Source organism: Carcharhinus amblyrhynchos, unplaced genomic scaffold (genome assembly GCF_965287045.1).
Source record: "Carcharhinus amblyrhynchos unplaced genomic scaffold, sCarAmb.v2.hapA chromosome_574, whole genome shotgun sequence".
NCBI lineage: Eukaryota > Metazoa > Chordata > Chondrichthyes > Carcharhiniformes > Carcharhinidae > Carcharhinus > Carcharhinus amblyrhynchos.
In genome coordinates, this window is record NW_027650314.1 from 14,859 (window position 1) to 86,412 (window position 71,554).

The following is a 71,554-nucleotide window of genomic DNA, read 5'->3' on the forward strand; positions in this document are numbered from 1 at the left end:
GACTTCACACCAGGATTGGGGACACTTTGAATGGAGATCAAACTGGTTAATATCAAGTGGGGGAGGGTCGGTGCTGAGGGAGCGCCGCACTGTGGGAGGGTCGGTGCCGAGGGAGCGCCGCACAGTGGGGAGGGTCAGTGCCGAGGGAGTGCCGCACTGTGGGAGGGTCGGTGCTGAGGGAGTCCCGCACTGTGGGAGGGTCGGTGCTGAGGGAGCGCCGCACTGTGGGAGGGTCAGTGCTGAGGGAGTGCCGCACTGTGGGGAGGGTCGGTGCCGAGGGAGTGCCGCACTGTGGGGAGGGTCGGTGCTGAGGGAGTGCCGCACTGTGGGGAGGGTCGGTGCTGAGGGAGTCCTGCACTGTGGGAGGGTTGGTGCTGAGGGAGCGCGCACTGTGGGAGGGTCGGTGCTGAGGGAGTCCCGCACTGTGGGAGGGTCAGTGCTGAGGGAGCGCCGCACTGTGGGTCCCTGCCTGTCTCTCTCTTTCTCACTCTCTGTCTCTCTTTCTCTGTCTCACTCTCTTTCCCTCCATCTCTAAATCTATCTGTCTCTCTCTATCTGTATCTCTCTCTCTCACTCTGTCTCTGTCTGTCTCTCTCTCTCTGTCTATCTCTGTCTCTGTGTGTGTGTCTCTCTCTGTCTGTCTCTGTGTGTCTCTCTCTCTGTCTTTGTCTCTCTCTCTCTGACTTATTCTCTCTCTCTCTCTCTGCCTCTCTCTCTCTCCCCTCACAGTTGAACTTCCCCAGCCCTCTCTCCATCTGTTGCCGCAGATATCCGACTCTCACAGATGGCTAATGGAAGGTTAGAAGGGGTCCCTGGACACAGATCAGTGTCAGCGATGTAACTGGCACAGACCCCAAACCCACCCCCTCCTCCCCTCCACCACCAAAGTCCTCCCAACACACACATACACTCACCCACTCTCTCACACACACTCTCTCTCTCTCAACAGTCCTTCTCAGACACTGTTCTCACTCACACTCTTTCTCATACACTCTTTGTTACATTCTCTCTCTCACACACTCTCCCACCCACACCCACACCCACACACACACACTGTCTCACACGCAGACTCTCACACACTCTCCCAACCACACACAAATCTTTGGACACTAATGGACAATATACCATGCCGAAGGATGTGTAGGTTAGGGTGGATTGGCCATGCTAAATTGCCCCTGACTGTCCAAAGATGTGTAGGTTAGGGTGGATTGGCCGTGCTAAATTGTCCCTTAGTGTCCAAAGATGTGTAGGTTAGGGTGGATTGGCCGTGCTAAATTGCCCCTTAGTGTCCAAAGATGTGTAGGTTAGGGTGGATTGGCCGTGCTAAATTGTCCCTTAGTGTCCAAAGATGTGTAGGTTAGGGTGGATTGGCCGTGCTAAATTGTCCCTTAGTGTCCAAAGATGTGTAGGTTAGGGTGGATTGGCCGTGCTAAATTGTCCCTTAGTGTCCAAAGATGTGTAGGTTAGGGTGGATTGGCCGTGCTAAATTGTCCCTTAGTGTCCAAAGATGTGTAGGTTAGGGTGACCTTTGTCTGCAGTCTCCAGGGAGGTCGAGCACTTGAGGCGTGCACTCACTGGAGTTTCGAAGGACAGCAGGCAGTCTGATGGAAGGTTTTGAAGGGGGTGGAGAGGGGAGTCGGAGGATTCCCTGGTTGGACACTGGGAGAACGAGAGCCCTCCCTCGTGTCAGGGAGTGGAGTGGGAGTTTGGAAGTGGAATCCAGGAGGAATTAGCTCTCTCATGCATCTGTGGAACTCTGTACCCCAGATCACAGAGGACAGGGGGATGGTATACACGGGAAGGAGCATTGGGGGAGGTTCCCAGCTGTGGAACTGCAGGAGGTATGGCTGAGGGGGAAGTGGGTAAGGGTGAGCAGAATCTTTCTGGAGATGCGGAGGGAGATTCCACGCATTGTTGTCAGGGATTGAGGGACCACAGCTACAGGAAGGGAGGGAGAACAAGCAGGGTCCGGATGTGACGTTCCACAGACAGGGAGAATCAGTATACTCCCTGGAAGAGCAACGTAAATGGGGAACTTGAAAGCGCGACACTTAGGGAATCGCTGGGATACTCGGCAGAACAGAAACTCAGGAGCAAGTAGTGGTCAAGTCCCCAGGACCGGATGGAATGCATCCGAGGGTTCTGAAAGAAATGGCGGAGGTGATAGTGGACGCCTTGGTGGTTATTTTCCAAACGTCGCTGGATTCCGGGGAAGTGCCGGAAGATTGGAAAGCGGCTAATGTTACGCCGTTGTTTAAGAAGGATGCCAGGCAAAAGGCAGGGAATTATAGGCCGGTTGGTTTAACGTCTGTTGTAGGTAAAATGTTAGAATCCGTCACCAAGGAGGAAATAGCGAGGCATCTTGAGGGGAATTGCTTGATAGAGCTGACGCAGCACGGTTTTGTTAAGGGGAAGTCGTGTCTGACAAATTTATTGGAGTTCTATGAGGATGTGTCTAGGGCGGTGGATAGAGGAGAGCCGGTGGATGTGGTCTTTCTGGATTTTCAGAAGGCGTTTGACAAGGTACCTCACAAGAGGTTATTACAGAAGGTCAGGGGGCATGGAGTTGGGGGTAGGGTGTTAGCGTGGATAGAGGATTGGCTGTCTAATAGGAGGCAGAGAGTGGGGGTCAATGGGTGCTATTCGGATTGGCGGTTGGTGACTAGTGGATTGCCCCAGGGGTCGGTGCTGGGGCCTCAACTATTCATCATTTATATAGATGATCTGGAGGAGGGAACCGAGTGTATGGTGTCAAACTTCGCTGATGACACCAAGATTGGTGGAACGGCAAATTGCGCTGAGGGTGTGGAGAGTCTGCAGAAGGATCTAGATAGGCTGGGCGAATGGGCCAGGAGCTGGCAAATGGAATTTAATGTTGGCAAGTGAGAGGTGGTCCACTTTGGTAGGAATAATGGTAGGAAGGACTATTACTTACGTGGCAAAAAACTGCAGCAGGCGACGGTGCAGAGGGACCTGGGGGTCCTTGTGCATGAGTCGCAAAAACCCAGCTTGCAGGTGCAGCAGGTGGTCAGGAAGGCGAATGGGATGCTGGCCTTCATAGCGAGGGGGATTGAATATAAAAGTAGGGAGGTCTTGCTGCAGCTGTATAGGGCATTGGTGAGGCTGCAGCTGGAGTACTGTGTGCAGTTTTGGTCGCCGCACTTACGCAAGGATATTTTGGCCTTGGAGGGAGTGCAGAGGAGGTTTACTAGGCTGATGCTGGAGTTGAGGGGGTTGAGCTATGAGGAGAGGCTGAATAAATTAGGCTTGTACTCATTAGAGTTTAGAAGAATGAGGGGAGATCTCATTGAGACATATAAGATGATGAATGGGATGGATAGGATAGAGGTGGAGAGACTCTTCCCGCTCAGAAAGGATAGTAGGACTAGGGGGCACAGCCTCAAGATAAAGGGGGTGCGGTTTAGAACGGAGTTGAGGAGGAACTTCTTCACTCAAAGGGTGGTGAATCTCTGGAATTCTCTGCCCGTTGAAGTGGTGGAGGCTGCCTCGCTAAATATTTTTAAGACACGGGTTGATGGGTTTTTGATAAGCGAGGGGATTAAGCGTTATGGGGAGAGGGCGGGAATGTGGAACTGAGCCACGACAGATCAGCCATGATCTTATTGAATGGCGGGGCAGGCTCGAAGGGCTAGATGGCCTACTCCTGCTCCTATTTCTTATGTTCTTAAAGCTCCCTCTACACTGTCCCCCCATCAAACACTCACAGGACAGGTACAGCACGGGGTTAGATACAGAGTAAAGTTCCCTCTACACTGTCCCCCCATCAAACATTCCCAGAACAGGTACAGCACAGGGATAGATACAGAATAAAGCTCCCTCTACCTCTCCACATCACACACTCCCAGGACAGGGATGGGGACAGTGTAGAGGGAGCTTTACTCTGTATCTAACCCGTGCTGTACCTGTCCTGAGAGTGTTTGATGGGGTAGGAAGTCTGTCATGAAGTCCTACTATGATGGTCCGGTGGGATATGCGGAGAGATACCAGCTCCCTCTGGATGATGTCTACAGCAATGAACAGCTGTGTGGTCAGTGGAACTGTTACACATACTACTCCATTCCCTCTTTCATCCCTCACTACCTCTCCATCTCCAATCCCCCTCTCTCTCCGTCTCCGATCCCTCTCTCGTGCACACCCTCTCTCACACACACACTCTCACACATACTCACTCTCTCATGCACACACTCTCTCACACTCTATCTCACACACACATACTCTCACACTCACACACATTCTCACACACATTCTCACACACACACTCACTCTCTCACGCACTCTCTCACACACTCTCTCACACACTCTCTCACACTCTCTCACACACACTCTCTCACACACACTCTCTCACACACACTCTCTCACACACACTCTCTCACACACACTCACACACACACTCACACACACACTCTCACACACACTCACACACACACTCACACACACACACTCTCACACACACACTCTCTCACACACTCTCTCACATACTCTCTCACACACACTCTCTCACACACACTCTCTCTCTCTTTCTCACACAATGTCTCACTCACACACTGTAAGAATAATGGAAATGTTTCAGGATTACCAATTCTAGGTCCTGTTGTTATTCCCTGGGATATCATTAAACTAGAAAGAGTGCATAAAAGATTTACTAGGATGCTACCGGAACTTGATGGATTGAGTTATAAAGAGAGGCTGGATAGACTGGGACTTTCTTCTCTGGAGCGTAGAGGGGTGATCTTATAGAGGTCTATAAAATAATGTCTTTTTCCCCAGGGTGGAAGAGTCAATGTCACAGAGTGGGCACAAGTTCAAGGTGAGAGGGGGGGTAAAGTTTAAGGGGGATGTGTGGGGGATGATTTTCACACAGAGAGCGGTGGACGCCTGGAACGCAGTGCCAGGGGAGGTGGTGGAAGCAGGAACATTAGCAACATTTAAGAGCCATCTGGATGGGTACATGAATAAGGAGGGAATAGAGGGATATGGAGGGAGTAAGGACAGGAAGTTTTTTTGGAGATAGTTCGGGCATCATGACCGGCATGAGTTTGAAGGGCCAAAGGGCCTGTTCCTGTGTTGCACTCTGTTCCGGTCTCCATATCCCAGGGTTAGACCCACACTGGGAGCACTGTGCACAGTCCAGTCTCCGTATCCCTCGGTTAGACCCACACTGGGAGCACCGTGCACAGTTCCAGTCTCCTTATCCCTCGGTTAGACCCACACTGGGAGCACCGTGCACAGTTCCGGTCTCCGTATCCCTCGGTTAGACCCACACTGGGAGCACCGTGCACAGTTCCGGTCTCTGTATCCCTGGGTTACACCCACACTGGCAGCACCGTGCACAGTTCTGGTCTCCGTATCCCTCGGTTAGACCCACACTGGGAGCACCGTGCACAGTTCCAGTCTCCGTATCCCTCGGTTAGACCCACACTGGGAGCACCGTGCACAGTTCCGGTCTCCGTATCCCTGGCTTAGACCCACACTGGGAGCACCGTGCACAGTTCCAGTCTCTGTATCCCTGGGTTAGACACACACTGGCAGGACCGTGCACAGTTCCAGTCTCCATATCCCTCGGTTAGACCCACACTGGGAGCACCGTGCACAGTTCCGGTCTCTGTATCCCTGGGTTAGACCCATACTGGGAGCACCGTGCACAGTTCCGGTCTCTGTATCCCTCGGTTAGAACAACACTGGGAGCACCGTGCACAGTTCTGGTCTCCGTATCCCTTGGTTGGACCCACACTGGGAGCACCGTGCACAGTTCCGGTCTCTGTATCCCTCGGTTAGAACAACACTGGGAGCACCGTGCACAGCTCTGGTCTCCGTATCCCTCGGTTAGACCCACACTGGGAGCACCGTGCACAGTTCCGGTCTCTGTATCCCTCGGTTAGAACAACACTGGGAGCACCGTGCACAGTTCTGGTCTCCGTATGCCTTGGTTAGACCCACACTGGGAGCATCGTGCATAGTTCCAGTCTCCGTATCCCTCGGTTAGACCCACACTGGGAGCACCGTGCACAGTTCCGGTCTCCGCATCCCTCGGTTAGACCCACACTGGGTGCACCGTGCACAGTTCCGGTCTCCGTATCCCTCGGTTAGACCCACACTGGGAGCACCGTGCACAGTTCCGGTCTCCGTATCCCTCAGACCCACACTGGAAGCACCGTGCACAGTTCCAGTCTACGTATCCCTTGGTTAGACCCACACTGGAAGCACCGTGCACAGTTCCAGTCTACGTATCCCTTGGTTAGACCCACACTGGGAGCACCGTGCACAGTTCCGGTCTCCGTATCCCTCGGTTAGACCCACACTGGGAGCACCGTGCACAGTTCCGGTCTCCGTATCCCTCGGTTAGACCCACACTGGGAGCACCGTGCACAGTTCCAGTCTATGTATCCCTTGGTTAGACCCACACTGGGAGCACTGTGCACAGTTCTGATCTCCGTACCCTCAGTTAGACCCACACTGGGAGCACTGTGCACAGTTCTGATCTCCGTACCCTCGGTTAGACCCACACTGGGAGGACCATATACAGTTCCGATCTCCGTATCCTTCGGTTAGACCCACACTGGGAGCACGGTGAACAGTTGTAGTCACCATTGCAAAAGGGCATAGATACTTGTGACAAGATTGTCAGAACATTTCCAGATATGGTGACTTGTAGCTGTTTTATCGAGTGGGCCAATTGGCCAAGTCTGAAGACAAGAATGTGAAAACAGGAAGTGACGGTGTTGTAACAGCGACACCGGGGAGTACAGAGTTCAAAACGTTTCTTCAATCAAAGAATTCACAGGCTTATTAATGAAACAATGTGCCCAGTCCAACGCGCCGTAGCAGGTACTCAGATGAACTGGTTTGACAAATCCATTGGTGTTTGGTAAAGCAGAGATCATCGTTCCATTTGTGGGGATGGTGTCGTGCCCCTTTGGTGATGCACCGTTCCACGCCCTGGTTATTCGGCTCCCCCCTTGCCCAAAACCTGCCGGGAAAAAGCAACAAGTCAGCAAGTCGCTGGCGTGGGAACCGTCGAGATCCCAGCCAATCAATCCTCCTCTTCCCCCTCCCGAACTTGCTCTCTATTGCAAACTCCTCCCCAGGGCCCAGTGATCTCTCTTGGCGCTAAATAATACGGCCAGAATCCCTGGAACCCCATTACACTGGAAACTAAGGGACAATTTAGCATGGCCAATCCCCCTAACCTACACATCTTTGGACACCAAGGGGCAATTTAGCACGGCCAATCCACCCTAACCTACACATCTTTGGACACCAAGGGGCAATTTAGCATGGCCAATCCACCCTAACCTACACATCTTTGGACACTAAGGGACAATTTAGCATGGCCAATCCACCCTAACCTGCACATCTTTGGACACTAAGGGACAATTTAGCATGGCCAATTCACCCTAACCTACACATCTTTGGACACCAAGGGACAATTTAGCATGGCCAATCCACCCTAACCTACACATCTTTGGACACCAAGGGACAATTTAGCATGGCCAATTCACCCTAACCTACACATCTTTGGACACCAAGGGACAATTTAGCATGGCCAATCCACCGAACCTGCACATCTTTGGACACCAAGGGACAATTTAGCATGGCCAATCCACCCTAACCTACTTGGACACTAAGGGACAATTTAGCATGGCCAATCCACCCTAACCTACACATCTTTGGACACCAAGGGACAATTTAGCATGGCCAATCCACCCTAACCTACTTGGACACTAAGGGACAATTTAGCACGGGCAATCCACCCTAACCTGCACATCTTTGGACACCAAGGGACAATTTCGCACGGCCAATCCACCCTAACCTGCGCATCTTTGGACACCAAGGGACAATTTAGCACGGCCAATCCACCCTAACCTGCCCATCTTTGGACACCAAGGGACAATTTAGCATGGCCAATCCACCCTAACCTACACATCTTTGGACACTAAGGGACAATTTAGCACGGCCAATCCACCCTAACCTACACATCTTTGGACACTAAGGGTCAATTTAGCATGGCCAATCCACCCTAACCCACACATCTTTCGGACTGAGAGGAAACCGGATCACCCGGAGGAAACCCACGCAGACACAGTGGGAGAGAACATGCAGACTCCACACAGTGACCCGAGCCAGGAACTGAACCCAGCTCCCCCTGGTGCTGTGAGGCAGCAGTGCTAACGCTCTGTATAAACAATCTAACTGTGGCAGGACTGATTACATGGACTAGAACAGGAAACCATAAAAGATCATGGGAGCCACATGTAGAATGAGATAAGGAGAAAACTAATCATGGAGCCAGTTCAGAGGCTGGGAATCCTGCAGAGAGTAACTCACCTCCTGACTCCCCCCGGTACCTAGTTCCCCATCCCTGCCCCCCACCAACCCCAGACATAGCCTGTCCTACCATCCGCAAGGACACAGGTCAGAAGTGTGATGGGACACTCTCTACTCACCTGGATGGGTGCAGCTCGCAACAACACTCGAGAAGCTCGACACCATCCAGGACAAAGCAGCCCCTCCCCCTCCCCTCCCCCCACTTGATCGATACGCGAATCTCCGCCTTCGACATTCACTCCCTCCACCACCGACGCACAGCGGCAGCGTGCGTACCGTCTACAAGATGCCCCCGCAGCGACTCGGCCTATGCATCTAACCAGCAGATTGTGGGAGGAAACTGGAGCACCTGGAGGAAACCCACGCAGACATGGGGGGAATGTGCAAACTCCACACAGACAGTGATTCGGGGAGAAGGGGTGGGGAGCAGCAGACGCGAAGGGAACACCCACTGCCTGCAAGTTCCCCCCTCCGAGCACTCCCCAACCTGACTTAGAAATATATCGGCCTTTCCTTCACTGTGGCTGCTTTCAAAATCCTGGAGCTCCCTCCCTAACGACACAGTGGGTGTACCTGCACCACACACACACGGGGACCGCAGCAGGTTCAAAATGGCAGCCATCCCCCCCTTCTCGAGGGGGCAATTAGGGATGGGGGAATAAATGATGGGCTATTTAATGAAGCCCAAGGCAGTGACAGAATGTAGATAACATCAGGGCAGGTTTCAACACCACGGTTAAACAAAGGACCGTGTGAGTTCACAACAGCCATGGATAGCTCCGAGGTGTCTCTGAGTGGGGAGATTGTGATATATTATCCATCCTTTTGCTGCGGGGAATGGTGTCGGGGTGGATGTGGTGAGTCCTGTAGGTCGCTGATGAATCCTGGGACCTGCCCTGCCCTCGCTGTGGGCCAGAGGGTACTTACCCCGTCCCCAACGGCTCGCCATTCACCCAGATGTAGACACCAGCTTGGTCAAAGTCAGTTAACCCAATCCAGCGGGTCTCATGGTCGTGTTTCGCAATGAAGTCCTGGAAGACAAGAGAATATAAGTGTGGGGCAGTTTGAAACAGAGTGAGAACATCGGCAATGTACGCCAGCCCATCACCAGAACTCCAGGTGCCTCCTACTATCCTGAGGTAATCATCAAGGAAGTTTATCGAACCCCTGCCTCTCTCTCTCACACACATTCCTGTATCTGGGGAGGTCTCTCTAACCCTCTCTCTCTCTCTCTCTCTCACACACACTCCTGTATCTGGGGAGGTCTCTCTAACCCTCTCTCTCTCTCTCACACACACACTCCTGTATCTGGGGAGGTCTCTCGAACCCTCTCTCTCACACACACACACACTCCTGTATCTGGGGAGGTCTCTCTAACCCTCTCTCTCTCTCTCACACACACTCCTGTATCTGGGGAGGTCTCTCTAACCCTCTCTCTCTCACATACACACTCCTGTATCTGGGGAGGTCTCTCTAATCCTCTCTCTCTCACACACCTGTATCTGGGGAGGTCTCTCTAACCCTCTCTCTCTCACACACACTCCTGTATCTGCGGAGGTCTCTCTAACCCTCTCTCTCTCTCACACACACTCCTGTATCGGAGGTCTCTCTAATCCTCTCTCTCTCTCACACACACTCCTGTACCTGGGAAGGTCTCTCTAACCCTCTCTCTCTCTCACACACACACTCCTGTATCTGGGGAGGTCTCTCTAACCCTCTCTCTCTCACACACACACTCCTGTATCTGGGAAGGTCTCTCTAACCCTCTCTCTCTCTCACACACACTCCTGTATCTGGGGAGGTCTTTCTGACCGTCTCTCTCTCTCACACACACTCCTCTATCTGGGGAAGTCTAACTCTCTCTCTGTGACACAGTTTGTTATCTGGGGAGTACTGATACTTTCACAGTGCGGCACTGATCCTCCCACAGGCTGCAGTCCCTCAGCACTGACCCTCCCGCAGTGTGGCACTCCCTCAGCACCGACCCTCCCACAGTGCGGCGCTCCCTCAGCACCGACCCTCCCACAGTGCGGCACTCCCTCAGCACCGACCCTCCCGCAGTGCGGCGCTCCTTCAGCACCGACCCTCCCGCAGTGCGGCGCTCCTTCAGCACCGACCCTCCCACAGTGCGGTGCTCCCTCGGCACCGACCCTCCCACAGTGCGGTGCTCCCTCAGCACTGACCCTCCCACAGTGCGGCACTTCCTCAGCACCAACCCTCCCACAGTGCGGTGCTCCCTCAGCACCGACCCTCCCACAGTGCGGCGCTCCCTCAGCACTGACCCTCCCACAGTGCGGCGCTCCCTCAGCACCGACCCTCCCACAGTGCGGCGCTCCCTCAGCACTGACCCTCCCACAGTGCGGCGCTCCCTCAGCACTGACACTCCCGCAGTGCGGGACTCCCTCAGCACCGACCCTCCCACAGTGCGGCGCTCCCTCAGCACCGACCCTCCCCACAGTGCGGAGCTCCCTCAGCACTGACACTCCCGCAGTGCGGGACTCCCTCAGCACTGACCCTCCCACAGTGCGGTGCTCCCTCAGCACCAACCCTCCCACAGTACGGCGCTCCCTCAGCACCGACCCTCCCACAGTGCGGCACTCCCTCAGCACTGACCCTCCCACCGTGCGGCGCTCCCTCAGCACTGACCCTCCCACCGTGCGGCGCTCCCTCAGCACTGACCCTCCAACAGTGCAGTGCCCCCACTTCCCGCATCCCCTGCCCACTGACGGAGGGCAGAACTTCTGGCCGGAACCTCTGGCCAGCCTGAGACAGGCCTTATGCTGACTCCCCACACCACCCCCGAACCACCACACCCCCAACCCCGCCACCTTCATCACTCCCTACCTGCTGTCCGTGATTGGTCACTATGGCGAGAGTGCTATTACGAGCTGTGCAGGAGTTGTTGGCACTATACCAGTCGTTCGACTCCGCTGAGAAGTAGTAACAGGTCTTGCTGAATTTTACCCAGCCCTGGGGGCAAGTGCTGTTGACATCATCTGCAATCAGGGCAAACAAGATGGTTTAACATCCACTGCAACCCTGGATCCAGAAACAGCACCATCCCGTCCTCCCCAACACAACACCGTGACTGTGGTTAGCCTATGAAGGGAGACTGAATAGACTGGGTCTGTGCTCATTGGAGTTTAGAAGGCTGAGGTGGGGCGGATCTTATAGAGACGTATAAGATAATGAAGGGGATGGATAGGGTAGAGGTAGAGAGATTCTTCCCGCTTCGAAAGGATAGCAGGACTAGGGGGCACAGCCTCAAGATAAGGGGGAGGGGCAGTTTAAAACGGAGTTGAGGAGGAACTTCTTCACTCAAAGGGTGGTGAATCTCTGGAATTCTCTGCCCATTGAAGTGGTGGAGGCTGCCTCGCTGAATATATTTAAGTCACGGGTAGATAGGTTTCTGATAGACAGGGGAATTAAGGGGAGAAAGCGGGAAAGTGGAACTGATCCACTTCAGATCAGCCATGATCTTATTGAATGGCGGGGCAGGCTCAAAGGGCTAGGTGGCCTACTCCTGCTCCTATTTTTTACTTATGTGACCAACTTTTACAGATGCACCATAAAAAGCATGCTTTCTGAATGTATCACAGCTTGGTCTGGGCTCCTGCCCTGCCTGAGACGACAGGGTGGTGAATGTAGCCCAATCCATCACGCAAACCAGCCTCCCATCCATTGACTCTGTCTACACTTCCCGCTGCCTCGGGCAAAAGCAGCCGGTATAATTAAGGACCCCACGCACCCCGGACATTCTCTCTTCCACCTTCTTCCGTCGGGAAAAAGAGACAGAAGTCTGAGGTCCCGTACCGACCGACTCAAGAACAGCTTCTTCCCTGCTGCTGTCAGACTTTTGAATGGACCCACCTGATATCAAACTGATCTTTCTCTACACCCTCGCTGTGACTGTAACTGGGGAGGTGATGGCCTAGTGTTATTACTGCTAGACTATTAACTCAGCCAACGCTCTGGGGAACCCGGGTTCGAATCCCACCCACGGCAGATGGTGGAATTTGAACCTGATAACAAAAATCCAGAATTAAGAATCTACTGATGATTCCTTGTGGATTGTTGGAAAAACCCACCTGGTTCCCTTTCGGGAAGGAAATCAGGTTTCTGCTGGTCTGGGCCTACATGTGACCCATAGCGATGTGAATGACAAAAACTGCCCACCAAGGGCATCTAGGAATGGGCAATAAACGCTGTGTCCAGCCAGCGATCAGCATGTCCAACGAATAATTTTTAAAAATTACATTCTGCCTCTCTCCTTTCCTTCTCCCCTCTGTACTCTATGAACGGTATGCTTTGTCTGTGTAGCACACAAGAAACAATACTTTGCACTGTGTCCCGATACATGTGACAATAATAAATCAAATCTTTTTCCTTCTTCCCTCTGTACTCTATTAACAGTATGCTTTGTCTGTATAGTGGACAAGAAACAACACATTTCACTGTATCCCAGAACACTTGACAATAATAAATCAAATCAAGTCCACAAGGTGCGCCGCAGCGACTCACCCAGGCTCCTTCGACAGCACCTTCCAAACCCCCCACCTCTACCCACCTAGGAGGACAACGGGGGGTTTGGGTGGGCAGCAGACGCATGGGGAACACCCACCGCCTGCAAGTTCCCCCTCCGAACCTCCCAAATATCACCCTGACTTGGAAATATATCAGGCATTCCTGCACTGTGGCTGGGGTCAAAATCCTGGAACTCCCTCCCTAACAGCACTGTGGGGGTACCTACCCCAAACGGGGCTGACTGATGTCCAATAACAATCCTGGAACTCCCTCCCTAACCACGCTGTGGGTGTACCTACCCCAAACACAGGGACTGACTGATGTCCAATAACAATCCTGGAACTCCCTCCCTAACCACACTGTGGGTGTACCTACCCCACACACGGAGGACTGACTGACATCCAATAGCAACCCTGGAACTCCCTCCCTAACAGCGCCGTGGGGGTACCTACCCCACACACACAGGGACTGACTGATGTCCAATAACAATCCTGGAACTCCCTCCCTAACAGCACTGTGGGTGTACCTACCCCACACACACGGGGACTGACTGATGTCCAATAACAATCCTGGAACTCCCTCCCTAACAGCACTGTGGGTGCACGCACAGACACACACACACACGCACAGACTCACACACACACACACAGACTCATACACCGACTCTCACACACACAGACTCATACACCGACTCTCACACACACAGACACTCACACACACACAGACTCACACACACTCACACACACACACAGACACACACACACGGGGACTGCAGCAAGTTCAAGATGGTGGCTTACCCACATGGATAAGCCTTGGGTTCGGAAGATCTAAGCACCACCCAACTCTCATCTCACACTTACCATCTGCGAATCTGTTCAATAATTCACGGGTCTCGACCAACAAGTGGCCACAGCTCTTGTTTTGACGGCTGTTATCATGTTCCAGTTGCCTGTACTCTGCCTGTAGACTGCTGTACCTGTGTTCCAGGTGGCTGTAGTTGGTCTGTAGGTTGCTGCGCCCTTGTCTCCATTCGTTGTTGTCTGCCTGTAGGCTATTGTAGTTGTGCTCCAATTGGCTGTGCTTGTCCTGGAGCTGATTATAGCTCTGGTCTAGAGTTCAGAGGGTAAAGTTCAAGGTCAGTGCTGGGTTTGGTGGTGATTCTGAGTGACCCACATTACCAGTACTTGGGGGTTACAGCACGCCCTCACTCCCGGAGGAGAAAGTTGAGGGTTGGAGAATAACTGGAGGGATGCGGGGGGGTCTTCCCCGGTGACTGTCGACAACAGGGGACAATTGGATCCCCTGGAACTCTCCCAACCACTCCCTCCAAATCCCTCATTGTCTCCTCCACTCCCTCCCCTTACACCAGATTCTCTCCGTCTCTCTCCCCCCACCTTCCAGAACCCTCAATCCCTCTATCAATCACCCTCAATATCCCTCAATCCCTCCATCAATCAATCACCCTCAATATCCCTCACTCCCTCCATCAATCACCCTCAATATCCCTCACTCCCTCCATCAATCACCCTCAATCCCTCCATCAATCACCCTCAATATCCCTCACTCCCTCCATCAATCACCCTCAATATCCCTCACTCCCTCCATCAATCACCCTCAATATCCGTCACCCCTCCATCAATCACCCTCAATATCCGTCACCCCCTCCATCAATCACCCTCAATATCCCTCACTCCCTCCATCAATCACCCTCAATCCCTCCATCAATCACCCTCAATATCCCTCAATCCCTCCATCAATCACCCTCAATATCCCTCACTCCCTCCATCAATCACCCTCAATATCTCTCACTCCCTCCATCAATCACCCTCAATATCCCTCACTCCCTCCATCAATCACCCTCAGTATCCCTCACTCCCTCCATCAATCACCCTCAATCCCTCCATCAATCACCCTCAATATCCCTCACTCACTCCATCAATCACCCTCAATATCCCTCAATCCCTCCATCAATCACCCTCAATATCCCTCACTCCCTCCATCAATCACCCTCAATATCTCTCACTCCCTCCATCAATCACCCTCAATATCCCTCACTCACTCCTCCACCCACTTCCCTCATTTCCTACCACTTTCAATCTCCCCCTTCCCCTGTCTGTTGTATTAATGACTGGGGGGTGTAGGTTTAAGGTGCGAGGGGTGAGGTTGAAAGGCTACCGCATGATAGGTTTTTGCAGAAGGTTAAATCTCACAGGATCCAGAGTGCGGTATCTAAATGGAGACAAAATTGGCTTCTTGACAGAATAAGAAGTCTGACAACACCAGGTTTTAGTCCAACCGATTTATTTGATAGGAAACTCGCAAGCTTTCGGGGTTTGCCCCTTCGTCAAGTGAATGGAGAGTTCTGGCCTCAGACAGAGCATGTAACAGCACAGACAGTTTACAGATTACTGATTAGAATGGGAATCTTTACAACTAACACACGCATCTCCATCAAGGACGGTCACTTCAGCACCTCGCTGTACCGCAAGCCCACAGATAACCTCACGATGCTCCACTTCTCCAGCTTCCACCCTAAACACATTAAAGAAGCCATCCCCTACGGACAAGCTCTCCGTATACACAGGATCTGCTCAGATGAACAGAATAATGACAGACACCTCCAGACGCTGAAAGATGCCCTCATAAGAACAGGATATGGCGCTCAACTCATCGATCAACAGTTCCAATGCGCCACAGCGAAAAACCACACCGACCTCCTCAGAAGACAAACACGGGACACGGTGGAGAGTATCCTTCGTCATCCAGTACTTCCCTGGAGCGGAGAAGCTACGACATCTTCTCCGGAGTCTTCAACATGTCATCGATGAAGATGAACATCTCGCCAGGGCCATCCCCACGCCACTTCTTGCTTTCAACAATCGCACAACCTCAAACAGACCATTGCCTGCAGCAAACTACCCAGCCTTCAGGGGAACAGTGACCACAACACCACACAACCCTGCCACAGCAACCTCTGCAAGACATGCCAGATCATCGACATGGATACCATCATCTCACATGAGAATACCATCCACCAGGTACACGGTAAATACTCTTGCAACTCGGCCAACATTGTCTACCTGATACGCTGCAGGTAAGGATGTCCCGAGGCATGGTACATTGGGGAGACCATGCAGCCGCTCCGACAACGGATGAATGAACACCGCTCGACAATCACCAGGCAAGACTGTTCCCTTCCTGTTGGCGAACACTTCAGTGGTCACGGGCATTCAGCCTCTGACCTTCAGGTAAACATTCTCCAAGACGGCCTTCACGACACACGACAGTGCAGAGTCGCTGAGCAGAGACTGAGAGCCAAATTCCGCACACGTGATGACAGTCTCAACAGGGATCTTGGGTTCATGTCGCACTATCTGGAACCCCCATGACTTGCCTGGGTTTGCAAAACCTCACTTACTGTCCGAGGGTCTGGAGACAATACACATCTCTTTAACCTATGCCTAATGTTCTTTCCACTCACATTGTTGGCATCTTTAAGACTTGAATAGCAGGTTAGTTGTAAAGACTCGCATTCTAATCAGTAACCTGTAAACTGTCTGTGCTGTTATATGCTCTGTCTGAGGCCAGAACTCTCCATTCACCTGATGAAGGGAGAAACCCCGAAAGCTTGTGAGTTTACTATCAAATAAATTGGTTGGACTTTAACCTGGTGTTGTCAGACTTCTTACTGTGTTTACACCAGTCCAACGCCAGCATCTCCACTTCTTGACAGAAGCCAAAGGGTGGTTGTAGAGGGTTGTTTTTCAAACTGAAGGCCTGTGACCAGCCTCAGGGATCAGTGCTGGGCCCACTTCAATTGTCATTTATATTGATTTGGATGAGAATATAGAAGGCATGGTTAGTAAGTTTACAGATGACAACAAGATTGGTGGCACAATGGACAGTGAAGAAAGTTATCTCTAATTGCAACGGGATCTTGATCAGTTGGGTCAGTGGGCTGACGATTGGCAGATGCAGTTTAATTTAGATAAATGCGAGATGATGCATTTTGGTCGATTGAACCAGGGCAGGACTTACTCAGTTAATGGTAGGGCGTTGGGGAGACTTACAGAACAGAGATCTAGAGATTTATGTTCATAGCTCCTTGAAAGTGGAGTCACAGGTGGACAGAGTGGTGAAGAAGGCATTCGGCATGCTTGGTTTCATCAGTCAGAACATTGAATACAGGAGTTGGGATGCCTTGTTGAAGTTGTACAAGACATTGGTACGGCCACACTTGGAATACTGTGTACAGTTCTAGTCACCCTATTATAGAAAGGATATTATTAAACTAGAAAGAGCGCAGAAAAGATTTACTAGGATGCTCCCGGGACTTGATGGATTGAGTTATAAGGAGAGGCTGGATAGACTGGGACTTTTTTCTCTGGAGCGTAGAGGGGTGATCTTATAGAGGTCTATAAAATGAGGGACACAGATCAGCGAGATAGTCAATATCTTTTCCCAAAGGTAGGGGAGTCTAAGACTAGAGGGCATAGGTTAAGGTGAGAGGAGAAAGATACAGAAGAGTCCAGAGGGGCAATTTTTTCACCCAGAGGGTGGTGAGTGTCTGGAACGAGCTGCCAGAGGCAGTAGTAGAGGTGGGTACAATTTTATCTTTTAAAAAGCATTTAGACAGTTATATGGATAAGATGGGTATAGAAGGATATGGGGCAAATGCGAGCAATTGGGATTAACTTACGGATCTAAAAAAAAGGCGGCATGGACAAGTTGGGCCGAAGGGCCTGTTTCCATGCTGTAAACCTCTCGGGAAAGGAAATTATGATGCAATTAGGCAAGATTTAGGATGCATAGGATGTGGAAGGAAACTGCACGGGATGGGCATAATTGAAATGTGGAGCTTGTTCAAGGAACAGTTACTGTGTGTCCTTGATAAGTATGTACCTGTCAGGCAGGGAGGAAGTGGCTGAGCGAGGGAACGGTGGTTTACTAAAGAAGTTGAATCTCTGGTGAAGAGAAAGAAGGATACTGATGTCAAGATGAGACATGAAGGCTCAGTTAGGGTGCTTGAGAGTTACAAGTTAGCCAGGAAGGACCTAAAGAGAGAGCTAAGAAGAGCCAGGAGGGGACATGAGAAGTCTTTGGCAGGTAGGGTCAAGGAAAACCCTAAAGCTTTCTACAGGTATGTCAGGAATAAAAGAACGACTAGGGTAAGATTAGGGCCAGTCAAGGACAGCAGTGGGAAGTTGTGCGTGGAGTCCGTAGAGATTGGGGAGGCGCTAAATGAATGTTTTTCAACAGTATTCACACAGGAAGACAATGTTGTCAAGGAGAATACTGAGATACAGGCTATTAGACTGGACAGGATTGACGTTCATAAGGAGGAGGTGTTAGCAATTCTGGAAAGTATGAAAATAGATAAGTCCCCTGGGCCAGATTGGATTTATCCGAGGATTCTCTGGGAGGCTAGGGAGGAGATTGCAGAACCTTTGGCTTTGATCTTTAGGTTGTCATTGCCTACAGGAATAGTGCCAGAAGATTGGAGGATAGCAAATGTTATTCCCTTGTTCAAGAAGGAGAATAGAGACAACCCTGGTAATTATAGACCGGTGAGTCTTACTTCTGTTGCGGGCAAAGTTTTGGAAAGGATTATAAGAGATAGGATTTATAAACATCCAGAAAAGAATAATTTGATTAGGGATAGCCAAAACTGTGGGAGGGTTTTGTGAAGGGTAGGTTGAGCCTCACAAACCTTGTTGAGTTCTTTGAGAAGGTGACCAAAGAGGTGGATGAGGGTAAAGCAGTTGATGTGGTGTATATGGATTTCAGTAAAGTGTTTGTTAAGGTTCCTCATGGTAAGCTGTTGCAGAAGATACGGAGGCATGGGATTGAGGGTGATTTAGCGGTTTGGATCAGAAATTGGCTAGCTGTAAGGAGATAGAGGGTGGTGGTTGATGGGAAATGTTCATCCTGGAGTTCAGTGGTGTACCGCAAGGATCTGTTTTGGGGCCACTGCTGTTTGTCATTTTTATAAATGACCTGGATGAGGGCACAGAAGGATGGGTTAGTAAATTTACAGATGTCACTAAAGTTGGTGGTGTTGTGGACAGTGTGGAAGGATGTTGCAGGTTACAGAGAGACATAGATAAGCTGCAGAGCTGGGCTGAGAGATGGCGAATGGAGTTTAATGCACAAAAGTGTGAGATGATTCACTTTGGAAGGAGTAACAGGAATACAGAGTACCGGGCTAATGGTAAGTTACTTCGTAGTGTGGATGAGCAGAGAGATCTTGGTATCCATGTGCATAGAACCCTGAAAGTTGGCACCCAGGTCAAGAGGGTTGTTAAGAAGGTGTACGGTGTGTTAACTTTTATTGGTAGAGAGATTGAATTTTGCAGCTGTAAGGTCATGTTGCAACTGTACAAAACTCTGGTACGACCACACTTGGAGTACTGCATATAGTTCTTGTCACCACATTATAGGAAGGATGTGGAAGCATTGGAAAGGGTGCAGAGGAGGTTTACCAGGATATTGCTTTGTATGATGGGAAGGTCTTATGAGGAAAGGCTGACGGACTTGAGGTTGTTTTCGTTAGAGAGAAGAAGGTTAAGTGGTGTCTTAATAGAGGCATACAAGATGATCAGGGGATTAGATAGGGTGGACAGTGAGAGCCTTTTTCCTCAGATGGAGATGGCCAGCACGAGGGGGCATAGCTTTAAATTGAGGGGTGATAGACGTAGGACAGATGTCAGAGGTAGATTCTTTACTCAAAGAATAGTAAGGGCATAGAATGCCCTGCCTATAACTGTAGTGGACTCACCAACATTCAGAGCATTTAAATGGTCATTGGATAAATATATGGATGAGATTGGAATAGTGTAGGTTAGATGGGCTTTAGATTGGTTTCACAGGTCAGCACAACATCGAGGGTGGAAGGGCCTGTACTGTGCTGTAATGTTCTATGTACTGTGACTCTATGAGATGGGCAAAGCAAGACTTTTTTTCACACAGAGGGCGGTGGGTGTCTGCAACTTGCTGACGGGGGAGTTTTTGAAGCGGATACGATAGTGACTTTGAAGGGGGATCTGGACAAATACATGAATCGGATGAAATTGGAGGTATGGGATCCCCGGAAGGGTAAGGAGTTTTAGTCGAGGGAGGCAGCATGGATGGTGCAGGATTGGAGGCGCCGAAGGGCCTGTTCCTGTGCTGTAATTCTCTTTGTTCTTTGTCTGATTCCCTCCCTCCCTCCATCCCACCGTCACAAACCCTCCATTGTTCACTCCCGCTCCCTTCTGAACTCACCCAATTGAAGCAAAGCCAGCCAATCCTTTTCTGAACCACTCAATGGGTCAAGGGATTAAACTTGACCTCAGAAAGGCCTTGGCCGACAGGGCGAAATTCCCAACTCTGGCATTCAGAGACAGCCACACTGTGGGAGGGTCGGTGCTGAGGGAGCGTCGCACTGTGGGAGGGTCGGTGCTGAGGGAGCGCCGCACTGTGGGAGGGTCGGTGCTGAGGGAGCGCCGCACTGTGGGAGGGTCGGTGCTGAGTGAGGGCCGCACTGTGGGAGGGTCGGTGCTGAGGGAGCGCCGCACTGTGGAAGGGTCGGTGCTGAGGGAGCGCCGCACTGTGGGGAGGGTCGGTGCTGAGGGAGCGCCGCACTGTGGGGAGGGTCGGTGCTGAGGGAGCGCCGCACTGTGGGGAGGGTCGGTGCTGAGGGAGAGCCACACTGTGGGAGTGTCGGTCCTGAGGGAGCGCCGCACTGTGGGGAGGGTCGGTGCTGAGGGAGAGCCACACTGTGGGAGTGTCGGTCCTGAGGGAGCACCGCACTGTGGGAGGGTCAGTGCTGAGGGGGCGCCACACTATGGGGAGGGTCGGTGCAGAGGGAGCGCCGCACTGCGGGGAGGGTCGGTGCTGAGGGAGCACTGCACTGTGGGAGGGTCGGTGCTGAGGGAGTGCCGCATTGTGGAAGGGTCGGTGCTGAGGGAGCGCCGCACGGTGGGGAGGGTCACTGCTGAGGGAGCGCCGCACTGTGGGAGGTCCGGTGCTGAGGGAGCGCCGCACTGTGGGAGGGTCGGTGCTGAGTGAGGGCCGCACTGTGGGAGGGTCGGTGCTGAGGGAGCGCCGCACTGTGGGAGGGTCGGTGCTGAGGGAGCGCCGCACTGTGGGGAGGGTCGGTGCTGAGGGAGCGCCGCACTGTGGGGAGGGTCGGTGCTGAGGGAGCGCCGCACTGTGGGGAGGGTCGGGGCTGAGGGAGAGCCACACTGTGGGAGTGTCGGTGCTGAGGGAGCACCGCACTGTGGGAGGGTCAGTGCTGAGGGGGCGCCACACTATGGGGAGGGTCGGTGCAGAGGGAGCGCCGCACTGCGGGGAGGGTCGGTGCTGAGGGAGCACCGCACTGTGGGAGGGTCGGTGCTGAGGGAGTGCCGCATTGTGGAAGGGTCGGTGCTGAGGGAGCGCCGCACTGTGGGGAGGGTCGGTGCTGAGGGAGCGCCGCACTGCGGGAGGGTCGGTGCTGAGGGAGTGCCGCACTGAGGGAGACACACTGTAAAGGGAATGAAGATACTCACAAATCAGGGCGAGGGGAACCACTGCAATAATGAATGCAATTAAAAAAAGCGTGGCCAATATCTTGAAGAGGTTTCTGAACGATCCTCCTGGAAAAGGAGAGGAACTTCAACAAGAACCTCATCAAACAAATATGAAGAAGAAAACTCTTTCGAACCATTTACACCACTTGCTTATCTTAAGAAACTGAACTGAACCCAGCCAGATACGGGCTGCACAGTGGCACAGTGGGTTAACACTGCTGTCTCACAGGGACCCGGGTTCCATTCCCCGCAGCACAGCGGGTTAGCACTGCTGTCTCACAGGGACCCGGGTTCCATTCCCCACAGCACAGCGGGTTAGCACTGCTGTCTCACAGGGACCCGGGTTCCATTCCCCACAGCACAGCGGGTTAGCGCTGCTGTCTCACAGGGACCCGGGTTCCATTCCCCACAGCACAGCGGGTTAGCGCTGCTGTCTCACAGGGACCCGGGTTCCATTCCCCGCAGCACAGCAGGTTAGCACTGCTGTCTCACAGGGACCCGGGTTCCATTCCCCGCAGCACAGCAGGTTAGCACTGCTGTCTCACAGGGACCCGGGTTCCATTCCCCGCAGCACAGCGGGTTAGCACTGCTGTCTCACAGGGACCCGGGTTCCATTCCCCACAGCACAGCGGGTTAGCACTGCTGTCTCACAGGGACCCGGGTTCCATTCCCCACAGCACAGCAGGTTAGCACTGCTGTCTCACAGGGACCTGGGTTCCATTCCCCACAGCACAGCGGGTTAGCACTGCTGTCTCACAGGGACCCGGGTTCCATTCCCCACAGCACAGCAGGTTAGCACTGCTGTCTCACAGGGACCTGGGTTCCATTCCCCGCAGCACAGCGGGTTAGCACTGCTGTCTCACAGGGACCCGGGTTCCATTCCCCGCAGCACAGCGGGTTAGCACTGCTGTCTCACAGGGACCCGGGTTCCATTCCCCGCAGCACAGCAGGTTAGCGTTGCTGTCTCACAGGGACCCGGGTTCCATTCCCCGCAGCACAGCAGGTTAGCGTTGCTGTCTCACAGGGACCCGGGTTCCATTCCCCACAGCACAGCGGGTTAGCGCTGCTGTCTCACAGGGACCCGGGTTCCATTACCCGGCTTGGGTCACTGTCTGTGCGAAGTCTGCATGTTCTCCCCGTGTCTGCGTGAATTTCCTCCGGGTGCTCCGGTTTCCTCCCACAGACTGAAAGACGTGCTGGTGAGGATGCACTGTCCATGCTAAATTCTCCCTCAGTGTACCCAACAGGTGCTGGAGTGTGACAACTAAGGGATTTTCACAGCAGCTTCATTGCGGTGTTAATGTAACATTAACTTGTCAACTTTAATCTTTAAAACTGTGTCTCTCGCCCTGTCTCTGGATGGTTCAGTGACATGGCGGGTTAGCACTGCTGCCTCACAGCGCCAGGGACCCGGGTTTGATTCCTGGCTTGGGTCACTGTCTGTGTGGAGTCTGCACATTTCCCCCCCCGTGTCTGTGTGGGTTTCTTCTGGGTGCTCTGGTTTCCCCCCACCGTCCTAAGATGTGTAGGTTAGGTGGATTGGGCATGCTAAATTGTCCCTTAGCGTCCAAAGATGTGCAGGTTAGGGTGGATTGGTCATGCTAAATTGTCCCTTCGTGTCAGGGGGCCTAGGTAGGGAAATATATGTGGTTATGGGGATAGGGTCTGGTTGGCATTGTGATTGGTGCAGACTCAGTGGGCCGAATGGACTCGCTTTCTATAAATTGCTGAGAGGCATCAATGGGCTTGACAGTCAGAATCTTATTCCCCAGGGTTGAAATTTTGAATACTAAGGGGCACACACACTTATGGTGAGAGGGGAAAGTTCAAAGAGATGTGAGGGGTGAGTTTTTTTTTTACACGAAGAGTGGCAGGTATCTGAAACATCCCCGCTGTGAATTCTCCCCTGGCCACTTCTGGCTGAAGATTATGGGACACTTTTCCCTGGTTTCCTCAGACAATTAGACTCTGAGGTAAGGGAATGCATGGCTTAGGGATTGGTGCAAGGTAGAGGGCTTTACTTTTGTAGATCACTGGGAAGTATTTGTGCGAGAAGGGCACCTGTACAGGAGGGATGGGGAGAATTTGAATGGGAGGGAGTCAAATGTCTTAGCAGGGAGGTTAGCTGGAGTGTTTAGGCAGGGTTTAAACTAATAGGGAGGGGGGTTGGGGATGAGACTGATAGCTCATTAGACACTGGGGTCAGGAGTGAGTTGGGTGATAGGGTAGGTTTGGATGAAAGGAAAATTATCAGGGGGAAGGAGGTTCCGAGTGGGTCTGGAGGGTCGGACTGCATCTGTTTCACTGCGAGGAGTGTGACGGGTAAAACGGATGAGCTTAGGACCTTGATGTTCGTGAGGAATTTAGATGTGGTGGCAATGACGGAGACTTGGTTAAAGGAAGGGCAGGACTGGCAGCTGAATGTTCCTGGGTATAAGTGTTTTAGGTGTGACAGAGGAGGGTTGAACAGAGGTGGTGGGGTGGGATTGTTAGTAAAGGAGCACATCACAGCAGTGCAGAGGGAGGACAACATGGAGGAGTTAGGGATCGAGTCGCTGTGGGTGGAGTTGAGGAATAAAAAGGGAGAGATTACGATGCTAGGGGTATATATACTATAGGCCACCCAACAGCCCGAGGTCAGTGGAGGAAGGTATTTGCAGAGGCATTTTAGATAGGTGCAGAAAGAATAAGGTGGTTGTAGTGGGTGACTTTAATCTTCCTGGAGTGGATTGGAAGGTGCCTAGAGCTGGAGGTACGGATGGGGAGGAATTTGTAAAATGTGTGTTGGAAGGGTCCTTGGAGCAGTATGTAACTAGCCCGACTAGGGAGGGGGCTATACTGGATTTAGTGTTGGGTAATGAGCCGGGGCAGGTGGTTGAGGTTGCAGTAGGCGAACATGTGGCTAACAGTGACCACAAGTGTGTCGACTTCAGGATAAAAATGGAAAGGGATGAGTGCCGTCCGAAGGGGAGGGTGCTGAACTGGGAGAAGGCGAGCTATAGCCGGATTAGGAGGGAGCTGAAGGACACTGATTGGGAGGGGTTGTTAGCGGGCAAGTCCATGGTTGGTAAGTGGGAGGCTTTCAAGGGCAAACTGATAATGTTGCAGGAAAGGCATGTGCCGGCAAAGAGGAAGGATGGGAAAGGCAGGATTAGAGAGCCGTGGATTACAGGGGGTATCAAAGACTTGGTCAGGAAGAAGAGGGAGGCATATGTTAGGTCGAAACAACTGGGAACGGAGAGTGCGCTGGAGGAATATAGAGAGAGTAGGAGGGAGCTAAAAAGGGGAGTTAGAAGGGCAAAAAGAGGGCATGAAATGGCTTTGGCTGATAGGATTAAGGAAAATCCAAAGGCATTTTACTCTTATATTAGGAACAAGAGAGTGGTTAGAGGGAAAATTGGTCCTCTTAGGGACAAAGGAGGGGAGCTATGCATCGAGTCTGAGGGAATGGGGGAGATCCTGAATGAATACTTTGTGTCGGTATTCACGAAGGAGAGGGGTTTGGTGTTGTGTAATGTCTTGGAGGGAGCTGTAGATCATTTGAAGGAAATATCCATTACGAGGGAGGAAGTGCTAAGGTTTTTAGGTAGCATAAAAACGGATAAAGCTCCAGGGCCTGATGGTATTTATCCCAGGCTGCTTAGGGAGGTGAAAGATGAAATTGCTGGGCCTCTGACGCAAATCTTTGTCTCTTCTTTGGACACAGGTGAGGTCCCAGAAGACTGGAGGGTAGCTAATGTGGTACCGCTGTTTAAAAAAGGCAGTAGGGATAACCCTGGTAATTATAGACCAGTGAGTTTGACATTGGTGGTAGGAAAATTACTGGAAAAAATTCTTAGGGATAGGATGTATAAGCATTTGGAGCGTTGCGATCTGATTAGGGATACGCAACATGGCTTTGTTCAGGGGAGGTCTTGCCTTACGAATCTGATAGAATTTTTTGAGGAGGTGACAAAAACGGTTGACGATGGACGAGCCGTTGATGTCATCTATATGGATTTCAGCAAGGCGTTTAACAAAGTCCCTCACGGTAGGCTGGTAGAAAAAGTTAAGGCACAATGGGATACAAGTTCAGGTAGCTAGATGGACTGAAAACTGGCTAGGCAACAGGAGACAGAGAGTAGTAGTGGAAGGATCCTTTTCTGGCTGGAGGTCAGTCACCAGTGGTGTACCGCAGGGCTCAGTACTGGGATCTCTTCTCTTTGTAATATATATAAACGACTTGGAAGAGGGCGTAAGTGGTGTGATCAGCCAGTTTGCAGATGACACCAAGATGGCAGGTTTGGCGGATACTGAGGCGGATTGTCAGGTAACACAGCAAGATATAGATAGGTTGGTATACTAGGCAGATAGATGTCAGATGGAATTTAATCCTGACAAATGCGAGGTGATGCATTCTGGGATGAATAATGCAGGGAGGAGTTACATGATAAAAGGTAGACTGATTAAGAGTATAGAAATACAGAGGGACCTGGGAGTGAGGTGCACAAGTCTCTGACGGTGTCAACACAGGTGGAGAAAGTTGTGAAGAAAGCTTATGGAATGCTAGCCTTTATAGGAAGGGGCATAGAATATAAGAGCTGTCGTCTAATGCTTCAGTTGTACGGAACGTTGGTTAGACCGCATTTGGAGTACTGCGTCCAGTTCTGGTCACCTTACTACCAGAAGGACGTGGAGACCCCGGAGAGAGTGCAGAGGAGGTTTACCAGGATGCTGCCTGGTATGAAAGGACTGAGTTACGAGGAAAGATTGGAAAAACTGGGGCTCTTCTCCTTAGAAAGACGGAGATTAAGGGGGGATCTGATAGAGGTGTATAAAATAATGAAAAGAATAGATAGAGTCATAAGAACATAAGAAATAGGAGCAGGAGTAGACCATTTAGCCCTTCGAGCCTGCCCCGCCATTCAATAAGATCATGGCTGATCTGTCGTGTCTCAGTTCCACATTCCCGCCCTCTCCCCATAACCCTTAATCCCCTCGCTTATCAAAAACCCATCAACCCGCATCTTAAAAATATTTAGCGAGGCAGCCTCCACCACTTCAACGGGCAGAGAATTCCAGAGATTCACCACCCTTTGAGTGAAGAAGTTCCTCCTCAACTCCGTTCTAAACCGCCCCCCCCCTTTATCTTGAGGCTGTGCCCCCTAGTCCTACTGTCCTTTCTGAGCGGGAAGAGTCTCTCCATCTCTATCCTATCCATCCCATTCATCATCTTATATGTCTCAATGAGATCTCCCCTCATTCTTCTAAACTCTAACGAGTACAAGCCTAGTTTATTCAGCCTCTCCTCATAGCTCAACCCCCTCAACTCTGGTATCAGCCTAGTAAGCTTCCTCTGCACTCCCTCCAAGGCCAAAATATCCTTGCGTAAGTACGGCGACCAAAACTGCACACAGTACTCCAGCTGCGGCCTCACCAATGCCCTATACAGCCGCAGCAAGACCTCCCTACTTTTATATTCAATCCCCCTCGCTATGAAGGCCAGCATCCCATTCGCCTTCCTGACCACCTGCTGCACCTGCAGGCTGGGTTTTTGCGACTCATGCACAAGGGCCCTGAGGTCCCTCTGCACCATCGCCTGCTGCAGTTTTTCGTCAACAGTGGCAGGCTTTTCCCTAGATTGGGGACAACTATTACGAGAGATCACGATCTAAGGGTGAGGGGGGAGAAGTATAATTTGGATACTAGAGGAAGGTTTTTCACGGAGAGGGTCGTGGGGGTATGGAATGCGCTACCAAGTAAGGTGGTGGAGGCAGGCACGTTGGACTTGTTTAAGGTTTGCTTAGATAGGTACATGAGTGAAACAGGGATGGAGAATTATAGAAGACGGTATTAAAAAGGGTCAGAGCCTCGGGACGACACTGGAAATGTAATATCACATGTTAATGTTTTGTCCCTTTTAATCCACAGGTGTCGGTCCACCTTATTGTCAAACGAGGGGCATGCATACGGTGGGTCGTGCGTGGGCTGCTCTTGGAGGTTTCGAGAGTGGCCTAGTACTTCGTGTTGTTGTGTGTGCTTAATCCTGGACCAGCAGACAGGCACCACAACAGCTCAGTGACTATCACTGTTGGCTGTGTACATGGATTTGGGCCAGTGTCTGTGGGAGTTTGCGCATTCTCCCTGTGGTTGCGTGGGTTTCCTCCGGGTGCTCCGGTTTCCTCCCACACCCCAAAGATGTGCTCTTAGGCTGATTGGTGTACCAAATTGACCCTACACTATTCTCCCCTGAATCTGGCTACATTAGGGGTACCATTCACATACACACGGGGCAGGGGAGGTGTAGGAAAATGCTTTGATGAAATGGCGGTGCGGGCTCATTGGGCCGAAGGGCCTGTTTCCCGTGCTGGGTTGTTCTTTGTTCTTGTTCTTTAACAAGAGGAGGCTATTCAGCCCTTCGAGCCTGCTTTGCTATTCATCAGATCTCAGCTAATCTTAACGTTCACTGAGTCCACTTTTCCCACCTTCTGTCCATAACCCTTAATCCCCCTACCCAGTGAAAAACAAAATCACAGTTTGTATAGCTCCTGCTCTGACCAAGACTGCAAGGAAGTACACAGGGTCAGGAACATCACCCAATCCATCACACAAACCAGCCTCCCATCCATTGACTCTGTCTACACTTCCCGCTGCCTCGGGGAAAAGCACCGGTATAATTAAGGACCCCCCCCACACACACCCCGGACATTCTCTCTTCCAGCTCCTTCCGTTGGGAAAAAGGTACAAAAGTCTGAGGTCCCGTACTGACCGACTCAAGAACAGCTTCTTCCCTGCTGCTGTCAGACTTTTGAATGGACCTACCTCGCATTAAGCTGATCTTTCTCTACACCCTCGCTGTGACTGTAACACTACATTCTGCACCCTCTCCTTTCCTTCTCTATGAACGGTATGCTTTGTCTGTATGGTGTGCAAGAAACAATACTTTTCACTGTATCCCGATACACGTGACAATAATAAATCAAATCAAATCCTTTTCCTTCTTCTCTCTGTACTCTATCAACGGTATGCTTTGTCTGTATAGCATGCCCAGAAACAATACTTTTCACTGTATACCAATACACGTGACAATAATAAATCAAATCAAATCCTTTTCCTTCTTCTCTCTGTACTCTATCAACGGTATGCTTTGTCTGTATAGCATGCCCAGAAACAATACTTTTCACTGTATACCAATACACGTGACAATAATAAATCAAATCAGAAACCTCTCAATCGCAGTCATTGGCTCTCTCCTGAGTATTCACTCTCAGAGTTCTGGGGTAAAGAATTCTCCACTCTCGGAGACAGTGAAATCCGCTTTCACTGAGTCCCTTCTCCCGCTTTTATTCTGTGACCATCCCCCTGATCTGACACTCCCCCATGTTTGGAACATCTCCCCAGTATTTACACTGAAAGATTATTAAAGTTCATTTATTAGTGTCACAAGTAGGCTTGCATTAACACTGCAGTGAAGTTACTATGAGAACCCCCTAGTTGCCACAGTCTGGCGTCTGTTTGGGTAACACTGAGGGAGAACTTAGCACAGCCAATGCACCCTAACCTGCATATCTTTCGGACTGTGGGAGGAAACCGGAGCACCCGGAGGAAACCCAGGCAGAAATGGGGAGAACGTGCAGACTCTGTGCAGGCAGCGACCCAAGCCTGGAATTGAACTGGGGTCCATGGCACTATGAGGCAGCAGTGCTAACCACTGTGACACCACGCTGCCCAGAGACAGCGAAATAGGGACAGAGAGAGAGAGAGAAAGAGAGAGACAGGAAGAAAGAGAGAGAGAGACAGGTAGAGAGAGAGAGAGCCAAGACGAAGCAATTCTGGGTCTCCGATGCATCTCAAAGTGAGACCTAGATGTCTCACTGAACAGATCCCAAACCTGCAGAAGACAGAAACCATTACCTCTGGTCTCCAACTCATAGGTTACATGATTTTCCAGAGCGTCGTGGCTGAAGAAACCACAGCTCCACGTGCCCCGATCTGCATCCGTCACACCGTGGATCTGCAGAGTGTTCCCAGTCACCAAATGGCGGTCTGTGCTCTTCACCTCAGTACCGTTGTGTGTCCAATGGTATTGGTCAAGCGGATGTGAGTGTCTAGCGATCACCATCAGAACCAGGTGGCTCCCTTTCCGAACGGGAATTCCATGTTTCGTCCGGACTGCAAGAAAAAAATTACACCGTCATGGGTAAGATAGGGAGAAAAACTCCCTCTACACTGTCCCCCCATCAAACACTCCCAGGACAGGGACAGCACGGGGTTAGATACAGAGTAAAGCTCCCTCTACACTGTCCCCCCATCAAACACTCCCAGGACAGGTACAGCACGGGGTTAGATACAGAGTAAAGCTCCCTCTACACTGTCCCCCATCAAACACTCCCAGGACAGGTACAGCATGGGGTTAGATACAGAGTAAAGCTCCCTCTACACTTGAATCTCTAACTTTTCTTCCACTCAATCTCACCTTTTATCGGTGTCAGCCATCATCTCCGGTCTCTCCCCAGCGTGTGTCTCAGTTTTCCTCTGTTCCTCTCTCTCTCTGTCTCTCCCTCCCCCACCAATCTCTCTCTTTAAACTCGCCCAGTGTTGCACTCTCCTGACCATGACAAAATCGGAGGGTCCTACCCTGAGAGGGCAGGGAGAGGAGGATTGACCACCTGTAATTTTCCCCCTTCTCACTGCTCCATCCAGTGTCTGCAGCTCAGCCTCCTGCTCGGTGACTCTGAGCCCAATCTCCCCGAGGGGCAGACACTGAATGCAGATGTCTTTCCCCTTGCTGATACACCCCAGTGTCTGCAGATCAGCCTCCCGCTCGGTGACTCTGAGCCCAGTCTCCCCGAGGGGCAGACACTGAATGCAGTCTCCTTTCCCCTCACTGATACACCCCAGTGTCTGCAGCTCAGCCTCCCGCTCGGTGACTCTGAGCCCAATCTCCCCGAGCCACAGACACTGAATGCAGTCTCCTTTCCCCTCGCTGATACACCCCAGTGTCTGCAGCTCAGCCTCCCGCTCGGTGACTCTGAGCCCAGTCTCCCCAAGGGGCAGATACTGAATGCAGATGCTTTTCCCCTCACTGATACACCCCAGTGTCTGCAGCTCAGCCTCCTGCTCGGTGACTCTGAGCCCAGTCTCCCCAAGGGGCAGACACTGAATGCAGACTCCTTTCCCCTCACTGATACACCCCAGTGTCTGCAGCTCAGCCTCCCGCTTGGTGACTCTGAGCCCAGTCTCCCCAAGGGGCAGACACTGAATGCAGACTCCTTTCCCCTCACTGATACACCCCAGTGTCTGCAGCTCAGCCTCCCGCTCGGTGACTCTGAGTTTATTCTTGATGAATTAACACCGCGATTCCCAATAACCCTCGCCGTGGCTGGTTATCTGAACTACAACTAATAACAGCTGGCAGTTATTACTGAACGGCACGGGGTTCGGGAGATAAACTGTAGAAATATTCACCAACCCATCGCCTCGCTGCTCTCACTGAGGCTCGCTCTGATTTCCCTCCACGCGACCACTCCTATCGGGAGCCACACACCGGACCGGACTCACCCCCCTCCTCTGGTGCGGGGCGGTTACTGTCACCAGGCAGGGTGGGGATGGACACGAGGAAATGGGCGGGGAAGGGGGTTGGGGTTTTCTCGGAATTTCTCGGAGGGTTGGGTGGCAGGGGGAGGGTCGAGATGGGGATGGGAGCTTTACAGAGGGGGAAGGGATGGGGGAGTGAGGGGGTGACGAGGGTGAGGGAGAGAGGAGGGTGAGGGAGTGAGTAGGGTCAGGGAGTGAGGAAGAAATGAGGAGGGTGAGGAATGTGAGGGAGTGAGGAGGGAGTGAAGAGGATGAGGGAGTGAGGAGGGTGAGGGAGCAAGGAGGGTGAGGGAGCGAGGAGGGTTAGGGAGGGTGAGGAAGTGTGAGGAAGTGGGGAGGGCGAGGGAGTGAGGAGCGAGTGAGGAGGGTGAGGGAGTGAAGGGGTAACGGAGGGAGGAGGATGAGGGAGTGAGGAGGGAATTAGGACAGAGTGAGGAGGATGAGGGAGTGAGGAGGGAATGAGGACGGAGTGAGGGAGTGAGGAGGGTGAGGGGAGGATGGGGAGGGAGTGAGGAAGGTGTGGTAGTGAGGAGGGCGAGGGAGTGAGTAGAGAGTGAGGAAGGTGAGAGAGCGAGGAAAGAGTGAGGAGGAATACGGAGTGAGAAGGGAGTGAAGAGGTTGGGATAGAGAGGAGGGAGAGAGGAGGATAAGGGATTGAGGAGGGTGAGGGAGCGAGGTGGGTAAGGGAGTGAGGAGGATGAGGATGGAGTCAGGGAATAAGGAAGGAGTGGGGAGGGTGAGGGAGTGAGAAGGGAGTGAGGAGGGTGAGGGAGTGAGGAGGGACTGAGGAGGGTAAGGAAGTGAGGAGGGTGAGGAATGAGGGCGTGAGGGTGAGGGAGTGGGGGAGGGATTGAGGAGGGTGAAGGAGTGAGGAGGGTGAGGGAGTGAGGAGGGTGAGGGAGTGAGTGGAAGAGGGATTGAGGAGGGTGAAGGAGTGAGGAGGGTGAGGGAGCGAGGTGGGCAAGGGAGTGAGGAGGATGAGGGTGAGGAGGGAATAAGGAAGGAGTGGGGAGGGTGAGGGACTGAGGAGGGTGAGGGAGTGAGGAGGGACTGAGGAGGATGAGGGAGTGAGGAGGGTGAGGGAGGGATGAGGGAGTGAGGAAGGAGTAAGGAAGGTGAGGGAGTGAGGAGATGAGGGAGTGAGGAGGGTGAGGGAGGGATGGGGAGTGAGGAGGGACTGAGGAGGGTGAGGGAGGGATGAGGGAGTGAGGAGGATGAGGGAGGGAGTGAGGAGTGAGGAGGGACTGAGGAGGGTGAGGGAGTCTCGAGCCTCCTTTCCCGCCTTTTTTCTCTCTCCTCCAATCAGATTCGACCTTTCCTGCCCGCCTCGCGCACCGACCGTTGCTCCGCACCCCGCGGGCTCTGATTGGTGGACGCAGAGCGGGCTCTGATTGGTGGATGAAGAGCGGTGTCTGAATGGTGAATGGAGAGGAGAAGGCTCTGATTGGTGGATGGTAAGGGAGCTCTGATTGGTGGATGGGTAGGGGCTCTGTTTGGTGGCGAGGGAGGGGGAGGCTCTGATTGGTGGACGGGGAGGAGGAGGCTATGATTGGTGCATGGGGAGGAGGTCTGATTGGTGGACGGGGAGAGGATGGACCAATCAGAGACCGCGGGTGGGGAGAGCAACGGTCGGTGCGCGAGGCAGGCAGGAAAGGTCGAATCTGATTGGAGGAGAGAGAAAAAAGGCGGGAAAGGAGGCTCGAGACTCCCTCACCCTCCTCAGTCCCTCCTCACTCCTGATTCCCGTCTCACTCCCTCCTCACCCCCTCATCCTCTTCTCCCTCATCACTCCCTCACCCTCCTCACTCCCTCACCCTCCTCACTCCCTCATCACTCCCTCACCCTCCTCACTCCCTCATCACTCCCTCACCCTCCTCACTCCCTCACCCTCCTCACTCCCTCATCACTCTCTCACCCTCCTCACTCCCTCACCCTCCTCATTCCCGTCTCACTCCCTCCTCACCCCCTCATCCTCTTCACCCTCCTCACTCCCTCACCCTCCTCATTCCCTCCTCACTCCCTCACCCTCCTCATTCCCGTCTCACTCCCTCCTCACCCCCTCATCCTCTTCACCCTCATCACTCCCTCACCCTCCTCACTCCCTCACCCTCCTCACTCCCTCCTCACTCCCTCACCCTCCTCATTCCCGTCTCACTCCCTCATCCTCTTCACCCTCATCACTCCCTCACCCTCCTCACTCCCTCACCCTCCTCACTCCCTCCTCACTCCCTCACCCTCCTCATTCCCGTCTCACTCCCTCCTCACTCCCTCATCCTCTTCACCCTCCTCACTCCCTCACCCTCCTCATTCCCATCTCACTCCTTCCTCACTCCCTCACCCTCTTCACTCCCCCTTCTCACTCCCTCCTCACTCCCTCACCCTCCTCATTCCCGTCTCACTCCCTCCTCACCCCCTCATCCTCTTCACCCTCCTCACTCCCTCACCCTCCTCACTCCCTCACCCTCCTCACCCCATCACTCCTGCCTCCCTCCCCCTCTGTAAAGCTCCCATCCCCATCTCGACCCTCCCCCTGCCACCCAACCCTCCGAGAAAACCCCAACCCCTTCCCCGTCCATTTCCTCGTGTCCATCCCCACCCTGCCTGGTGATAGTAACCGCCCTGCCCCAGAGGAGGGGGGGGTGAGTCCGGTCCAGTGTGCGGCTCCCGATAGGAGTGGCCGCGTGGAGGGAAATCAGAGCGAGCCTCAGTGAGAGCAGCGAGGCGATATTGGTGAATATTTCTACAGTTTATCGCCCAAACCCCGTGCCGTTCAGTAATAACTGCCAGCTATTATTAGTTGTAGTTCGGATAACCAGCCACGGCGAGGGTTATTGGGAATCGCGGTGTTAATTCATCAAGAATAAACTCAGAGTCACCGAGCGGGAGGCTGAGCTGCAGACACTGGGACGTATCAGTGAGGGGAAAGGAGTCTGCATTCAGTGTCTGCCCCTCAGGGAGATTGGGCTCAGAGTCACCGAGCGGGAGGCTGAGCTGCAGACACTGGGGCGTATCAGCGAGGAGAAAGGAGTCTGCATTCAGTGTCTGCCCCTCGGGGAGATTGGGCTCAGAGTCACCGAGTGGGAGGCTGAGCTGCAGACACTGGGACGTATCAGTGAGGGGAAAGGAGTCTGCATTCAGTGTCTGCCCCTCGGGGAGATTGGGCTGAGAGTCGCCGAGCGGGAGGCTGAGCTGCAGACACTGGGGTGTATCAGCGAGGGGAAAGGAGTCTGCATTCAGTGTCTGCCCCTCGGGGAGATTGGGCTCAGAGTCACCGAGCGGGAGGCTGAGCTGCAGACACTGGGACGTATCAGTGAGGGGAAAGGAGTCTGCATTCAGTGTCTGCCCCTCGGGGAGATTGGGCTGAGAGTCGCCGAGCGGGAGGCTGAGCTGCAGACACTGGGGTGTATCAGCGAGGGGAAAGGAGTCTGCATTCAGTGTCTGCCCCTCGGGGAGATTGGGCTCAGAGTCACCGAGCGGGAGGCTGAGCTGCAGACACTGGGGTGTATCAGTGAGGGGAAAGGAGTCTGCATTCAGTGTCTGCCCCTCGGGGAGACTGGGCTCAGAGTCACCGAGCGGGAGGCTGAGCTGCAGACACTGGGATGGAGCACTGACGAGGGGCAAAATTACACTTTGTACATGGAGGTGGTCACTCCCCCTCCCCGCCCCCTCAGGGTAGGACCGTCCGATTTTGTCGGGGTCAGGAGGATGCGACTGTGGGCGAGGCAGACAGGCGGACTCAGGAGATGGAAGTGGAGGAGTCTCAGCCTTTAGCAAACCCCCTACAAGCTCGAGGTTCCAGCAGCCGACATGGATGGAGGTCTGGGATGCAGGACGGACGGGTAAACTGTCCCAGCCAGGGGGTGGGGGGAGTCCATTGTGACGTAGTGGTATTTGGGGACAGCAGCGTCCGGAGAATGGACACAGTTCTCTGCAGCTGAGAGTGGGAGGTCGAGTGGCCGTGTTGCTTGCCGGGCATTAGGGTTCTGGACATCTGCTCGGGGCTGGGGAGGAACTTACAGCGGGAGGGAGAGGGATCTGGTTGTCCTGGTCCACGTAGACACCAAGGACAGAGGAAGAACGAGGAGAGAGGTTTGGCTGGAGGGGTGGGGGGTGCTGTGGGGGGCAGGTGATGAGCTGGGGGGGGGCGCTGGATTAAATATTGGAACCTCACAGGGTAATAATCTCTGGACTGCTACCTGATCCCCACAAACAAATTGGGGTAAATCAGGTTCTAAAGTTCAAGGTGAGCCTCAGAACTGGGTGTGGGAGTAATGGGTTTGGAGTCGAGGGAAACTGAGATCAGTAACGTTTAAAGAGAGGGAGACGGAGAGAGACAGAGAGAGATTGGGACAGAGAGGTACAGTGAGAGAGTTTTCAAGTTTATTTATTAGCGACAGGTCGGATTGCATTAACAATGCAATGATGTTACTGTGAAAATCCCTCAGTTGCCACACTCTGGAGCCTGTTCATGTTACACTGAGGGAGAATTTAGCACAGCCAATCCATCTAACCTACAGTCTTTTGTAGGAGAAAACTGGAGCACCCAGAGGAAACCCACGCAGACACAGGGAGAACATGCAGTCTCTGCACAGGCAGTGACCCGAACCAGGAATCGAACCTGGGTCACTGGCGCTGTGAGAAAGCAGTGCTAACCCACTGTGCTGTGGGGAATGGAACCCGGGTCCCTGGCGCTGTGAGGCAGCAGTGCTAACCGGCTGTGCCACAGGGAATGGAACCCGGGTCCCTGTGAGACAGCAGCGCTAACCCGCTGTGCTGCGGGGAATGGAATCCAGGTCCCTGGCGCTGTGAGACAGCAGTGCTAACCCGCTGTGCTGCGGGGAATGGAACCCGGGTCCCTGTGAGACAGCAGCGCTAACCCGCTATGCTGTGAGGAATGGAACCCAGGTCCCTGTGAGACAGCAGCGCTAACCCGCTGTGCTGCGGGGAATGGAATCCAGGTCCCTGGCGCTGTGAGACAGCAGTGCTAACCCGCTGTGCTGTGGGGAATGGAACCCGGGTCCCTGTGAGACAGCAGTGCTAACCCGCTGTGCTGCGGGGAATGGAACCCGGGTCCCTATGAGACAGCAGCGCTAACCCGCTGTGCTGTGGGGAATGGAACCCGGGTCCCTGTGAGACAGCAGTGCTGACCCGCTGTGCTGCGGGGAATGGAACCCGGGTCCCTGTGAGACAGCAGTGCTAACCCGCTGTGCTGTGGGGAATGGAACCCGGGTCCCTGTGAGACAGCAGCGCTAACTCGCTGTGCTGCAGGGAATGGAACCCGGGTCCCTGTGAGACAGCAGTGCTAACCCGCTGTGCTGCGGGGAATGGAACCCGGGTCCCTGTGAGACAGCAGCGCTAACCCGCTGTGCTGCGGGGAATGGAATCCAGGTCCCTGGCGCTGTGAGACAGCAGTGCTAACCCGCTGTGCTGTGGGGAATGGAACCCGGGTCCCTGTGAGACAGCAGTGCTAACCCGCTGTGCTGCGGGGAATGGAACCCGGGTCCCTATGAGACAGCAGCGCTAACCCGCTGTGCTGTGGGGAATGGAACCCGGGTCCCTGTGAGACAGCAGTGCTGACCCGCTGTGCTGCGGGGAATGGAACCCGGGTCCCTGTGAGACAGCAGTGCTAACCCGCTGTGCTGTGGGGAATGGAACCCGGGTCCCTGTGAGACAGCAGCGCTAACTCGCTGTGCTGCAGGGAATGGAACCCGGGTCCCTGTGAGACAGCAGTGCTAACCCGCTGTGCTGCGGGGAATGGAACCCGGGTCCCTGTGAGACAGCAGTGCTAACCCGCTGTGCTGTGGGGAATGGAACCCGGGTCCCTGTGAGACAGCAGTGCTAACCTGCTGTGCTGTGGGGAATGGAACCCGGGTCCCTGTGAGACAGCAGTGCTAACCCGCTGTGCTGTGGGGAATGGAACCCGGGTCCCTGTGAGACAGCAGCACTAACCCGCTGTGCTGCGGGGAATGGAACCCGGGTCCCTGTGAGACAGCAGTGCTAACCCGCTGTGCTGTGGGGAATGGAACCCGGGTCCCTGTGAGACAGCAGTGCTAACCCACTGTGCTGTGGGGAATGGAACCCGGGTCCCTGTGAGACAGCAGTGCTAACCCGCTGTGCTGTGGGGAATGAACCCGAGTCCCTGTGAGACAGCAGCGCTAACCCGCTGTGCTGCGGGGAATGGAATCCAGGTCCCTGGCGCTGTGAGACAGCAGTGCTAACCCGCTGAGCCACTGTACCGGGTAAAGTAGGAGCTGTAGTGCTGGGATGATCGATAATCTGAATCATGCTGGGGTCAGTGTTCAGGCAAATCATCTGTCCCAGCCTGAAGAGAGGGCTTTAAACTAAAGGGAAAAGGGATTGGCGTTGAATTATCATCGTCACGTGTATCAGGATACAGTGAAAAGTATTGTTTTGTTATCAGTAAAATAATATCTCTGACACTGTTAGTGAGTCAAAGTGCAGCAGATTTATTACAAAAGCTTTTGGGAGAAGCAGGTTCCTGAAAGCGGTCTGCCAGACTTCTCCCCGAAAACAAGTGAGCGTGGATAGTTCTGCAATATAGTCCTGGTCCCAGTCACCACGCAGTTCTTCTTGCTTCAATCACGTTCGCAGCTCCTTCCTTGTGTCGTCGCAGCTGTCCTCAGCATGAGTCCTCCTTTCACAAGCCGATATTGCGTTTCAGCATCTGCAGCTGCTTAGCTATGTTTAGTTAACGCACGGGCCTGCACAAACAGATAAGGGTTGCAATGACCTTGCACAAACGCCAGGCACAAAATTCATTAACGCAACACGGTTTCATTAAAGGGAAGTCGTGTCTGACAAATTTACTGGAGTTCTATGAGGATGTGTCTAGGGCGGTGGATAGAGGAGAGCCGGTGGATGTGGTCTTTCTGGATTTTCAGAAGGCGTTTGATAAGGTACCTCACAAGAGGTTACTGCAGAAGGTCAGAGGACATGGAGTTGGGGGTAGGGTGTTAGCGTGGATAGAGGATTGGTTGTCAAATAGGAGGCAGAGAGTGGGGGTCAATGGGTGCTATTTGGATTGGCGGTTGGTGACTAGTGGGGTGCCCCAGGGGTCGGTGCTGGGGCCTCAGCTATTTACCATTTATATAGATGATCTGGAGGAGGGAACCGAGTGTAGGGTGTCGAAATTTGCTGATGACACCAAGATTGGGGGAAAGGCAAATTGTGCGGAGGGTGTGGAGAGTCTGCAGAAGGATCTAGATAGGCTGGGCGAATGGGCCAGGAAATGGCAAATGGAATTTAATGTTGGCAAGTGTGAGGTGGTCCACTTTGGTAGGAAGAATGGTAGGAAGGACTATTACTTACGTGGCGAAAAACTGCAGCAGGCGACGGTGCAGAGGGACCTCGGGGTCCTTGTGCATGAGTCGCAAAAACCCAGCCTGCAGGTGCAGCAGGTGGTCAGGAAGGCGAATGGGATGCTGGCCTTCATAGCGAGGGGGATTGAATATAAAAGTAGGGAGGTCTTGCTGCAGCTGTATAGGGCATTGGTGAGGCCGCAGCTGGAGTACTGTGTGCAGTTTTGGGCGCCGCACCTGCGCAAGGATATTTTGGCCTTGGAGGGAGTGCAGAGGAGGTTTACTAGGCTGATACCGGAGTTGAGGGGGTTGAGCTATGAGGAGAGGCTGAATAAACTAGGCTTGTACTCGTTAGAGTTTAGAAGAATGAGGGGAGATCTCATTGAGACGTATAAGATGATGAATGGGATGGATAGGATAGAGGTGGAGAGACTCTTCCCGCTCAGAAAAGACAGTAGGACTAGGGGGCACAGCCTCAAGATAAAGGGGGGGCGGTTCAGAACGGAGTTGAGGAGGAACTTCTTCACTCAAAGGGTGGTGAATCTCTGGAATTCTCTGCCCGTTGAAGTGGTGGAGGCTGCCTCGCTAAATATTTTTAAGAAGCGGGTTGATGGGTTTTTGATAAGAGAAGGGATTAAGGGTTATGGGGAGAGGGCGGGAAAGTGGAACTGAGCCACGACAGATCAGCCATGATCTTATTGAATGGCGGGGCAGGCTCGAAGGGCCAGATGGCCTACTTCTGCTCCTATTTCTTATGTTCTTATGTTCTTATTTCCCTTCTTCAGTCCCCCTCCTTTTGGTCAGGGCCAAGTCCAAGCATGGCCAATTCAGAGCCAAATGTTACCAGTGTATGGGCCTACCCGCTTCGTCAGGAAGTCTGCCCCTTCTGCCTGTACACTCGCACTGGGCATAATCCAGGCTGTTACCGTTTTGCAGCAAGCGTTCAATATTGCCAATCAAACACAACAAGCGATGGCAATAACAATTATTACAATCACCCCATGCATCAGGTATGATCCTCACAACCTGAACCATTGCCCCAGCCCTCACGGAGAGCTGTTATAATTATGATATTGGCTCCCTTCCTCTAGTATTGTCTCCGCTACTCGTTTTGATGTGATCTGCCCAATGGGATATACTTTCCAAATCATCTGGGATACACATGTGGCATTCGGATCCAATTATAGCCACGTTGTAGGGGCTGGAGGAGGTTACAGAGCTAGGGAGGGGGTGTAGGGGGGCTGGAAGAGGTTACAGAGATAGGGAGGGGGTGTAAGGGAGCTGGAGGAGGTTACTGAGATAGGGAGGAGGTGTAGGGGGGCTGGAAGAGGTTACACAGATAGGGAGGGTGTGCAGGGACTGGAGGAGGTTACAGAGATAGGGAGGGGGTGTAGGGGGCTGGAGGGGGTTACAGAGATGGGGAGGGGGTGCAGGTTCTGGAGGAGGTTACAGAGATAGGGAGGGGGTGTAGGGGGGCTGGAGGAGGTTACAGAGATAGGGAGTGGGTGTAGGGGACTGGAGGAGGTTACAGGGATAGGGAGGGGGTGTAGGGGGCTGGAGGAGGTTACAGAAATAGGGAGAGGGTGTAGGGGGGCTGGAGGGGGTTACAGAAATAGGAGGGGGTGTAAGGGGCAAACACGTGCATGCCACCTCTTGATTTCTCTCCCACTGTTATGTCCGGCAGTCAAGGAGTTAACGAGTCATGGCTGGTTTCCCCCAACATCCACACCCTACAAATGCCAGGAAGCTAGCCAGAAAGACCAGAAGCCAGCGAGTGTTAGCAGCTCAGAGCAAAGGAGACAACCGACAGTAAAACAGGCAGTGTGCAAAGGCGAATAGAAATCTGCTCCGATCGAAAGCACCATCTATCAGAGATGGAGCAGGACATGTATCAGAGCTGTGAGGAGAGGAATTCGCAGGCCAATCAAGGTACTCGCCTGAGGAACATTATCCCTCGCGTGTTTCTGTGCTCAGCTCCCCTCTCCATGTTGTCTCCAGTCTTAGCCCAAGGTTCAGTTTGTCTTCTTAGGGAGCGTCGCACTGTGGGAGGGTCAGTACTGAGGGAGCGCCGCATTGCGGGAGGGTCGGTGCTGAGGGAGCGCCGCACTGCGGGAGGGTCGCTGCTGAGGGAGCACTGCACTGCGGGAGGGTCGCTGCTGAAGGTGCGCCGCACTGTGGGAAGGTTGGTGCTGAAGGAGCGCCGCACTGTGGGGAGGGTCGGTGCTGAGGGAGCGCCGCACTGTGGGAGTGCCGGTGCTGAGGGAGCGCCGCACTGTGGGAGTGCCGGTGCTGAGGGAGCGCCGCACTGTGGGAGTGCCGGTGCTGAGGGAGCGCCGCACTGTGGGAGTGCCGGTGCTGAGGGAGCGCCGCACTGAGAGAGCGCCGCACTGTGGGAGTGCCGGTGCTGAGGGAGCGCCGCACTGTGAGAGGGTCAGTGCTGAGGGAGCGCCGCACTGTGGGAGTGCCGGTGCTGAGGGAGCGCCGCACTGTGGGAGTGCCGGTGCTGAGGGAGCGCCGCACTGTGAGAGGGTCAGTGCTGAGGGAGCGCCGCACTGTGGGAGTGCCGGTGCTGAGGGAGCGCCGCACTGTGGGAGTGCCGGTGCTGAGGGAGCGCCGCACTGTGAGAGGATTGGTGCTGAGGGAGCACCGCACTGCGGGAGGGTCGGTGCTGAGGGAGTCCCGCACTGTCGGAGGGTCGGTGCTGAGGGAGCACCGCACTGTGGGAGGGTCGGTGCTGAGGGAGCGCCACACTGTGAGAGGATCGGTGCTGAGGGAGCGCTGCACTGCGGGAGGGTCGGTGCTCAGGGAGCGCCGCACTGTGGGAGGGTTGGTGCTGAGGGAGCTCCACACTGCGGGAGGGTCGGTGCTGAGGGAGCGCCGCACTGTGGGAGATGGTGATCAGAGGTTAAGCCAAGTTTGTGTTACCTATTTGAGACTTTCAGTGATTGTGTACCATAAAAATGTTACTGCTTGCTTTCAAGACCTCCCATGAGTAATATGTTCCACACACTCAAAGTTGTTTGCAGCTAAGGCGGCTTTGTGATATAGTCTGCCTGTTGTCTGACTCTCGGATTGCAGCCACCCCTACTAGTGAACTCATCCGTGGCAGGAAATGTGTTGGCGCATGTCGAGATATTGTTGATTTTTCCAATCGCCCACCAAAAAATCAGAGACCTCATCAGGAAACCAACTCCAGTAGAGGGGGCTTTACTCTGTATCTAACCCCATGCTGTGTCCTGGGAGTGTTTGATGGGGACAATGTAGAGGGAGCTTTACTCTGTATCTAACCCCGTGCTGTACCTGTCCTGGGAGTGTTTGATGGGGGGACAGTGTAGAGGGAGCTTTACTCTGTATCTAACCCCGTGCTGTACCTGTCCTGGGAGTGTTTGATGGGGACAGTGTAGAGGGAGCTTTACTCTGTATCTAACCCCGTGCTGTACCTGTCCTGGGAGTGTTTGATGGGGGACAGTGTAGAGGGAGCTTTACTCTGTATCTAACCCCGTGCTGTCCCTGTCCTGGGAGTGTTTGATGGGGGGACAGTGTAGAGGGAGCTTTACTCTGTATCTAACCCCGTGCTGTCCCTGTCCTGGGAGTGTTTGATGGGGGGACAGTGTAGAGGGAGCTTTACTCTGTATCTAACCCCGTGCTGTACCTGTCCTGGGAGTGTTTGATGGGGGACAGTGTAGAGGGAGCTTTACTCTGTATCTAACCCCGTGCTGTACCTGTCCTGGGAGTGTTTGATGGGGGGGACAGTGTAGAGGGAGCTTTACTCTGTATCTAACCCCGTGCTGTTCCTGTCCTGGGAGTGTTTGATGGGGGGACAGTGTAGAGGGAGCTTTACTCTGTATCTTACCCATGACGGTGTAATTTTTTTTCCTGCAGTCCGGCCGAAACATGGAATTCCCGTTCAGAAAGAGAACCACATGGTTCTGGCCCTCATTGCTCGACAGTCACGCCCGCTTGACGACGCTGAGGCGAAGAGCATGTGCCACCGATTGTTGATTGGGAACACTGACGGTGTGACGGATGCAGATCGGGGTAAGTGAACCTGAGGTTTCTTCAGCCGCGACGCTCTGGAAAAGCATGTAACCTATGAGTTGGAGACCAGAGGTAATGGTTTCTGTCTTCTGGAGGTTTGGGATCTGTTCAGTCAGACATCCAGGTCTCACTTTGAGATTCATCGGAGACCCAGAATTGTTGTGATGGAGATATGAAGGAGGAGCTGCCCCTCTGCAGAGCCCTCTGTCCACGTGGCCACCTCCTGTTAGGGTGCATTGGCTGTGCTAAATACTCCCTCAGTGTACTCAAACAGGCACTGGAGTGTGGGGATTCTCACAGTAACTTCATTGCAATGTTAATGTCTCAATCTATCTTTCGCTTCCTCTATCTCTCTCTTTGTCTGTCTCTGTCTCTCTCTATCTTGTTCTGATTCTTTTTCACTCTCTTCCTCTCTCACGGGCTGCCTCCCTCTCCCTTGCGGGCTGCCTCCCTCTCTCTCTCGCGGGCTCCCTCCTTCCCTCTCTCGCGGGCTCCCACTCTCTGTCTCTCTCGCTCTCTCTCTATCTCTCTCTCTCTCACTCTGTCACGTGCTCCATCCCTCTCTCTCTCTCTCTCTCTCACGGGCTCCCTCCCTCTCTCTCTCTCTCTCACGTGGGCTCCCTGCCTCTCTCTCTCTCTCTCGCGAGCTCCCTCCCTCCCTCTCTCTCTCTCTCACATGGGCTCCCTCCCTCCCTCTCTCTCGCTCCCTCCCTCCCTCCCTCTCTCACGGGCTCCCTCCCTCTCTCTCTCTCGCTCCCTCACTCTCTCTCTCGCAGGCTCCCTCCCTCCCTCTCTCTCTCATGGGCTCCCTCCCTCTCTCGCGGGCTCCCTCCCTCCCTCTCTCTGTCTCTCTCGCGAGCTCCCTCCCTCCCTCTCTCTCTCTCTCTCGCGGGCTCCCTCCCTCTCTCTCTCTCTCGCGGGCTCCCTCCCTCTCTCTGTCTCTGTCGCGAGCTCGCTCCCTCCCTCTCTCTCTCTCTCTCGCGAGCTCCCTCCCTCTCTCTCTCTCTCTCTCTCACGGGCTCCCTCCCTCCCTCCCTCTCTCTCACGGGCTCCCTCCCTCTCTCTCTCTCTCGCGGGCTCCCTCCCTCTGTCTCTCTCTCTCTCACAGGCTCCTTCCCTCTGTCTCTCTCTCTCTCTCGCGCGGGCTCCCTCCCTCTGTCTCTCTCTCTCTCGCAGGCTCCGTCCCTCTCTCTCTCTCTCGCAGGCTCCCTCCCTCTCTCTCTCTCTCTCGCAGGCTCCCTCCCTCTCTCTCTCTTTCGCAGGCTCCCTCCCTCCCTCTCTCTCTCTCTCACAGGCTCCCTCCCTCTGTCTCTCTCTCTCTCGCGGGCTCCCTCCCTCTCCCTCTCTCTCGCGGGCTCCCTCCCTCTGTCTCTCTCTCTCTCGCGGGCTCCCTCCCTCTCTCTCTCGTGGGCTCCCTCCCTCCCTCTCTCTCTCTCTCTCACGGGCTCCCTCCCTCTCTCTCTCTCTCGCGGGCTCCCTCCCTCTCTCTCTCTCTCACGGGCTCCCTCCCTCTCTCTCTCTCTCTCGCGGGCTCCCTCCCTCTCTCTCTCTCTCGCAGGCTCCCTCCCTCTCTCTCTCTCTCGCAGGCTCCCTCCCTCCCTCTCTCTCTCTCTCACGGGCTCCCTCCCTCTCGCTCACGGGCTCCCTCCCTCCCTGTCTCTCTCTCGCAGGCTCCCTCCCTGTCTCTCTCTCGCAGGCTCCCTCCCTCCCTCTCTCTCTCTCACAGGCTCCCTCCCTCGCTCTCTCTCTCGCAGGCTCCCTCTCTCTCTCTCTCTTGCAGGCTCCCTCCCTCTCTCTCTCTCTCTCTTGCAGGCTCCCTCCCTCGCTCTCTCTCTCGCAGGCTCCCTCCCTCTCTCCCTCTCTCTCGCAGGCTCCCTCCCTTGCTCTCTCTCTCGCAGGCTCCCTCCCTCTCCCTCTCTCTCTCGCAGGCTTCCTCCCTCCCTCTCTCTCTCGCGGGCTCCCTCCCTCTCTCTCTCGCGGGCTCCCTTCTTCTCTCTCTCTCGCGGGCTCCCTCCCTCTCTCTCTTGCGGGCTCCCTCCCTCTCTCTCTCGCGGGCTCCCTCCCTCTCTCTCTCGCGGGCTCCCTTCTTCTCTCTCTCTCGCGGGCTCCCTCCCTCTCTCTCTTGCGGGCTCCCTCCCTCTCTCTCTCGCTGGCTCCCTCCCTCGCTCTCTCTCTCTCGCAGGCTCCCTCCCTCCCTCCCTCTCTCTCTCGCAGGCTCCCTCCCTCCCTCTCTCTCTCGCGGGCTCCCTCCCTCTCTCTCTCGCGGGCTCCCTCCCTCTCTCGCGGGCTCCCTCCCTCTCTCTCTCGCGGGCTCCCTCCCTCTCTCTCTCGCGGGCTCCCTCCCTCTCTCTCTCGCGGGCTCCCTCCCTCTCTCACTCGCTCCCTGCGCAGCACGATGGCACACTGGCCTGCGCTGCTGCCTCACAGCGCCAGGGACCTGGGTTCACTTCCCGGCTCAGATGACCGAGTGTGCGGAGTCTGCACGTTCTCCCCGTGTCTGCCTGGGTTTCCTCCGGGTGCTCTGGCTTCCTCCCACAGTCTGAAAGATATGCAGGTTAGGGTGCATTGGCTGTGCTAAGTTCTCCCTCAGTGTTCCCCGAACAGGCGCCGGAGTGTGACAACTAGGGGATTTTCACAGTAACTTCATTGCAGTGTTAATGCAAGCCTACTTGTGACGCTAATAAATCAACTTTAAAAATCTTTCAGTGTAAATACTGGGGGTTTGTTCCAAACATGGGGGAGTGTCGGACCAGGGGGATGGTCACAGAATGAAAGGGAGGAAGGGACTCAGTGAAAACGGATTTGAGGTGGAATTCACTCCCTTTGAGACTGGAGAATTCTTTACCCCAGAAACCTCTGTGAGGGGGAATACTCAGAGGTCGCCAATGACTGCGATCAAGAGGTGATTGGATTTAATTCATTATTGTCACGTGTATTGGGATACAGTGAAAAATATTGTTTCTTGCGTTCTATACAGACAAAGCATACTGTTCGTAGAGAAGGAAAGGCTACGGTGCAGAATGTAGTGTTACAGTCACAGCGAGGGTGTTGAGAAAGATCAGCTTACTAAGGGACAGTTTAGCATGGCCAATCCACCTAACAACTTAGCATGGCCAATCCTGCAACTCACACATCTTTTGAATGTGGGAGGAAACCGGAGCATCCGGAGGAAACCCACACAGACACGGGGAGAATGTGCAGCCTCCACACAGACAGTGACCCGAGCCAGGAGTCGAACCCGGATTCCTGGCACTGTGAGGCAGCAGAGCTAACCCACTGTACCACCGTGACTTCCCTCACCCTCCGCCGCTCCAGGGGAAACAACCCTAGTTTGTGCAGTCTCTCCTTGTAGGTCAGAGCCTCTAATCCAGGTAGCATCCTGGTAAACCTCTTCTGCACCCTCTCCAAAGCCTCCACATCCTTCCGCTAATGTGGTGACCAGAACTGAACACAATGGTCTTTAACTGCAGCCTAACCGAAGGTTTATAAAGCTGCAACATGACATCCTAACTCTTGATCTCAATGCTCCCAGTGAAGGGAAGCATGGCGTATGCCTCCTTCACCATCCTTTCTCCTTGTTAAAATTTAACTGATTATTTCTTACAATTAGATTTTGTTGGCAGAGCAACATAATTAAAAGGAAAGAGAGCAATATTACTGCAAAATAGGTTTTAGTTAAGGGATCTTAAATAGTTTTTAAAATTTTATTTATTAATGTCACAAGTCGGCTTACATTAACACTGCAATGAAGTTACTGTGAAAATCCCTGAGTCACCACACTCCAGATACACTGAGGGAGAGTTTAGCATGGCCAATTCACCAAATTAGCACAGTTTTTGACACCAAGGGACAATTTAGCATGGCCAATCCACCCTAACCTACACATCTTTGGACACTAAGGGACAATTTAGCACGGCCAATCCACCCTAACCTACACATCTTTGGACACTAAGGGACAATTTAGCATGGCCAATCCACCCTAACCTACACATCTTTGGACACTAAGGGACAATTTAACATGGCCAATTCCCTTAACCAGCATGGCTTTCAGACTGTGGGAGGAGACTGGGGCAGTGGGAAAATGGGCCGATTCCACACAGACAGTGACCTGAGCTGGGAATGGAACCCGGGTCCCTGGTGCTGTGAGACAGCAGTGCTAACCCACTGTGCCACCGTGCAGCCCGTATCTGGCTGGGTTCAGTTCAGTTTCTTTTGAAAAGATGGTTGAAGATGGAGGGGAGAGGTGATGATGGAAAGGTGTTCAATTCAATTGAGTTCCAGGGGCCCTAAGGTGTCAAGTTGGGAAGATGTCGGGGTAACAGAGTTGGGAATAGCGAAGACAAACAGTGATAAGCAAGTGTATAAATGGTTTGAAAGAGAGTTTTCTTTTCCTGTTTGTTTGATGAGGTTCTTGTTAAAGTTGCTCTCCTTTTTCAGAAAGATGCTACAAAATCATCTTCAAGATATTGGCCATGGTTTTTTTCATTGCGTTCGTTATTGCTGTGGTTCTCCTCGTCCTGATTTGTGAGTATCTTCTTTTTTTAACACTGTCTCTCCTTCAATGCAGTGCTCCCTCAGTACTGACCCTCCCCACAGTGCGGCGCTCCCTCAGTACTGACCCTCCCCACAGTGCGGCGCTCCCTCAGCACCGACCCTCCCACAGTGCGGCGCTCCCTCAGCACCGACCCTCCCACAGTGCGGCACTCCTTCAGTACTGACCCTCCCCACAGTGCGGCACTCCCTCAGTACTGACCCTCCCCACAGTGCGGCACTCCCTCAGCACTGACCCTCCCACAGTGCGGCACTCCCTCAGTACTGACCCTCCCCACAGTGCGGCACTCCCTCAGTACTGACCCTCCCACAGTGCGGCACTCCCTCAGTACTGACCCTCCCACAGTGCGGCACTCCCTCAGTACTGACCCTCCCACAGTGCGGCGCTCCCTCAGCACCGACCCTCCCACAGTGCGGCACTCCTTCAGTACTGACCCTCCCCACAGTGCGGCACTCCCTCAGTACTGACCCTCCCCACAGTGCGGCACTCCCTCAGCACTGACCCTCCCACAGTGCGGCACTCCCTCAGTACTGACCCTCCCCACAGTGCGGCACTCCCTCAGTACTGACCCTCCCCACAGTGCGGCACTCCCTCAGTACTGACCCTCCCACAGTGCGGCGCTCCCTCAGCACCGACCCTCCCGCAGTGCGGCGCTCCCTCAGCACCGACCCTCCCGCAGTGCGGCGCTCCCTCAGCACCGACCCTCCCGCAGTGCGGCGCTCCCTCAGCACCGACCCTCCCCACAGTGCGGCGCTCCCTCAGCACCGACCCTCCCGCAGTGCGACGCTCCCTCAGCAGCAACCCTCCCACAGTGCGGCACTCCCTCAGTACTGACCCTTCCCACAGTGCGGCACTCCCTCAGTACTGACCCTCCCCACAGTGCGGCACTCCCTCAGCACTGACCCTCCCACAGTGCGGCACTCCCTCAGTACTGACCCTCCCCACAGTGCGGCACTCCCTCAGTACTGACCCTCCCACAGTGCGGCACTCCCTCAGTACTGACCCTCCCCACAGTGCGGCACTCCCTCAGTACTGACCCTCCCACAGTGCGGCACTCCCTCAGTACTGACCCTCCCCACAGTGCGGCACTCCCTCAGTACTGACCCTCCCACAGTGCGGCACTCCCTCAGTACTGACCCTCCCCACAGTGCGGCACTCCCTCAGTACTGACCCTCCCACAGTGCGGCGCTCCCTCAGCACCGACCCTCCCGCAGTGCGGCACTCCTTCAGTACTGACCCTCCCACAGTGCGGCACTCCCTCAGTACTGACCCTCCCACAGTGCAGTGCTCCCTCAGCAGCAACCCTCCCACAGTGCGGCACTCCCTCAGTACTGACCCTCCCACAGTGCGGCACTCCTTCAGTACTGACCCTCCCGCAGTGCGGCACTCCTTCAGTACTGACCCTCCCACAGTGCGGCACTCCCTCAGTACTGACCCTCCCACAGTGTGGTGCTCCCTCAGCACCGACCTTCCTGACTTCTGGAATCTATCCCGCCCCTGCCGCCAGATCTCACATCAACACGTTCTCTAAGACGTGTTCTAACCCATTGAGTGGTTCAGAAAAGGATTGGCTGGTTTTGCTTCAAGTGGGTGAGTTCACAAAGGAGCGGGAGTGAACAATGGAGGGTTTGTGATGTTGAGATGGAGGGAGGGAATCAGACAAAGAACAAAGAAAATTACAGCACAGGAGCAGGCCCTTCGGCCCCTCCAAGCCTGCACTGACCCATGCTGTCCTGACTGAACTAAAACCCCCTATCCTTCCGGAGACCATATCCCTCTATTCCCATCCTATTCATGGATTTGTCCAGACGCCCCTTAAAACTGACTACCGTATCCGCTTCCACTCCCTCCCCCTGGCAGCAAGTTCCAGGCACCCACCACCTTCTGTGTAAAAAATCTGCCTTGTACATCTCCTTTAAACCTTGCCCCTTGCACCTTAAACCCACACCCCCCTACATAAGAACAGACAGGGGAAGGGTGTGAGGCCTGAGGTGGAGGGACATTGAGAGTGGTAGGGAGTGAGGGAATTGGATGCGGAGATGATAGTGAGGGCTATTGAAGGTGATTGAATGGGTAAAAAGCGAGGGAATTGGGTGCAGGAAGGGAGAGGGATAAAGATGAGGGAGTGAGAAATATTGAGGGTGCTGGAAGCGGGGAGAGAGACAGAGAGAATTTGGTGTAAGGAGAGGGAATGGAGGAGACAATGAGGGATTTGGAGGGAGCAAGTGGGGGAATTCTGGGGGATATATTTGTCCCCCATAGCTGACAGTCACTGGGGAAGACCCCTTGCCCCCCCAGTTATTCTCCAACACACAACCATCTCCTCTGGGAGTGAGGGCGTGCTGTAACGCTCAAGCGCCAGTAATGTGGGTCACTCAGAATCACCACCAAACCCAACACTGACCTTGAATTTTACCCTCTGAACTTTAGACCGGAGCTATAATCAGCTCCAGGACAAGCACGTCCAATTGGAAGAAAGACACGACCGTCTACAGGCAAACTATCAGCAATTGGAAGAAAGACACGACAGTCAACAGGCAAACTACAACCAATTGGAAGAAAGACACGACAGTCTACAGGCAAATTACAGCCAATTGGAAGAAAGACACGACAGTCTACAGGCAAATTACAGCCAATTGGAAGAAAGACACGACAGTCTACAGGCAAACTACAGCCAATTGGGAGAAAGACACAACAATCTACAGGCAAACTACAGCCAATTGAAAGAAAGACACAACAATCTACAGGCAAACTACAGCCAATTGGAACATGATAACAGCCATCAAGCCAAGAACTATGACCGGTTGTTGCTCGGGACCCGTGAATTATTGAACAGCTGCGTTGATGGTAAGTGTGAGATGGGGGTTGGGTGGTGTTTAAATCTCCCGAACCCAAGGCTTATTCATGTGGGTAAGCCACCATCTTGAACCTGCTGCAGTCCCCATGTGTGTGTGTGTGTGTGTGTGTGTATGGGGGTGCATATGTGTTTATGAGGGGGTGTGTGTGAGTGTGTGTGTATGGGGATGTGTGTGTGTCTGTGTGTGTGTGTGTGTGTGTGTGTGATTAAGAACCTGACTCACTGTAAATTGTTGGAAAAACCCATCTGGTTCCCTTTAGGGAAGGAAATCTGCCGTCCTTACCCTGGTCTGACCCACATCTGACTCCAGACCCGTGCATCTGCTGCCCCCCCAATCCCCCCCTTGTCCTTCTGGGTGGGTATAGGCGGGGGGTTTGGAAGGTGCTGTCAAAGGAGCCTGGCTGAGTTCCTGCGGTGCATCTTGTGGACTTGATTTGATTTATTATTGTCACATGTACTGGGATACAGTGAAAAGTATTGTTTCTTGTCCACTATACAGACAAAGCATACCGTTCATAGAGTACAAGAGGGGAGAAGGAAAGGAGAGTGTAGAAAGTAATTTTTTTTATTCAGTGATGGGACACGGGTGTCGCTGGCTGGGCCAGCATTTATTGTCCATCCCTAGTTGCCCTTGGAGGGCAGTTCAGAATAAACCACATTGCTGTGGCTCTGGAGTCAGATGTAGGCCAGACCGGGGTAAGGACGGCAGATTTCCTTCCCTAAAGGGAACCAGATGGGTTTTTCCAACAATCCACAAGGAATCATCAGTCGATTCTTAATTCTGGATTTTTGTTATCAAGTTCAAATTCCACCATCTGCCGTGGGTGGGATTCGAACCCGGGGTCCCCAGAGCGTTGGCTGAGTTAATAGTCTAGCAGTAATACCACTAGGCCATCACCTCCCCAGTAACAGTCACAGCGAGGGTGTAGAAAAAGATCAGTTTGATATCAGGTGGATCCATTCAAAAGTTTGACAGCAACAGGGAAGAAGCTGTTCTTAAGACCTCAGACTTTTCTATCTTTTCCCCGACGGAAGAAGGTGGAAGAGAGAATGTCTGGGGTGTGTGTGTGTGGGCGGGGGGGGGGGGTGGTGTCCTTAATTATACCGGCTGCTTTTCCCCGAGGCAGCGGGAAGTGTAGACGGAGTCAATGGATGGGAGGCTGGTTTGTGTGATGGATTGGGGGCTACATTCACCACCCTTTTGTAGTTCCTTGCAGTCTTGGGCAGAGCAGGAGCCCAGACCAAGCTGTGATACAACCAGAAAGGTTGCTTTCTATGGGGCATCTGTAAAAGTTGGTCACAGTGCTGTGTTGGGGAGGACGGGATGGTGCTGTTTCTGGATCCGGGGTTGCAGTGGAGGTTAAACCATCTTGTTTACCCTGATTGCAGATGACGTTAAAAGCACTTGCACCCCGGGCTGGGTAAATTTCAACAAGACCTGTTACTACTTCTCAACGGAGTCGAGCGACTGGCATAGTGCCAACAACTCCTGCACAGCTCATAATAGCACTCTCGCCATAGTGACCACCCAGAGCCAGCAGGTAGGTGGGGCGGTGTGGGGGATGCGGGAGGACGGGAAGGAAAATTGATGGGGGGGGTCAGCATAGAGATTCTGTCAGGCCGAACCAAAGTTCTACCCTTAGTCAGCAGGGCACTGCACTGTGGAGAGTCAGTGCGGAGGGAGCGCTGCACTGTGGGAGGGTCACTGTGGGAGGATCAGTGCTGAGGGAGTGCCGCACTGTAGGAGGGTCGGTGCCAAGGGAGCGCCGCACTGTGGGAGGGTCGGTGCTGAGGGAGAGCCTTACTATGGGAGGGTCGGTGCTGAGGGAGCGCCGCACTGTGGGAGGGTCGGTGCTGAGGGAGCGCCGCACTGTGGGAGGGTCGGTGCTGAGGGAGCGCCGCACTGTGGGAGGGTCGGTGCTGAGGGAGCGCGGCACTGTGGGAGGGTTGGTGCTGAGGGAGTGCTGCACTGTGGGAGGGTCGGTGCCGAGGGAGCGCCGCACTGTGGGAGGGTTGGTGCCGAAGGAGCGCTGCACTGTGGGAGGGTCGGTGCTGAAGGAGCACCGCACTGTGGGAGGGTCGGTGCTGAGGGAGCGCTGCACTGTGGGAGGTCGGTGCTGAGGGAGCGCCGCACTGTGGGAGGGTCAGTGCTGAGGGAGTGCTGAGATACAGGAGTGTGTGTGAGTCTGTCTGAGTGGGGGAGGTTCGATAAACTTCCTTGATGATTACCTCAGGATGGTAGGAGGCACCTGGAGTTCTGGTGATGGGCTGGCTTACATTGCTGATGTTCTCACTCTGTTTCAAACTACCCCACACTTATATTCTCTTGTTTTCCAGAACTTCATTGCAAATTACGACCTTGAGAAGCGCTGGATTGGGTTAACTGACTTTGACCAAGCTGGTGTCTACATCTGGGTGAATGGCAAGCCGTTGGGGACGGGGTAAGTACCCTCTGGCCCACAGCGAGGGCAGGGCAGGTCCCAGGATTCATCAGCGACCTACAGGACTCACCACATCCACCCCGACACCATTCCCCGCAGCAAAAGGATGGATAATATATCACAATCTCCCCACTCAGGGAACCTCGGAGCTATCCATGGCTGTTGTGAACTCACACGGTCCTTTGTTTAAACCATGGTGTTGAAACCTGCCCTGATGTTATCTACATTCTGTCACTGCCTTGGGCTTCATTAAATAGCCCATCACTTATTCCCCCATCCCTAATTGTCCCCTTGAGAAGGGGGTAGGATGGCTGCCACCTTGAACCCGCTGCAGTCCCCGTGCGTGTGTGGTGTAGGTACACCCACGGTGCTGTTAGGGAGGGAGCTCCAGGATTTTGAAACCAGCCACAGTGAAGGAACGGCCGATATATTTCCAAGTCAGGTTGGGGGGTATATTCAGAAGGGGGAACTTGCAGGCGGTGGGTGTTCCCCTCGCGTCTGCTGCTCCCCACCCCTTCTCCCCGAGTCACTGTCTGTGTGGAGTATGCACATTCTCCCCATGTCTGCGTGGTTTTCCTCCAGGTGCTCCGGTTTCCTCCCACAATCTGCTGGTTCAGTGACTTGGCTGTGCTAAATTCTCCCTCAGTGTAACCCGAACAGGCGCTGGAGTGTGTGGCGACTAGGGGATTTTCACAGTAACTTCATTGCAATGTTAATGTAAGCCCACTTGTGACTAATAATTAAACTTTAATATAAGCCAACTTGTGATACTAATAAATAAAAGTTAAAACTTGGAGGTGGTGGGTTTGGAAGGTGCTGTGGAAGGAGCCTTGGCGAGTCGCTGCGGGGGCATCTTGTAGACAGTACGCACACTGCCGCTGTGCATCGGTGGTGGAGGGAGTGAATGTCGAAGGTGGGGGGGGTTAGCATGTCGATCAAGAGAGGGGGAGGGGAGGCGGAGGGGCTGCTTTGTCCTGAATGGTGTCGAGCTTCTTGAGTGTTGTTGGGAACTGCACCCATCCAGGCAAGTGGAGAGTGTCCCATCACACTCCTGACGTGCGGATGGTAGGACAGGCTATGTCCAGGGGTGGTGGGGGGCAGGGAGGGGGAAACTAGGTACCGGGGGGAGTCAGGAGGTGAGTTACTCTCTGCAGGATTCCCAGCCTCTGAATGATTAGGCTCCATGATTAGTTTCTCCTTATCTCATTCTACATGTGGCTCCCACGATCTTTTATGGTTTCCTGTTCTAGTCCATGTAATCAGTCCTGCCACAGTTAGATTGTTTATACAGAGCGTTAGCACTGCTGCCTCACAGCGCCAGGGAACAGCGTTCAGTTCCTGGCTTGGGTCACTGTGTGGAGTCTGCATGTTCTCTCCCACTGTGTCTGCGTGGGTTTCCTCCGGGTGATCCGGTTTCCTCTCAGTCTGAAAGATGTGCAGGTTAGGGTGGATTGGCCATGCTAAATTGACCCTTAGTGTCCAAAGATGTGCAGGTTAGGGTGGATTGGCCATGCTAAATTGTCCCTTAGTGTCCAAAGATGTGTCAGTTGGGTGGATTGGCCATGCTAAATTGTCCCTCGGTGTCCAAAGATGTGCAGGTTAGGTAGATTGGCCGTGCTAAATTGTCCCTTAGTATCCAAAGATGTGTAGGTTAGGGGGGATTGGCTATGCTAAATTGTCCCTTGGTGTCCAGTGTAATGGGGTTCCAGGGATTCTGGCCATATTATTTAGCGCCAAGAGAAATCATTGGGCCTTGGGGAGGGGTTTGCAATAGAGAGCAAGTTCGGGAGGGGAAAGAGGAGGATTGATTGGCAGGGAAAGGATCTCGACGTTTCCCACGCCAGCGACTTGCTGACTTGTTGCTTTTTCCCGGCAGGTTTTGGGCAAGGGGGGAGCCGAATAACCCGGGCGTGGAACGGTGCATCACCAAAGGGGCAAAACAGCATCCCCACAAATGGAACGATGATCGCTGCTCCATCAAATACTGCTGGATTTGTCAAATGAGTTCATCTGAGTACCTGGCACGGCGATTTGGACTGGAGGCATTGTTTCATTAATAAGCCTGTGAATTCTTCTATTGAAGAAACGTTTTGAACTCTCTACTCCCCGGTGTCGCTGTTACAACACCGTCACTTCCTGTTTTCACATTCTTGTCTTCAGACTTGGCCAATTGGCCCACTCGATAAAACAGCTACAAGTCACCATTTCTGGAAATGTTCTGACAATCTTGTCATAAGTATCTCTATCCCCTTTTGCAATGGTGACTGCAACTGTGCACGGTGCTCCCAGTATGGGTCTAACCGAGGGATACGGAGATTAGAACTGTGCACCGTGCTCCCAGTGTGGGTCTAACCGAGGGATACAGAGACTGGAACAAAATACAACACAGGAACTGACCCTTCTGCCCTTCAAACTCATGCCAATCATGATGCCCGAATTAAACAACAAAAAAAACCTTCTGTCCTTACTCAATCCCTCTATTCCCTCGCTGTTCGTGGATCCATCCACATCCCTCTTAAATGTTGCTAATGTTCCTGCTTCCACCACCTCGTCTGGCAGTGCGTTCCAGGGACTTACCACTCTCTGTGTGAAAATCATCCCCCACATATCTGCCTTAAACTCTCCCCCCTCTCACCTTGAACTGTGGCCCCCCGTGAAATTGACTCTTCTACCCTGGGGGAAAAAGCCTCTGACTATCCCACCACTGTCTCTGCTTCTCGTCATTTTGTAGACCAGGTCTCCCCTCAGCCTCTGTCTTTCCCAGTTTATTCAACCGCTTCTCGTAGCCAATACCCTCCAGACCAGGCTACATCCTGGTGAACCGTCCTTGCACTCTCTCTCCAAAACTTCCTTCTGGTAGTGTGGGTGAGCAGAACTGCATGCAATACTCCAAATGCGGTCTAACCAAGGTTTTATAAAGCTGCAACGTGAGTTCCCAACTCTTGTACTCAGTGCCCCGGCCGATGAAGGCAAGCGTGCTGTACGCCTTCTTAATCACCTTGACAACCTGTATTGGCACTTTTAGGGAGCTGTGGACCTGCACGCCCAGATCCCTCTGTATGTTAATTTTCTTAAGGGTTCCTTAAGTTCCTCGTGACTTATTTCCTCCATTCCCTCCGCCTCCTCGTGCACTTAAGATGTGTGACCAAATTCCCCTCCAGCTCCCTTTTCAAGTTTGCTGATGACGCCACCGTCGTGGGTCGGATCTCAAACAATGACGAGATGGAGTTCAGGAAAGAGATAGAGAAGCTGGTGAACTGGTGCAACGACAATAATCTCTCCCTCAATGTCAACAAAAGGAAGGAGATTGTCATCGACTTCAGGAAACATAAAGGAGAACATGCCCCTGTCTACATCAACAGGGGTAAAGTAGAAATGGTTCGAGAGCTTCGAGTTTCTAGGTGACCAGATCACCAACTTGTCCTGGTCCCTCCACGCTGATGCTATGGTTAAGAAAGCCCCACCAACATCTTTGCTTTCAAATTTAAAGGTTTATTTATTATTGTCACAAGTCAGCTTACATTAACACTGCAATGAAGTCACTGTGAAAATCCCCTCGTCGCCCACACACCGGCGCCTGTTCGGGTTACACTGAGGGAGAATTTAGCACAGCCAATGCAACCTTACCCACACGTCTTTCGGACTGTGGGAGGAAACCGGAGCACCTGGAGGAAACCCACGCAGACACAGGGAGAACATGCAGACTCCGCACAGACAAGTGAGTGACCCAAGCGGAGAATCGAACCCGGGTCCCTGGCGCTGTGAGGCAGCAGTGCTAACCCACTGTGCTACTGTCTAAGGAAATTTGCATGTCAACAATTCTCATTAACCTTTCCTGATGCCCCATAGAAAGCATTCTTTCTGGTTGTATCACAGCTTGGTCTGGGCTCCCGCTCTGCCCAAGACCGCAAGGAACTACAAAAGGGTGGTGAATGTAGCCCAATCCATCATGCAAACCAGCCTCCCATCCACTGACTCTGTCTACACTTCCCACTGCCTCGGGGAAAAGCAGCCAGCATAACCAAGGACCCTCCACCCCCCACCCGGACAGTCTCTCTTCCACCTTCTTCCGTCGGGAAAAGGATACAAAAGTCTGAGGTCCCGTACCGACCGACTCAAGAACAGCTTCTTCCCTGCTGCTGTCAGGACCTACCTTGCATTAATCTGATCTTTCTTTATGCCCTAGCTTTGACTCTAACACTACATTCTGCACCCCCTACTTTTCTTCTCCCCTCTGCACTCTATGAATGGTATGCTTTGTCTGTGTAACACGCAAGAAACAATACTTTTCACTATCCTGATACAAGTGACAATAATAAATCAAATCAAATATTCAGCTGATCTTTCTCTACATCCTATTTTGACTGTAACACTACATTCTGCACCCCCTCCTCCTGTCTGCACTCTATGAATGGTATGCTTTGTCTATAGCATGTAGGAATCGATATTTCTCACGATATCAAAATATATTTAATGTGGAAGTGCCGGCATTGTCTAAATCAAGTCCAACAGGTTTATTTGGAACCACAAGCTTTGGTACCAATACCGGTATCTCCAAATCACAAACTTTTGGAGCACTGCTCCTTCATCAGGTGATTCCTGGTGAAGGAGCAGTGCTCCGAAAGCTCGTGATTCCAGATAAACCTATTGGGACTCTCACTTGGTGTTGTGAGACTTCTTCCTGTCCCAATACACATGAGAATAATAAATCAAATCAGTCATACATTCGGGCAGGTGGTAAATCTCAGGCGAGAGCTCTCAAAGGGAAACTTGGCAAGCTATCACAACTCTTTAATTTTTGTACATTACCCTGTAGTCAGCCAGCCATAGTCTCGTGCTAAGTGGCCAAATGAAGGAAGGACAGCACTGCAGCCAGTTTGGGAATATGGGCTAACTTCAGGACAAAATGTTTTTTTAACTCCGGCCTGATGGCAGGCGAACTGCTTCTTTCGGCTGCCACAAATATCTTTGGTTTTCCAACCGATGGTATTGTCAGCGGGGTTCTGGATAATGGGCGCCTTCGGCAGGGGGAGAAGATGCAGCACCTCTTCCCAGACATTCCAAATGGATCAGACGGAGGAAGAGTCAGATCCGGGAGGCTGAGTGGAGGTGTGTGGAACGAACCAATCGGAACGATATGTCAGCGCCGAGGTGTGGGAATGCATGCGTTCCGGCCGGGCTCCAGAGAATAAATTCTGGAGTTTTGGTTGACAGAATCAGAAGAGGAGAACAGAAGAAAAGATGGAGAAAGGAGATTGGTCAAGTCTGGTCTTTCTCCATGCCAGTCCAGCATGAATGGATAGATGCAGCCCTACAGGTCCATTCGTAAAATACAAGTCTTTAAAATCTATGATTGCAAACATCTTTTAGTAGATGTATAGGGGAATGGAATCATTTATTTGTGATAAAGTCTAAGGGAATTTGCCTCACAACAGTAATCTAAGTAATGTTCTTCTACCGCTTCCTAATAAAAACAGGATTTGATTTACAGATAAAAGTTTTTTGTCTATCAATTAACTGGATGAAGGGTCTCGGTTAAGAACCACAAAAAGGTTTTTTTATTCATTTGTGGATCATGGGCATCGCTGGCTGGACCAGCATTTATTGCCCACCCCCTAGTTGCCCTTGAACTGAGGGCCTCCCTCGGCCATTTCAGAGGGACAGTTGAGAGTCAACCACGTTGCTGTGGCTCTGGAGTCACGTGGTGGCCAGACCAGGTAAGGATGGCAGATTTCCTTCCCTAAAGGACATCAGTGAACCTGATGGGATTTTCCGACAATCGGCAATGGTTTCATGGTCATCAGTAGATTCTTAATTCCAGATATTTTTTAATGGAATTCAAATTCCACCATCTGCCGCGGTGAGATTCGAACCTTGAACGTGAGCTGCGTTTCTGGATTAATAGTCCAGCGATAATACCACTAGGCCATTGCCTTCTGCTAAAGTGAGAAGGCATGAATTTCAGTAACGTTTTTGGGGATTTAATACATTTAGTTAAAACATCTAAAAAGAGGAAAAAAACTAAAACACACAAGATTACATTTACACAGTTAAAATTATTGTTACTGAACATTCGCCCAAAGAGATTCCTGCCTCGTTAACATTGTGAAAGGTTGGTGTTAGTAATTTTTAAAATTGTAAGTAGAGCTGAAAATATTGCATGGTTTCTTTAAAAAAGGTAGTATTTCTTTCTGTACTTAAGAGTTTTTAAAAAAGATGCAGGTGCATATAGAGTACATAGACTGAAATATTGCATCCAAGGCCAAACAGCAGTGTTGCCAAGTCAACAGACTGTTTTTGAATTTTAGCCAATCAGTTTACATTGGGCACTTGCTAGATTTCAAATTGATGTTTTGGTAACCTGAGAACCAATCGTATTGCCGGGGATGTGGATGCGTCATCACAGGTATAAAAGAACAGGCAGTGGGATAATAGACAAAGACAGCATCTGCCAGAGTAACAGCCTCATTGATGTCTTAAAGCAAAGCCTCATCTCAATAGCAAAGGTACCAAAGAAGAAAGAAGTCCAAACAGAAGACTCAACAGAGATGGTCCCAGAAGGTAAAACCTGGTTGTAATTTAGAGAGTGACTAACAATTCTTTTTTCCAGTGAATAAACGGGATATGGATTGATCGAAGCAGCACTTCATTAGAATGGTGTTTTATTGGGTTGGGAATAGTTTAGTTAATCTGTTCACTGTTAGTTCAACAAATAAAGCGTTACTTGTTGCTTTTACAGATAGAGTCTCAGAGTTACTCTGATTTAACCACTGAAAGTTGTTGAGGCTCAGATATTCCCCCTTCTCACACGCGCTTTAACAGATTATGAAGGGAGGGACTTTTTTTTATTTGTCCGCGGGACACGGGCGTCGCTGGCTCAGCCAGCGTTCATTGTCCATCCCTAGTCGCCCCTTTGAGAAGCTGGTGGGGGAGCTGCCACTGCAGAACAGCGAAGGCAAGTTCTGCTTTTGGTAGACTGCGCTCCACCGTATGGGAACGTTGAGGAATCAGCCCAGCAACAAAACTGAAGGTCTATAGCGCCGCGGTACTCACTACCCTCCTGTGAAATGTAGACTGTGTATCGAAGACATGCAAGACAGCTAAATCGTTTGCACATGACTTGTCTTTGCAGAATATTACGCATCCAATGGTAAGACAAAGTACCAGACACTGAAGTTCTCTCTAGAGCAAGTCTACCATCAGTTCACACACTGCTGAGGAGAGCGCAGACCCGGTGGGCAGGTCATGTCCTCCGTATGTCAGAAGAGTGCATACCCAAGCAGCTTCTTTTTGGGGAACTCTCTGCTGGAAGACGCTTGCATGGAGGGCAGAAGAAACGTTACAAAGACACACTCAAGGCCTCCCTGAAGTCGCTTGACATTGACACGACCAGCTGGGAAACGCTGGCACAAAACCGCCCTACCTGGCACTGCCTCATCCACAAAGGCTGTCAAGCTCACAAAGCAAGGTGTATTGCTGAAGCACAATTTAAGCTGCACAAGTCCAGAGCCAGCAGCGCAACAACTACAGTGTCTACACAAGTCTGTCCAATATGTGCCAGGACATTCCGTGCCTGAATTGGCCCTGATCAGTCATCTTCAGACACACCACAACCAGCCTCAAAATGACTAATGGTGTCAAGGTCCTCATCGATGACAATGGACGAACAACAGGGGAGAGCTGCCATCTTGAACCACTGCAGTCCACGTGCTGTGGGTTGACCCACCATGCCCTCAGGGAGGGTTTTGACCCAACGACTGCGAAGGAAAGGCCCATATACTTCCAAGCCAGAGGCTCGGAGGGGAAGTTGCAGGTAGGTGGAAATGGTGGTGGGTTTGGAAGGCACTGCCTAAAGATCTTTGGTGAGTCGCTGCAGTGCATCTTGTAGACAGTACACACACGGCTGCTACTGAGTGTTGGTGGTGGAGGGAGTGGATGTGGTGCCAATCGAGCGGGGCTGCTTTGTCCTGGATGGTGTCAAGCTCCTCGAGTGTTGTTGGGAGCCGCACCCATCCAGGCAAGTAGGGAGTATCCTTGTCACGCTCCATGAACCCTTAAAATCTAAGACTTAGAACCTCTACAGTACTGAAGGAGGCCATTCGGCCCATCAAGTCTGCACCAACCACAATCCCACTCAGGCCCTTCCCCCATATTCCTACTTATGAGGAAAGGTTGAGGGAGCTGGGGGCTTTTTTCTTTAGAGTGGAGGAGGAGGATGAGAGGCGACTTAATAGAGGTTTATAAGGGGGATAGATAGAGTGGACGTGCAGAGATTATTTCCTCGGGTGTTACTAGGGGGCATAACTATAAGGTTGATGGTGGGAGATATAGGAGGGATGTCCGAGGTGGATTCTTCACTCACAGAGTGGTTGGGGTGTGGAATGGACTGCCTGTGGAGTCGGACACTTTAGGAACTTTCAAGCGGTTATTGGATAGGCACATGGAGCACTCCAGAATGATAAGGAGTGGGATAGCTTGATCTTGGGTTGGGACAAAGCTCGGCACAGCATCGAGGGGCCTGTACTGTGCTGCACTGCTCTATGTTCTATATTTACCCGCTAATCCCTCTAACTTATGCATCTCAGGACACTCAGGGGCACTTTTAGCAGGGCCAATCAACCTAACCTGCACATTTTTGGACCGTGGGAGGAAACCGGAGCAGCTGGAGGAAACCCACGCAGACACAGGGAGAACGTGCAGTCTCCACACAGACAGTGACCCGAGCCGGGAATCGAACCCAGGTCGCTGGAGCTGTGAAGCAGCAGTGCTAACCCATCGTGCCACCACCCTTGTAGATGGTGGATAGGCTGTGGGGAGTCAGGTACTTGCCGCAGTATTCCCAGCCCCTGACCTGCTGTGGTAACCCCTGTGTTTATATGAGTACAGTTGAGTTTCCAGTCAATGGTAACCCCACCCCCCTCCAGGATGTTGACAGTGGAGGATTCAGTGATGGTTACACCATTGAAAGTTAAAGGGCAGGGACTGAAACCGGCTCAGGGTTAGCTCTGAGAGAAAGGACCCACCTCCTCTTTATAACATCAGGTAAACGCCTCTTTGGGCAAGGATCCTTTATTTTAATCTATCAAAACACTTCCAGTAATGCTGCCAACAAGGCAGTTCCACTGTCACTGTCAGGGAATTATACCACACAGCTTCCTTTTCTCTCTCATTTTCACTCTGCTGCAGAAGACTCCTTCAGAGCTCTGACGATGGGTCATCCAAACGCTGGCTCTATTCTCTCTCTCTGTGTACAGATGCCGTCAGACCTGCTGAGCTTTTTCCCGTTTTGGTTTCGGATTCCAGCGTCCGCGGTAACATGCCTTTTCCCTTTCTTTCTCTGTATTTGTTCGTATCCACAGACCTCTGAAGGTTGCCACTCGAGTGGAGAGAGCCGTGAAGGAGGCTTATAGTGTGTTAGTGTTTATTAACAGGGGGTTTGAGTTTAAGAGCCGTGGGGTTAGGCTGCAACTGTACCGGACCTCAGTGAGACCACATTGGGAATACTGTGTTCAGTTCTGGTTCACCTCACTATGAGAAGGATGTGGGAGCATTGGAGAGAGGAGATTTACCAGGATGCTGCCAGGTTTGGAGGGTAAGTCTTATGAGGAAACAGTTGAGGGAGCTGGGGGCTTTTCTCTTTGGAGTGGAGGAGGGTGAGAGGCGACTGGATAGAGGTTTATAACGGGGGGGATAGATAGAGTGGACGCGCATTTCCTCGGGTGGGTGTGGCTGTTACTAGGAGGCATAACTATAAGGTGGGGAGATGTCGGAGGGATGTCCGAGGTAGATTCCTCACTCAGAGAGTGGTTGGGGTGCGGAATGCCTGTGGAATCGGACACTTTAGGAACTTTCAAGCAGTTATTGGATAGGCACATGGAGCACTCCAGAATGATAGGGAGTGGGGATAGCTTGACCTTGGGTTGGGACAAAGCTCGGCACAACATCGAGGGGCCTGTACTGTGTTGTAATATTCTATGTTCCGTTTGCCCTCTGTGTGATCACCCAAGGTAACTCAATCCGGCAGCTGCGAAACTAGAAGGTGTATTTGACGAGCAGGAAGAACAACAACGAACAGTACGGCACTGGAACAGGCCCTTCGGCCCTCCAAGCCTGTGCCCATCATGCTGTCCTATCTAGACCAGCCGCCTGTATCCATCTTCGTGTGTCTATCCAGGTAAGTCTTAAATGTGGCTAATGTATCTGCCTCAAACGCCTCACTTGGCAGTGCATTCCAGGCCCCCAGCACCCAGTGTGTAAAAAAAAAACCCCCCCGCAACATCTCCACTCAGCCTTTCTCCCCTTATCTTGAACCTGTGCCCTCCCTCTCCACCCCCCCCACTCAAAGAACAACACAGCACGGGAAACAGGCCCTTCGGCCCAACGAGCCCGCGCCGCCATCTTAACAATGTGTTTTCCCTCCTCCACCCTTGACCCGTGTCTATGCTTATGGCACCCCCACTGGAAACCAGATTCAGGGGAGAATAATTTAGGGACAATTTGTTACACCAATCAGCCTAAGAGCACATCTTTGGGGTGTGGGAGGAAACCGGAGCACCCGGAGGAAACCCACGCAAGCACGGGGAGAATGCGCAAACTCCCACAGACACCGGCCCAAATCCATGTGCCTGCACAGCAAACAGCGATAGTCACTGAGCTGTTGTGGTGCCCAGCATCTGGTCCAGTTTTAAGCGTGCACAAAGGACGCGAAGTACTAGGCTACTCTCAAACTTTCAAGAGCAGCCCTCGCACGACCCACCGTGTGCATGCCCCTCGTTAAACAACAAGGTGGACCGACACACCTGCGGAGTAAAAGAGAAAAAACATCAACACATGTAACAGTTGATTTCCAGGAACGTCCCGAGGCTCTGATCCTTATTTAAAACAGTCTCCTATAACCCTCCATCCCTATTTCGCTCATGTGTCTATCCAAGTAAACCTTAAACAAGTCCAGCATTTACCCAATCTTTCTCCTTTGTGATCGTCACTTCTGCCCTGGGAAAAAGCTTCCAACTCTTCACCCTCTCCATACCCACCCCTCAGAGTTTATAAACTATCGGGTCTCCACCTCAGCCTCCGTCTTTCCAGGGAGAGTAATCCCAGTTTCTCCAATCTCTCCTCATGGCTAATGCCCTCCATACTGGGGCAACATCCTGGTGAATCTTTTCTGTAATCCTCTCCAAAGCCTCCAGGTCCTTCTGGTAGTGCGGTGACCAGAATTGGACACAGTATTTTCAAATGTGGCCTAACCAACATTTTATTCAACTTTAACATAATTTCCCAACTTTTATACTTGATGACTCATCCAGTCCACCCTAACCTACACATCTTTGGACACTAAGGGGCAATTTAGCATGGCCAATCCACCCTAACCTACACATCTTTGGACACTAAGGGACAATTTGGCACGGCCAATCCACCCTAACCTACACATCTTTGGACACTAAGGGGCAATTTAGCATGGCCAATCCACTCTAACCTACACATTCGTTGGACACTAAGGGACAATTTAGCATGGCCAATCCACCCTATCCTACACATCTTTGGACACTAAGGCACAATTTAGCACGGCCAATCCACCCTAACCTACACATCTTTGGACACTAAGGGACAATTTAGCACGGCCAATCCACCCTTACCTACACATCGTTGGACACTAAGGGACAATTTAGCACGGCCAATCCACCCTAACCTACACATCTTTGGACACTAAGGGACAATTTAGCACGGCCAATCCACCCTAACCTACACATCTTTGGACACTAAGGGACAATTTAGCACGGCCAATCCACCCTAACCTACACATCTTTGGACACTAAGGGACAATTTAGCACGGCCAATCCACCCTAACCTACACATCTTTGGACACTAAGGGGCAATTTAGCACGGCCAATCCACCCTAACCTACACATCTTTGGACACTAAGGGACAATTTAGCACGGCCAATCCACCCTAACCTACACATCTTTGGACACTAAGGGACAATTTAGCATGGCCAATCCACCCTAACCTACACATCTTTGGACACTAAGGCACAATTTAGCACGGCCAATCCACCCTAACCTACACATCTTTGGACTATGGGAGGAAACTCACGCAGACACGGGGAGAACGTGCAGACTGCACACAGACAGTGACCCGAGCCCGAAATTGAACCCGGATCCCTGGTGATGTGAGGCAGCAGTGCTAACCCGCTGTGCTGTTCCTCAGTTGTTATAGAAATATAGAACCTGGAAGAAGGAGGAGGCCATTCGGCCCTTCTATCCTACTCCGCCATTCATTCCCACCATGGCTGATCATCCAACTCAATATCCCGACGCCCCACCCCCTCCTTCCCCACCCCCCTCCATCCCTTTAGCCCCAACAGCGATATCTAATTTCTCCCTGAAATCACACAAAATGTTTTGGCCTCAACTCCTTTCTGTGGGAGTGAATTCCACACATTCCCCACCCCCTGGGTGAAGACTTTTCTCCCTCACCTCAGTCCTTAAAACTTTTACCCCTTATCCTCAAACTGTGACCCCACCCCACCGGTCTGTGCTCCCCCCCACCATGGGGAATATTCTTTCTGAATCAACCCTTTCTAACCCTGTTAGAATTTGATAAGTTTCTATCAGATCCCCCTCTCGCTCTTCGAAACTCCAGTGAATAGAATCCGAACCCACTCAGTCTCTCCTCACATTGACGGACCTGCCGTCCCAGGAATCAGCCTGGGAAACACCTCACTGTGCTCCCTCGGTAACAAGGACATTCTTCCTCAGATAAGGAGACCAAAACTGCGCACAATACTCTAGGCCTTTCGTTTCCCGTTCCAATGTTCCGACTGCCAATTCCTGTGGGGAAATTACACAGCCAAGCTCGCTGACAAAACAAACAGAGTGAAACACTTTCACAATTTACTGGCACTTGAGAATATTTTTGTAAGATTCCACTCTCTCTCTCTCTCTCTCTGTTAATCTCACACTCTGTTTCTCTCTCTGTCACTCTCTCTGTGTCTCTCTCTGTGTCTCTCTCTATCTGTTTTTCTCTGTCTGTCTCTGTCTCTCTCTCTCTCTCTCTCTGTCTCTGTATGTCTCTCTGTCTCTCCCTTTCTTTCTCTCCCTCGCTTTCTCTCTGTCTCTGTCTCTCTCTCTCTCATTCACTCTGTCTGTCTGTATCTCGCTGTCTCTGTGTGTGTCTCTCTCGCTCTGTCTCTCCCTTTCTTTCTCTCCTCGCTTTCTCTCTGTCTCTGTCTCTCTCTCTCTCATTCACTCTGTCTGTCTGTATCTCGCTCTGTCTCTGTGTGTGTCTCTCTCTCTCTGTCTCTCCCTTTCTTTCTCTCCTCTCTTTCTCTCTGTCCGTCTCTCTCTCTCTTATTCACTCTGTCTGTCTGTGTCTCGCTCTCTCGCTGTCCGTCTCTCTGTCTCTCCCTCTTTTTCTCTCTGCCTCTGTCTCTGTCTCTCTCTCTTTCTTATTCACTCCCTCTCTTTCTCTGTGTGTGTCTCTCTCTCTCTCTCTCTCTGTCGCTCTCTCTTTCTCTGTCTGTCTCTCTCTCTGTCTGTCTGTCTCTTTCAGTAAGCTTTAAGGCACTGATGGATAAAGATAAGTGTAGACTTCAAGTGAAGGTGCTAAACTGGGGGAAGGCTAATTCAAGAATATTAGGCAGGAACTGAAGAATGTAGATTGGGGGCAGATGTTTGAGAGCAAATCAACATCTGGCCTGTGGGAGGCTTTCAAGCTGACAGGGATTCAGGACTGGCACATTCCTGTAAGGATGAAGGATAAGTTTTGGGAACCTTGGATAACGAGAGATATTATGAGCCTAGCCAAAGAGAAAAAGGAAGCATTTGTCAAAGCGAGGAGGCTGGGAACACACAAAGCAAGGGTGGAATTACAAGGGAAAGTGGAAAGAAACTTAAGCAAGGAGTAAGGAGGGGTAAAAGGGGTCACGAAAAAGCATCGGCCAGCAGGATTAAGGAAAATCCCAAAGCCTTTTATACATATATAAAGACCAAGAGTGTGGCCAGGGAGAGGGTTGGCCCTCTCAAGGACAAGGGAGGGAATCTATGTGTGGAGCCAGAGGAAATGGGCAAGGTATTAAATGAATACTTTGCGTCACTATTTGCCAAAGAGAAGGACTCGGTGGGATGTTGAGTCATGTTGAGATCAGATAGGAGGAGGTTCTTGAGAAACATTAAGGTTGACGAGTCCCCTGATGGGGATATACCCCAGAATATTGAGAGAGGCAAGGGAGGAAATTGCTGGGGCCTTGAGAGAAATCTTTGTGTCCTCACTGGCTACAGGGGAGGTCCCAGAGGATTGGAGAATAGCCAATGTTGTTCCTTTGTTTAAGAAAGGTAGCAAGAATAATCCAGGTAATTACAGGCCCGCTGAGCCTTACATCAGTGGTAGGGAAATTATTAGAGAGGATTCTTTGAGACAGGATTTATTCCCAGTTGGAAATAAGTGGACGTATTTGTGAGAGGCAACATGGTTTTGTGAAGGGGAGGTCATGTCTCACGAGCTCGATCGAGTTTTTTGAGCAAGTGATGAAGATGATCGATGAGGGTAGGACAGTGGATGTTGTCTGCATGGACTTCAGTAAGGCCTTTGACGAGGTCCCTCATGGCAGACTGGAGCAGAGGTGAAGTCGCAGGAGACCAGAGGGGAGCTGGCAAGGTGGGTACAAAACTGGCTCGGTCAAAGAAGCCATAATGTGGAGATACTGGCGTTGGACTGGGGTAAGCACAGTGAGAAGTCTCACAGGTTGAAGTCCCAACAGGTTTATTTGGTAGCAAACGCCACGAGCTTCGGAGCGCTGCCCCTTCATCAGGTGGGTGGGGAGTTCGGACCACAAACAGGGTATAGAAAGACACCAACTCAATTTACTCAATAATGGTTGGACTGCGAGTCTTTACAGGTAATCAAGTCTTAAAGGTACAGACAATGTGTGTGGAGAGAGGGTTAAGCACAGGTTAAAGAGATGTGTATGGTCTCCAGACAGGACGGTTAGTGAGGTTTTGCAAACCCAAGCAAGTTGTGGGGGTTACAGATAGTGTGACATGAACCCAAGATCCCTGTTGAGGCCGTCCTCATGTGTACGGAACTTGGCTCTCAGTCTCTGTCTCTCTCACTGTGTGTGTGAGGTGGGGGGGTGGCGGGGGGAGTGGGGGTGGAGGTGAGGGGGTGGGTGGGTGGGAGTTGGGGTGGGTGTGGGGGGGTGTGGGTGGGAGGGGTGTGGGGGATGTGGGTGGGTGGGGGGGTTGTGGGTGGGAGGGGTGTGGGTGGGTGGGGGTAGGGGATGTGGGTGGGTGGGGGGGTTGTGGGTGGGAGGGGTGTGGGTGGGTGTGTGGGGGGTGGGGGATGTGGGGGGGTGGGGGTAGGGATGTGGGGGGGTGGGGTGGGTTTGCGGAGCAGTGGGGGTGGGGATGGGGTTGGGGGTTGGGGTAGGGATGTGGGGGGGTGGGGTGGGTTTGCGGAGCAGTGGGGGTGGGGGATGTGGGGGGGTGGGGGTAGGGATGTGGGGGGGTGGGGTGGGTTTGCGGAGCAGTGGGGGGTGGGGGGGGGGTGGGGGTGGGTTTGCGGAGCAGTGGGGGTGGGGGGGTGGGGTGGGTTTGCAGAGCAGTGGGGGTGGGGGGTGGGGGTAGGGATGTGGGGGGGTGGGGCTGGGATGGGGTGGGGTGGAGGTGGGGGATGGGGCGGGGGAGTGTGGGTTGGGGGGGGGCGGTGGGTGTGTCGGAGTGGGTCGGGGGTGTGGGGGGAGGTAGTTACGGAGCCAGGATTGAGGGTCAATGGGGTTTATGTCTACAAACAGTTCTCCTGTTCTCGCCAAGTGTCTAATTGCCCGTTCCTTCCTCCGCTAGCGCCACACTGAAGGACATTAGCCTGGAACTCCATTGCTCGATCTGTCACGATCTGTACAGTGACCCAATCAGCCTTCAGTGTGGACACAACTTCTGTCGCCAGTGCATCCACCTCCACAGCAGGAGCACGCACGGTGGGGGGAACCTCTGTCCCGAGTGTCGGCGGCCATTCGACTACAACGGCATCACCAGCGACGTACGGATTAGGAACGTCGTCACCAGAATCCGGAAGGCTCACAGAAATAACACTCAGGTAAATCGGAGAAACAGGACCCACAGTGCGTTAGATACACTGTCCTTTCCCCCTCTCTGGGACCGGGTGTCACAGTGCATTAGATGCACTGTCCTTTCCCCCACTCTGGGACCGGGTATCACAGTGCGTTAGATACACTGTCCTTTCCCCTCTGGGACCGGGTCCCACAGTGCGTTAGATACACTGTCCTTTCCCCCACTCTGGGACCGGGTGTCACAGTGCGTTAGATACACTGTCCTTTCCCCCACTCTGGGACCGGGTGTCACAGTGTGTTAGATACACTGTCCTTTCCCCCACTCTGGGACCGGGTGTCACAGTGTGTTAGATACACTGTCCTTTCCCCCTCTGGGACCGGGTCCCACAGTGCGTTAGATACACTGTCCTTTCCCCACTTTGGGACCGGGTGTCACAGTGTGTTAGATACACTGTCCTTTCCCCCACTCTGGGACCGGGTGTCACAGTGCATTAGATACACTGTCCTTTCCCCACTCTGGGACCGGGTGTCACAGTGCGTTAGATACAGTGTCCTTTCCCCCCCACTCTGGGACCGGGTGTCACAGTGCGTTAGATACACTGTCCTTTCCCCCCTCTGGGACCGGGTGTCACAGTGCGTTAGATACACTGTCCTTTCCCCCACTCTGGGACTGGGTGTCACAGTGCGTTAGATACACTATCCTTTCCCCCTCTCTGGGACCGGGTGTCACAGTGCGTTAGATACACTGTCCTTTCCCCCACTCTGGGACCGGGTGTCACAGTGCGTTAGATACACTGTCCTTTCCCCCTCCCTGGGACCGGGTGTCACAGTGCGTTAGATACACTGTCCTTTCCCCCACTCTGGGACCGGGTGTCACAGTGCGTTAGATACACTGTCCTTTCCCCCACTCTGGGACCGGGTGTCACAGTGTGTTAGATACACTGTCCTTTCCCCCCCTCTGGGACCATGTTCTACCCCCTGCCACGCTCTCTCTCTCTCTCTCTCTCTCTCTCTGTGGAGTGAGTACCCCCCTCCCACTCTCTCTGTCTCTCTCTTTGTCTCTTTCTGTGTCTCTCTCTGTCTCTCTCTCTCTCTGTCTCTGTCTGTCTGTGTCTCTCTCTCTGTCTGTCTCTCTCTGTCCCTCTGTCTCTCTGTCCCTCTCTCTCTCTCCGTCTCTCTTTCTGTCTCTCTCTCTCTCTCTCACTCCCCATGGAGTGAGACCCGCCCTCTCTTCTCTCTGTCCCTGATGGAGTGAGTTCCCCCCTTTCTTTCTCTCTGTGGAGTGAGTCCACCCCTCCATCTCTCTTTTTTCTCTCTCCCTGTCGCTCTCTCTCTGTCTCTCTCTCTCTCTCTGTCTCTCTCTCTCTGTCTCTCTCTCTCTCTCTCTCTCTCTCTCTCTCTGTCTCTCTCTCTCTCTCTCTCTCTCTGTCGCTCTCTCTCTGTCTCTCTGGAGCGAAGTCCCCCTCCTGACCCCCATCTTGTTTTGCGTTGTGTTGTGTTTTTTATTTAACGAACCAGTTGGACACCCCACCTTGTCCCCTTTTCACCCCCATCCCCCCGTAACACCCCCACCCGTCCCCAATCCCCGTAAATCAGTGAGTGGGTGCCACACTGCCGTGAGATCTTGGTTCTTTCTGTACTGTTTTTATCTAAAGGACCAGCCGGGTTTGAGTCCCCGTGTCTCCTTCCCTCTTCACCCCCTAGTTCACCCTCTTCCCCCATATCCCCCCCCATATCCCACCCCCCCCAGCTCCCAAAGCCCCGTAAATCAGTGAGTGGGTGCCACACTGCCGTGAGATCTTGGTTCTTTCTGTACTGTTTTTATCTAAAGGACCAGTCGGGTTTGAGTCCCCGTGTCTCCTTCCCTCTTCGCCCCCTAGTTCACCCTCTTCCCCCATTTCCCCCCCCATATCCCCCGCCGCTCCCAAAGCCCCGTAAATCAGCGAGTGGGTGCCACACTGCCGTGAGATCTCAGTTTTTCCGTACTGTTTTTATCTAAAGGATCAGTAGGGTTTGAGTCCCCGCGTCTCCTCCCCTCGTCACCCCCTATTTCCCCCCATTCCCCATATCCCCCCCCCCACCGTCCCCAATCCCCGTAAATCAGTGAGTGGGTGCCACACTGCCGTGAGATCTCAGTTTTTTCCGTACTGTTTTTATCTAAAGGATCAGTAGGGTTTGAGTCCCCGCGTCTCCTCCCCTCGTCACCCCCTATTTCCCCCCATTCCCCATATCCCCCCCCCCACCGTCCCCAATCCCCGTAAATCAGCGAGTGGGTGCCACACTGCCGTGAGATCTCAGTTTTTTCCGTACTGTTTTTATCTAAAGGACCAGTCGGGTTCGAGTCCCCGCGTCTCCTTCCCTCTTCACCCCCTAGTTCACCCTCTTCCCCCATTTCCCCCCCATATCCCACCCCCCCAGCTCCCAAAGGCCCGTAATCAGTGAGTGGGTGCCACACTGCCGTGAGATCTCAGTTTTTTCTGTACTGTTTTTATCTAAAGGACCAGTCGGGTTCGAGTCCCCGCGTCTCCTCCCCTCGTCATTCCCGTATTTCGCACCCCCCCCCCTCCCCCACTCCCCTCCCCAAGCCCCGTAAATCAGCGAGCGGGTGCCACACTGCCGCGGGACCTCAGTTTTTTTTTTCTGTAGCGTTTTTTTTTCTTTATCTAAACGACCAGTATGGGACCAGGCCCCGCGTCTCCTTCTCGTAGATGTCGGGCACCATGCCCACCGGCGAGGGGACCATGCGCACGGTGTTCTTGCCGAAGAGACGCCTCTCGTAGTCGATCAGCTGGCGCCAGAAGCCGTAGTTGGGCCGGATGACGGGCCTGCGGGCCTTGACCCAGTCGTGGGCCTGGCGCAGGCTCTGCTTGTGGTGGCGCATCAGGTAGGCGATGCAGAGGGTGGACGAGCGGCTGACCCCCGCCACGCAGTGCACCAGGGTGCGCCCGTTCCGGCGCGCCACCTGCTGGATCTTGTCGGCCACCGTGTCGAAGTAGAGGGAGAGGGGGGCGTGGGGCAGGTCGGGCAGGGGCACCTTGAGGTACTCGATGTCCGGCCAGCGGGGGCTGCTGATCTCCGTGGTGGCGTTGACGATGCAGGTGATGCCCCGGGTGTAGACCATGTGGCGGTTGGCCGCCACGTTCCCGCCACTCAGGAAGAGGGAGGGGGTGATCTGGGCCATGCCCCCCAGGCCGGCCAGGGCCATCGCCGCGGGAGGCGGGGGAGGGGGGGGCAGCAGCGGGATGGCGGCGGGGTGGGCGGCGCCGGCGACTGGCGGAAGAAG

The 71,554-nt window shown here is 52.9% G+C and overlaps 1 protein-coding gene across 1 annotated transcript; it reads right to left on the reverse strand.

Moving 5' to 3' along the window:
* Positions 1 to 70,930: 70,930 nt before the first annotated feature.
* LOC145339623 (dual specificity protein phosphatase 14-like) lies at positions 70,931 to 71,476 on the reverse strand. The gene has a single exon (XM_080184133.1). It carries the CDS (start codon positions 71,474 to 71,476, stop codon positions 70,931 to 70,933), a length of 546 nt encoding a protein of 181 aa, XP_080040259.1.
* Positions 71,477 to 71,554: the final 78 nt, after the last annotated feature.

Bases quoted from the DNA above. Each gene is read 5' to 3' on its own strand.
- LOC145339623 (XM_080184133.1), bottom strand. From the start codon at position 71,476: ATGGCCCTGGCCGGCCTGGGGGGCATGGCCCAGATCACCCCCTCCCTC.